The following is a 64,268-nucleotide window of genomic DNA, read 5'->3' on the forward strand; positions in this document are numbered from 1 at the left end:
CAGTAAGTCAAGTGTGCGCCTGCGCAGGAAGTCTGGTCATTGATGGACCTAGCCTAGAGTGCAATGGCTACCTTGTAGTGTGTTCATACGGTATAGTAAACTTTAAACTGGAACCTTGTCGTTGTGTCATTTCGTGTTGACAGTGACTTCTGAAGAAAATTCCATCATGATACAGTTACGAAATCTCTTAGTCATGGCCGATACTGTTGCTTTGATACTGTACAAATATTTGTTTTCATACTTAAGATTTTAAGATGGTAGTATCAACACAGGTAAATGATCAAATGAGAGATTGTTCTTGCTGCAACAGGGACACGACAGTTTAATACAAACAGTTGTTTGGTAAACTGTGAAGTCATGGTTTTCACATGATATGCATTGCAAATAGACATAACAATTTAAATGAGACCTTTTCAAAAATATATCATTTGGAATAAGCAAAAAGCAAACATTGTCTTCTGGAATAAGGCCATGGTAGTACTGGTAGAAGTGGCTCAGTTAAGGATGCTTTGAGCCTGTGGTCTGTCCCTTGCTCCTGCTCCAAAGCCCATGGATCCAGAGAGAAATGTCTGGGTATTCTTCTGGGCCAGCTCAGCCTTCAAGGCTCTCAGCTCTGTGGCAGCCTGCTTCCCGAGCTAGGAGGAAATAAACAAGGAAGTACATCAATGAAAAACATTGAGCACTGTCTGTCCAGCAAAGCTCTCCACCTCCTGCCCAAGTCCCATGTAAAAGTTGATAACTGAAATTTTTGCTTATATGAAATATTTTTTAGCTGAGCCCTTAATTAACATACTGTAGTTTTTCCCAAATAAATAAAGGAGAATTGTATTTACATTTGTAGAGTTATGAGGGAGTCAAATTGCAATAAATCTTAATACCTTGATCTCTGTGACGAACCTCATCTTGGCATCATCCACCTTCCTCCTTAGGTTGTCAATCTCATGGCTCTCTGTCATTATCTGGATAATGAGCTCATTCTGAACATGGTGGGAAAAGTACCCAATTGTCATACTTGAGTAAAAGTGAAGATTCCTTACTAGAATATGACTCAAGTAAAAGTGTCATCCAGTAAAATACTACTTGAGTAGAAGTCAATGTATTTGATTTTAAATGTAATTGCTAAAATATATTTAAGTGTCAATCAATAATTTCACATTCTTTACATTAAGCAAACCAGGCAGCAATCTTTTTTTCTGGCTATCTGTAAAAAAAATTTTTTTTTAAAAACGAAACACTCTGACATAATTTACAAACAAAGCATTTGTGTTTAGTGAGTCCACCAGATCAGAGGCAGTAGAGATGACCAGGGATGTTCTCTTGATAAGTGCGTGAGTTGGACCATTTTCCTGTCCTGCTAAGCGTTCAAAATGTAACGAGTACTTGGGTGTCAAGCAAAATGTGTCGAGTAAAAAGTACATTCTTTTATTTAGGAATGTAGTAAAGTAAAAGTTGTGCCAAATATAAATAGTAAAGTACAGATACACACAAACACTACTTAAGTAGTACGTCCAAGTATTTTTACTTAAGTACTTTACACCACTGTCTATAATAATGGCATGGTCTGTATTGACCACAACATGAACTGATTCCCTCTAGTGGATGTTGTGGCACAGTCAAACTGACATTGTTGCTATGGCCTTACTGAACCATAAACTCTGAATCAACTTTGCATCCCAATAATCTGCACAAGTGTTCACTTCCTTCACAGATTTAAAAGCAAAAAAATCATAAAATAAATGTGGAAACTATCTAGCCAATGTTTGGGGAGGGGAGCACACTTCAATTGAAGGACTGATTGTTACTTTGGTGCTCGACAATCTTTCCTGCCATCTGGGCTTTCCTCCTCCATCCCTCGCCTTTAGCTGGTGTAGGATGTTATTGTAGAATATCTCCAGCTCTTGACGAAGACTTCTCAGTGTGACCTCCAAAGGGGCTGTGGCCTTCTTGGTATCAAAATAACTCCTCTTCCAACTGTCACGAGCTGGAAAACAACAAAAGCTCTCAGGGCAAAATTGACTGGCTTTTGCTCCAGTGTCAGTTCTGAACCCATTTATTTCCAGAAAGAGTTTTGAAAAAACAAGATGTAGGTTAAATTGAGAAAGGAAAACATGATTTATTTGTTTTTCTGTAACTCTTAAAGCCTGTAGCTATAATGCTTTATAAGTTGTTTATAAGCATGTATGAGACGTTTGTTTTCTACACTAAACAAAAATATATAAACGTGACATGCAACAATTTCAAAGATTTTACTGAGTTCCAGTTCATCTAAGGAAATCAGTCAATTGAAATGTATTAGGCCCTAATCTATGGATTTCACATGACTGGGAATACAGATATGCATCTGTTGGTCACAGATACCTTGGGGGGGGGGGGGGGGGGGCGTGTAGATCAGAAAAGCAGTCAGTATCTGGTGTGACCACCATTTGCCTCATGCAGCACAACATCTCCTACGCATGGAGTTGATCAGGCTGTTGATTGTGGCCTGTGGAATGTTGTCCCAGTCCTGGATATTGGCAGAAACTGGAACATGCTGTCGTACATGTCGATCCAGAGCATCCCGAATATGCTCAATGGGTGACATGTCTGGGGAGTATGCAGGCCATGGAAGAACAGGGACATTTTCAGCTTCCAGGAATTGTTTACAGATCCTTGCGACATGGGGCTGTGCATTATGATGGCAGTGGATGAATGGCACGACAATGGGCCTCAGGATCTCGTCACGGTATCTCTCTGCATTCAAATTGCCATTGATAAAATGCAATTGTGTTTGTTGTCCGTAGCTTATGCCTGCCCATAACATAACCCCAGCACCACCATGGGCCACTCTGTTCACAACATTGACAACAGCAAACCGCTCACGCACATGACGCCATACACGCAGTCTGCCATCTGCCCAGTACAGTTGAAACCGGGATTCATCGGTTAAGAGTACACTTCTCCAACGTGCAAGTGGCCAGCTAAGGTGAGCATTTGTCCACAAGTCGGTTACGATGCTGAATTGCAGTCAGGTCAAGACCAGTGGAAGCTCTTCAGGGGAGAACCATCCTCAGGGAATTTCAGAAAAATGTAAAGTGAAACATTAAAGTTAAACTTTTTAGATAAAACTACACAAAATATATTCACATCACCAACTAATTGATTAAAAAACACTGTTTTGCAATGAAGTTCTACAGAGCCTCAGCAGCACTATGCAGTGAGCCGGAGGACAGCTAGCTTCTGTCCTCTGAGTACATTGACTTCAATACAAAACCTAGGAGGCTCATGGTTCTCACCCTCTTCCAAAGACTTACAGAGTAATTATGACCACTTCCGGAGGACATCCTCCAACCTATCAGAGCTCTTGCAGCATGAATTGACACCCAATCAAAGGATCAGAGAATGAATATAGTACTGAAAGCATAAGCTACAGCTTTCTAGCACTGCAGTGCATAACATGTGTTGAGTAGTTGACTCAAAGACAATAGTTGAATAGTTTTGAACAAATTAATTTCTAGAGAGATTTCGTAGTATATCTTTTTTTCACTTTTACTTGCTTAGCTAGCATCGAATGCAGCTAGCTAGTTTAGCCTACTCAAACACCCGGCTCAAACAGAGAGGGATGCTATGTTAGCTAGCTGGCTGTCCAACACTGGAACTCTTCCAAGTCAAGGTAAACTTTTGGTTTTATTCATTTATTGCTGCCCGTGGGTGTAACTACTAAACTGCTTGCTGTTGACTACACTGTACTGCATGTTTGTAGCAGGTTTACTAATGCGTTAGTTCTTGTAGCTATGTTGACTATGACATGACAACAATGTAGGGGCTGTGGTTAGCGGTCATGATATGAAGGTTTGGCTTGGAAAGGTTTTTTCACCTGGTCACAGACAGCTGATGTGTAGTACTGAAGTCCACATGCGAAGGGAAACGGTGAGAGGAGGAGAGTGCGTAGTAGATAGACAACGAGCTGTTTGTATGTGGCTGCTATGAAAGTGAACTGTGTTTGCGTCTGATCAGGGGTGTATTCATTGCGCCGATTCTGTTGAAAAACATTTATTAAACGGAATGAAACGGCGATAAACATACCTGAATTTGTCCAAAAGAAACTCGTTTGCAACTGTTGGACTAATGATTACACCCTAGATCAGCTAGATGCAGGCAAAAGTGTGCAAGGCGGCATTGAATATGTCCCTGTCTGTCACCTTGACTACTCAATTCTCTTGACCTACGTTGTAGACGAATGTAAACTCATTCATAGGCTAGATTGTAGCAACCTCATGATGGGTACAGGGAAAATTAGAGAATCATGTAGTAGCCTAAATCTATATTTATACATTGAGCTGGGTGAATGGAATATGAATGACAGTCATCCAATATGCTGTAATAGAAATAAAGCCATGTTCATTAAAAAAAAGATCATCCTCCCTCATCTTAAACTGCACTGACCACCACTGGTGAAGACAATTAGCATGCAGATGAGCTTCCCTGAGATGGTTTCTGACAGTTTGTGCAGAAATTCTTCAGTTGTGTGAACCCACAGTTTCACCAGCTGTCTGGGTGGCATGTCTCAGACCATCCCGCCGCTGAAGAAGCCGGATGTGGAGGTCGTGGGCTGGCGTGGTTTGTGGTTGTGAGGCCGGTTGGAGGTACTGTCAAATTCTCTAAAACAACGTAGGTAGGTGGCTTATGGTAGAGAAATTAACATGAAATTATCTGGCAACAGTTCTGGTGGACATTCCTGCACTCAGCATGCCAATTGCACGCTCCCTCAAAACTTGAGACATCTGTGGCATTGTGTGCTAAAACTGCACATTTTAGAGTGGCCTTTTATTGTCCCCAGCACAAGGTGCCACCTGTGTAATTATTTAATCAGCTTCTTGATATGCCACTGTTACGTGCCTCCAAGTAGGAGGGAGGTGCAGAAGAGCAACGAAGTCCCAGTGGCACAATCGTTTATTAAAGGAGTCCCAACTCAACAACAACATGGGGGGAAACACGCTCAAACGAAGTTGCCACACACAGGGAAAGTAACGCAACACACGGGGGAGAAACCTCTCCTCCTAAACATATATCAAAACGGTACAACTACCGAGTGAAAGGAAAACTCCGTGGTGCAGACACGCACCCCTAACAAAGTAACACAGCAAACAATCCCGCACAAAGACTAGCAGGCAGCGGAGGTAAATAAACCCACTGAAATCAACTAATGGAACACAGGTGTGACAAAACAGACAGAACCAAACGAAAAGGAAAAATGGATCGGTGGCAGCTAGTAGGCCGGCGACGACGACCGCCGAGCACCGCCTGAACAGGGAAAGGAGCCACCTTCGGTGGAAGTCGTGACAGCCACACCTGCCAGGTGGCTAGATTATCTTGGCAAAGGATACATGCTCACTAACAGGGATGTAAACAAATTTGTGTACAAAATTAGAGAAATTAGCTTTTTGTGCTGGGATCTTGTATTTCAGCTTATGAAAAATGGGACCAACACTTTACATGTTGCGTTTATATTTTTGTTCAGTATAATAAGGCTCATAATGTTATGCCACTCAGTGTATAATCTACAATTTTGCGGCGATTTACATTTTATGCTCAAAAGAAGCGAGTCATAAATGTTGCATGCAACTGGCCATTATATTCCACTGTGTTTTGTGGTGTCCGGTATCCCTGGTATACCATGCTGTCACAATGCATATGGTGTATGCATTTGTAGGTCAATTTAGAAACTATAATTATTTTTGGGTTTGCGCAGCAAAAGCCCCACCTTAGATATTCGACATGCAAGAGCCACGTCTTAGGTATTCAACATACTACTTCTTATTCTTATGCATGCTACGCCTTTTACACCGTTTAAGATAGAAACGCCATTCCAAGTTCAAAACGTGTGTAACGGTCTAACTTTTTTTGTCCCCCCCATCCGCTTTCATGGCATTTCCTCAAGATTCTGAAGCTCTCCATTGTGACATAATTACTTCCAACGGCCATTCTCGATGTGAAATCATGCAGCTTTTGACCCAAATCAGCTAATTATTCCACTTTGCAACAACTTAGACAAAGTTAAAGTGTTCCCATCTTCATCTACTTCTCTGCTGCTCAAATATGGCGTTAGGACATAATATACTATTCTGAGAAGGTTTTAGCAGGTTAACTTCTTATGGATCCCTTCGTGCGCCAATCCCAGTTAGCGGGATCGATTTGACAACACCAAATTCAAAAACAGAAATACTCATAAGAATTCATAAATCATACAAGTGTTATACATTGGTTTAAAGATTAACTTCTTGTTAATCCAGCCGCAGTGTCAGATTTCAAAAAGGCTTTATGGTGAAAGCAGACCATGCGATTATCTGAGGACAGCGCCCAGCATACAAACCCATGAAAATCAGATTTCAACTAGGCAGGTGCTACACAAAAGTCAGATATAACGATATAATTCATGCCTTACCTTTGAAGATCTTCTGTTGGCACTCCAAAATGTCCCATACACATCACAAATGGTCCTTTTGTTCGATAAATTGTTTCTTTATATCCCCAAAATGTCAATTTATTTGGCGCGTTTGATTCAGAAAAACACCGGTTCCAACTCGCCCAACATGCCTACAAAGTATCTAATAAGTTACCGGTAAACTTTCTCCAAACATTTCAAACAACTTTCCTCATCCAACTTTAGGTATTTTAAAATGTAAATAATCGATAACATTTAAGACGGAATATACTGTGTTCAATAGTGGATAAAATGAAATTGGAGCGAGTTCCAGGTCGCGCGCCCAAAACAAAACAGTCCACTTGTGTCACGCCTTGACCATAGAGAGCCCTCTGGGTTCTCTATGGTGTTTTAGGTCAGGGCGTGACTAGGGGGGTTTTTCTAGTATTGTTATTTCTATGTTGGTGTATTTGTATGGTTCCCAATTAGAGGCACCTGATTATCATTGTCTCTAATTGGGGATCATACTTAAGTTGTCCATTGTTCCCAACTGCGTTGTGGGATATGGTTTTGTTTTCAGTTAGTGCCTAAGTGCGCTCTGTACTGGACGTTCGTTTATTCTTTGTTGTTTTTGTGAAGTTTCACTTTGTAATAAAGTATGTGGAGCTATACGCACGCTGCGCCTTGGTCCGCTCCTTTCGATGAACGTGACAGAATATCCCACCACGCAAGAACCAAGCAGCGTGCCTGGGAAATAAAGGAGAGTTGGACGTGGGAGGAAATCCTAGGAGGATGCGAGACCCTTCCTTGGAGGGAGTCGCCAAGGAATATAGAAGGACAGCGACGACACCAGGGTCCGCGGCCACAGAAACCCCAAGATTTTTTTGTTGTTGGGGGGGGGGGCACAAGGGGCTGTCGGTCGAGCCAAGGAGAGAGCCAGAGACAGTTGGTGAGTCGATGGAGCTGTTGGAGGAGGGCGATCGGAGAGAGATGTTGGTTAGGTGTATTCTGCACGGCACTCGCCCTGAAGAGCGTGTCATCAGTCCGGTGAAACCTGCGCCGGCTCCACGCACCAGGTCTCCAGTGCGCTTCCCCAGCCCGGTACGTCCTGTGCCGTCTCCCGCACTCGCCCTGAAGAGCATGTCATCAGTCCGGTGAAACCTGTGCCGGCTCCATGCACCAGGCCTCCAGTGCGCCTCCCCAGCCCAGTACGTCCTGTGCCGGCTCCCCACACTTGCCCTGAAGAGCGTATCATCAGTCCGGTGCCACTTGTGCCGGCTCCACGCACCAGGCCTCCAGTGCGCCTTCCCAGCCCGGTACGTCCTGTGCCGGCTCCCCGCACTCGCCCTGAAGAGCATGTCATCAGTCCGGTGCCACCTGTGCCGGCTCCAAGCACCAGGCCTCCAGTGCGCCTCCCCAGCCCGGTTCGTCCTGTGCCGGCTCCCCGCACTCGTCCACCAGTGCTTGAGTACAGTCCGGAATCTCCAGCGACGGTCTACAGCCCGAAACCTCGAGCGACGGTTCACAGTCCAGAGCTTCCAGCGACGGTCAACGGTCCGGAGCTTCCAGCGACGGTCAACGGTCCGGAGCTTCCAGCGACGTTCAACGGTCCGGAGCCTCCAGCGACGTTCAACGGTCCGGAGCCTCCAGCGACGTTCAACGGTCCGGAGCCTCCAGCGACGGTCAACGGTCCGGAGCCTCCAGCGACGGTCAACGGTCCGGAGCCTCCAGCGACGGTCAACGGCCAGATCTGCGGTCTGAGCGGGTGCTACGTCCCGCACTGGAGTCGCCACCGACGCCAGTGGCCCACAATAACCCTCACGAGCAGTTTAGGTTTTGCGTCCGGAGTCCGCACCTTTGGCGGTGTACTGTCACACCCTGACCATAGAGAGCCCTCTGCGTTGTGGGATATTGTTTCAGTTAGTGCCTAAGTGCGCTCTGTACTTCACGTTCGTTGTATGTTTGTTTTTTGTAGTTTCACTTTGTATTAAAATATGTGGAACTCAACTCATGCTGCGCCTTGGTCCGCTCATTTCGACGATCGTGACAACTTGGCTCTACACTCAGAAAGGAAAGGGCTACTTCTTAATTTCTCAAAGGAAAAACATCAACCAATTAATTACATTGTTTCAGATGGTGATTGTCAAGCAAATAGCTGCCAATCTATCATGGTAACTGACCATTAACAAACACATTTAACATCTCCATCTGAAAAACATCTAGTGAACACAACCACACCACTACTGACATATCTAGTGAACACAACCACACCACTACTGACACATCTAGTGACTACAACCACACCACTACTGACACATCTAGTGAACACAACCACACTACTGCTGACACATCTAGTGAACAGTGAACACAACCACACTACTGCTGACCACATCTAGTGAACACAACCACACTACTGCTGACACATCTAGTGAACACAACCACGCTACTACTGACACATCTATTGAACACAACCACACTACTGCTGACCACATTGAGTGAACACAACCACACTACTGCTGACCACATCTAGTGAACACAACCACACTACTGCTGACCACATCTAGTGAACACAACCACACTACTGCTGACCACATCTAGTGAACACAACCACACTACTGCTGACCACATCTAGTGAACACAACCACACTACTGCTGACACATCTAGTGAACACAACCACACCACTACTGACACATCTAGTGAACACAACCACACTACTGCTGACCACATCTATTGAACACAACCACACTACTGCTGACCACATCTAGTGAACACAACCACACTACTGCTGACCACATCTAGTGAACACAACCACACTACTGCTGACCACATCTAGTGAACACAACCACACTACTGCTGACACATCTAGTGAACACAACCACACTACTGCTGACCACATCTAGTGAACACAACCACACTACTGCTGACCACATCTAGTGAACACAACCACAGTACTGCTGACCACATCTAGTGAACACAACCACACCACTGCTTACCACATCTAGTGAACACAACCACACAACTTTTGACCACAACCACACTATTACTGACCTCAACCACACAACTACTGACCTCAACCACACAACTACTGACCTCGACCACAATTGCTGAACACCTCTAGTGACCACAACCACTCAACTGCTGACCACAACCACACAACTTCTGACCACAACCACACAACTTCTGACTACAACCAATGACCATTCATCTACTGAGCACAACCAAACAACTTATAATTACAACCACACAACTGCTGACCACATCAGGTGACCACAACCACACAACTACTGACCACAACCGCTGACCACAACCGCTGACCACAACCACAACACTTCTGACCACAACCACACAACTGTTTACCACATCTAGTGACCACGGCCACGCAACTTCTGACCACGACCACGCAACTTCTGACCACGACCACGCAACTACTGACCACGACCACGCAACTGCTTACCACATCTGGTGACCACAACCACACAACTACTGACCACTATTACTGACCAAATCTACTGACCAGTAGTGACTATCTGTGGAAATTTAAAATGATTTCACAATTCAAATAATATGATCAACAACTTTTTAAACTTTAACAAAAATACTTTCAAAGAGCTTTAGCAAGCCTCACAACTTTACATGTAAAGTTACAATCTAGTTAATATTATTATGACCATGGCAATTATGCATCACAATAGTAATGTCTATGTTGTAGGACAGGTCAGTAACTTATTTTGCTGTGCCCTGTCGCACAGATTATTTTATAGTTAAACAAGCTAATTGGTATTTAATCTGGATCATAATGAGATGCTAATATATTATAAGGAGGTCATACGTGCTTTTGTCATATCCTGATATGAGGGTGCAAAAGAACTAGTCCAGACATACATCACCTTGATTTCGACGGTGTCTGTTCTGTGCCATCAAGTCTTTTCCTTTTCTCAGCAACTCTTGTCTTGTCTGTTCTAGTTGCTTTCTCTCCTCTTTTGCCATCTTAATTTCCTCTATCAGTTCATCTCCTGAGGAAGGGAGGAAACCTACCATGTCATTTGTGCCTTACATTTCAGCAACAACAATATGGATGACTGAGACATAACAGAAATGCCTGCTTACTACTTGATAGGAAGACCGGGGCAGCCGTTTTACGAGTGCCCAGGGTTGGGACGGGGGGTGGAGAGGCGTACTGTGTAGGCATAGTTACTGGGTGTTCAGGGACCTACATGAAAATAAATGATTGGTAAAACATAATTTCATTTTTTTGTTGAAGCAAATTGATTTCGGTGTGCATGCCAAGAAAATAGTTTAAGTACTCCTCGCTGCTTTTCCTCTATTCCTATTTCCCTGACTAAGAGCCCCTTTTTAATTCAAACCCACCTGCTGGCTGTGGAATTTTGACGCAGTAACAAAGCCACACAGTATTTTACAAGGCGCTGGTAATTTACAATAAAACTACTCTTGGGTTGTCTCAACAACCTCTCTTGGTGTGCAGTACTTGATGGAACTACACCTTTAAGAAAAAACTATTGAATGGGCTTGCAGATGTTCAATAGCCTGGCTATGACAGAAAAACATGGTAACTGTAACTGATTTTGGCATAATGTCATTTCAGTAAGTATGTAAGCAGCACACAAGCATCTCTTACCTCATTTTTTTGTTTATTCCTGATATACTTCAGTGTCTGTGCACCTTTAGATTTCCTTAACCTCCAAAGAGAGAAAACAAAATGTGGGCTTATTTATTTTAAATGACTCATCTAGAAATTGGGTGCCTGTAACCAGGGTTTAAATTGCTCTGGCGGTGGTAGAGCTCTTCCTCTCTGTTATGGCAAAAGTGTTCCTCTGTTTGTTACCTGTGTGGGGTGGGAGAAAACACAGAATCCTGATCTTCCAGTGACTCTGGGACCCCCGAATCGCTGGCTCGGTTTAACTTGAATCGTTGTTTCTTCTTAGCCGGCGCCACCTTCCCCACAACTGATTCTTTCAAAATGGATTGAAAGTAAATGGTTGTAACAACATCTCTGTCTGTTACAACAAGTACAAGGTTGAGTTGCTTTTTAGAAACGTCAGTTTAAAGGGATAGTACACTCCAAAATCTAAGTTTTTCAGACAATTTCATACTAGACTCAGAGCACTTTTCAGGTACGAACCACCCCCCACCCCCCCCCCCACCCAAAAAATGTGCTGATTTTGTAGTGAGCAATCCCTTTAACTCTCACCTTTAGCCTCTATGACACACTGGGGTGGCCCCTGGGCTTGGGCCTTCCACAGGAGGTGGTCATCCTCAGCGCACCCAGGCTTCTGAGAGGAGAGAAGGTACTCCTCATTCTCCTCTTCCTCCCCCTCCTCATCAGGGCTGGGGGAGGGAGGGGGCTGTGGCTGGAGACCCTGGGGGATCTGAGGGAATTTAAAAGGCTCTTTTGTCCCTGTTGGCATTCCTTGCACTCTGGCAGTGTAGTAAATCTGGGGGTCTGTGGAGTGGGTGTTGGGGGTGAAGGACTGTGAACAGACACTGTTGTCGCTCTCCACCCTGGGCAACAGGTACAGCTCTGGCTGAGGGGCCTGGAGTGTAGGAGAAGATCATGACATAAGGACAAGGCATGCAACAAGCTTATTATAAATAGATTTCTTTCTTTCACTTAAAAAAATATTTAACTATTTGTTGTGTTACAACCTGAATTTACACACAATACCCCATAATGACAAAATGTAGAATAGGTCAAGGGGTATGAATACTTTCTGAAGGCACAATATTTAAGCGGAATGTGCATACATATGGAGGGGCAAAATACTTCACTTTCAGATCCCTTTCTTGTTTGGCTTTGACCTATTTAAAAAAAAATACAAATGCAATGGGACAATGAATCACCTCATGCCAGTTTGCCAAATAAAACACAAGCGATAAGCAATTGTGTCCCTGAACCAGGCCTGCTATACTCACCAATGCCAAGCTTCGGCCCACACATTTTAAAAATGAAAACTTGTCAATATCTTTCTCAGCTCCGAGGAGAATGCCAAGCTCACTCCTGAGAGTTCTGAGAGATATATCAGGATACACCCTGGCATGAAAACAACAATTTACAGTGAAGAGGCACTATGTTCAAAAACATTTTCACATCAAAGAAATATGGGTGAAGACGACAACCATCAAAGTATCTTGTTGACTGTTTAATCTGCAGTTTTCTTTTCCTCTTCTGTACATATTTTCTATTATGCATATTCCTACAAATTGTAGGCTATACTGGTCTCATTATTTGCAGTAACTATATGCCACTTCTGAATAGAAAACATTTAATAAATATCTCACCTGATGAATCCAGCAGATATGAAGCTCTCTATGGCTTCAACCGGCACTCTATTCAGTTTTAAGTTCCACTGTTCATTTGGTACAAACAGCACATGGAGCTCAACAAACTAATAAGAAAGCAATCAAAATTAATATGTATTGGAGCTTCTTACATTTTGCCCTAACAGGCACTGGTTTTCTAAAAAGCAAAGTTCACCAAGAAAGAGGGTATAAAGATTATTGTGGTAGACAGATGGTGATAATCTTCTGTACTGAGTACATAAAATGTACAAAAAAAAATAATCACAACATAATGGTGCAATATATAGCCTACATACCTTTCTACTTGTTAATCGTCTCTCTTCAGGATATCTAATAGACTTGCATGAGTACTCCATTTTCAACAAGCCACACCTATTCTAAGAAATAATCTGTTTGATGAAGGCATTAAGTTTTTCCATGATAAATGCTGTTATTTTCACAGAATAAGAAGTAGGATACGGGCTGGTTTCTTTCTTCTCATAAAAGCTTGTGTATGTGTTGTGATTTGCTTGTCCAGGGGGCGGAGTGGAGGAGTGGACTGCTAAGTAACAATCTCTTGTGAAATCAAACAGAGCCAATCGAAGCAATATTTTTATGGATGGCACAAACTGTTGTTGCTCCGTTGCTGATGCAAGACACCCCAAATAAACGTTTAAACATTACCCGCTATAAGGTGGAGATTGTAAAAGGGTCATTGTTGAATAGCGGTGGCATTTGAGAATAGCATTTTGGAAAAAATGTAAATAATGAAATGTATTTGGGTACATCTTTTAAGAGTTTCATTCTAAAACACTACAATGCTTTCATAAAGTATTCACACCCCATTACTTTTTCAAAATGTTGTGTTACAGCCTGAATTTAAAAAGGATTAAATATACATTATTTGTCACTGACCTACATATAATATGCCATGTTTTTTTTTAAAATGTTTACAAATTAATTGAAAATGAAAAGCTGAAATGTCTTGAGTCAATACGTATTCAACCCCTTTGTTATGGCACGCCTAAATAAGTTCTGGAGTAGGAATTTGCTTAACAATTAACATAAGTTGCATGGACTCCCTCTGTGTGCAATAATAGTGTTTAGCATGATTGTAATAGGGTCATTATATTTGAATGACCACCTCATCTCATACAATTATCTGTAAGGTCCCTGAGTCGAGCAGTGAATTGTAAAACACAGATTCAACCACAACGACCAAGGAGGTTTTCCAATGCCTCGCAAAGAATGGCACCTATTGGTAGATGGGTAAAAAAACACTCAAAAAATTAACATTGACTATCCCTTTGAGCATGGTGAAGTTATTAATTACACTTTAGATGGTGCATCAATTTACAGGCGTCCTTATTAACTCAGTTGCCGGAGAGGAAGGAAACCGCTTAGGGATTTCACCATGAGGCCAAGGGTGACAAACAGTTATAGAATTGAATGGCTGTGATAGGAGAAAACTGAGGATGGGTCAACATTGTAGTTACTCCACAATACTAACCTAATTGACAGAGTGAAAAGAAGGAAGCCTGAACAGAATAAAAACATTCCAAAACATGCATCCTGTTTGCAACAAATCACTAAAGTAATACTTAAAAAAATGTGGCAAAGCAATAAACTTTTTGTCCTGAATACAAAGTGTTACGTTTCGGTCAAATACAGTACAACCCATTACGGAGTAGCACCATTATTTTCAAGCATAGTGGTGGCTGCATCATGTTTTGGGTATGCTTGTAATCGTTAAGGACTGGGGCATTTTTCACGATAAAAAAGAAACTGAATGGAGCTAAACACAGGCAAAATTGTAGAGGAAAACCTGGTTTAGTCTGCTTTCCATCAGACACTCAGAGACTAATTGTCACGACTTCTACCGAAGTCGATGCCTCTCCTTGTTCGGGCGGTGCTCGGCGGTCGACGTCACCGGTCTTCTAGCCATCATTGATCCATTTTTCATTTTCCATTGGTTTTGTCTTGTCTTCCTACACACCTGGTTCCAATCCCATTCATTACATGTTGTGTATTTAACCCTCTGTTTCCCCTCATGTCCTTGTCAGAGATTGTTTTGTTTGTATGCTCGTGTATTATGGATTGGTGCGCAATGGGTTCTTGTACCCACTTTTATTTATTATGTACTTTGGTTTTGGAGTTTTGTTAAACGCTATTAAACTACTCCATTTATACCCAGTTCGATTCTCCTGCACCTTACTTCCCTGCCACCTACACACACGACATTACAGAATCTCTGACCAGTATATGGAGTCAGCAGGAGAAGGTACCCCGGCCATGGAGGTGGAGGAGCGCGTCCAGGAGCATACGGAAATGCTTGACCATCTGGGCGCCGCCATGGATCGCGTTGTCCAGAATATGGACCACTGGGAGAGACAGGGAGTTCTTCCAGCGCCTCCACCAGCACAACTGGGGTCTATCCTGAGCGCCCCTTTCCTGCCTGAACCCAGTGGGATCCGTCTCTCCATGCCACAGGGGTACGACGGGAGTGCTGCCAACTGCCAGGGTTTCCTCTTCCAACTAAACCTCTATCTGGCCACATTCTGATATACACGCGCCGAGCATGTGTCCCTGGTGCGCAAAGTGCTTGGTCGCCTTTTGGAGCATGACCTGTACGTCAAGGCCGAGAAATGCCTGTTCTTCCAAAAGTCCGTCTCCTTCCTAGGGCATCGTATTTCCAAGTCAGGAGTGGAGATGGAGAGTGTCCTCATTGCAGCCGCGCGTAATTGGCCAACTCCCACCACGGTGAAGGAGGTGCAGCGATTCTTAGCGTTTGCCAACTACTACCGGAGGTTTATCCGGGGTTTTGGTCAGGTAGCTGCTCCCATTACCTCACTGCTGAAGGGGGGCCCGGTGCGCTTTCTGTGGTCAGCTGAGGCGGACACGGCTTTTGGCCATCTGAAGGCTCTGTTTACCTCGGCTCCTGTGTTGGCCCATCCGGATCCCTCTTTGGCGTTCATAGTGGAGTTGGACGCGTCCGAGGCTGGGATAGGAGCAGTGATCTCTCAGCGCTCGGGTACGCCACCGAAGCTCCGTCCCTGTGCCTTCTTCTCTAAGAAGCTCAGCCTGGCGGAGCGAAACTGATGTGGGGGACCGGGAGCTGTTGGCTGTCGTCAAGGCTTTGAAGGCGTGGAGATATTGGCTTGAGGGGGCTAAACACCCTTTCCTCATCTGGACTGACCACCGCAATCTGGAGTACATCTGGGCATCGAGGAGATTGAACCCTCGCCAGGCAAGGTGGGCCATGTTTTTCACCCGTTTTGTGTTTACCCTTTCCTACAGGCCAGGCTCCCAGAACGTGAAGGCAGACGCATTGTCCCAGCTGGATGACACAGAGGAGCGGCCCATGGATCCCACGGCCCATTTGCTGTGTGCGTCAACTACGACTAAGAACATACGATCCTCCAGTGGGCCTGCATAGTCTATGTGAACTCGCTGCCAAGGCTCCTCTGGGAAGTCCCATGGGTGTAGTGGCGCTAGCTGAGGCATGTTCCTCATCTTTTGACATGCAGAACAGGACTTGACCTTGTCTTCGATAGCTGCGTCCAGACCTGGCCACCAAAAGTAGCTGCATGCAATCTCCTTCATTCGCACCATGCCACAGTGTCCTGAATGGAGTTCATCAAGCACCTGCCTTCTCAGTGGCGGCGGTATGATGACTCGAAAACCCCATAGCAAGCATCCAAACTGAACTGTGAGCTCGTTTCTCCTCACTAGGTAAGGTTGTAGGCTGTCCGACATATCTCCTTCTTTTCCACGAGTGACAATGTCCACGACCTCAGACATCACTGGATCAGTGTGGGTGAACTTTTTCACTTGGACAGATGTAACTGGGGCGTTGGTCACTTCCTTGAAGTAGAAGATTTCAGCCTGGGAGTGCTCAGTGTGTGCGACAGGTAAGGGAAACCTTGAGAGGCCGTCTGCATTGCAGTGCTGCTCAGACCTTCTGTACTTGATATCGTACTGGTGAGCAGATAACAATAACGCCCATCGCTGCATGCGGCTGGCTGCAAGCGACGGAATGCCGGTGTGGGGACCAAAGATGGAGGTGAGGGGTCTATGGTCCGTCAGCAGTGTGAATCGTCGGCCAAACAGAAACTGATGAAATTTCTTAACTCCAAACACAATGGCGAGTGCTTCACGCTCTATCTGTGCATAATTGCTCTCGGCTTTACTTAAGGTCCGTGATGCGAAAGCAATTGGCCTTTCTTCACCTGATGGCGTGATGTGTGAGACAACTGCACCAACGCCATAAGGTGATGCATCACATGCCAACAGTAATGGCAAGTTGGGGTTGAAGTGGGTTAGGGCCTCTGACTGAGCTAAGGCTGTTTTCGCTTTCTTGAATGCCTCCTCACATCTCTCTGTCCACTTCCACTGTTTGGTTTTGTTCAAAAGTTCATGCAGTGGCTTTAACATGTTAGCTAGGTTTGGCACAAACTTTGCGTAGTATGTCAGTAGTCCTAAGAATGATCTCAGCTGACTCACGTTCTGTGGGGATGGAGCTTCCACAACAGCCTTCACCTTCGATGGCGCCTTGTGGAGCCCCGAACTGTCGATGACGTGGCCCAGGTACTCAACAGAGGGCCGTAAAAACTCACATTTGTCCTTCCGGACCCTCAGACCGTACTCCTCCAATCTCTGTAGTGTAGCGTTCAGGTTTCTCAGCTGCTCCTGCTCGTCTTTGCCGGTGATGAGTAGATCATCGAGGTAACATTGGACCCCAGTGAGCCCGCTCAGTATCTGGTCCATAGCTCTCTGAAACAATGCCGGAGCTGAAGTGATTCCAAAAGGAAGCCTCCGGTACCTGTACAGTCCTTTGTGAGTCACTATGGTCAACAGTTCTTGTGACTCTTGGTCCACATGCATCTGTAGATAGGCCTGACATAAGTCTATCATACTGAATTTTTGTCCTCCAGCTAAACCAGAAAAGAGGTCGTCAATGAGGGGTAGTGGATATTTTTCAGCAGTCAAGACTGGGTTAATGGTGACTTTGAAATCACCACAGAGTCTGAGTGATCCATCTTTTTTTATGACTGGAACAACGGGTGTAGCCCATTCACTAACATTCACTGGATCCAATACTCCACTCTCGACTAGTCTGTTTAGCTCAATTTCAACTTTTGGTTTTATGGCGTATGGGACAGGTCTAGCTTTGAAGCATTTTGGCTTGCTGTCTGGTTTCACGGTCAGTTTAACTTATGTCCTTCATACTGCCAAGGTCTCCTTTGAACACATCCGCGTGTTTCCTCAATATCCCTTGTAGGTTTGTGTCCTCTTTTGCAACCATGTGAATTTCCTGCCAGTTTAGTTTGATCTTTTCCAGCCATGTGCGTCCTAGCAATGCTGGATGGTTGCCTTTCACAATGTAGAGTGGTAGCTTTACCTTCTGTTTGTTGAGCTCCACTGTAACAATCACGCTTCCTCTCACTGGAACAATCTCACTGGTGTATGTTTTCAGCGTCATCTTTGTGGGCTGTAGTGTGAGGTGATGTAGTTTCTCCTTGTATACAGCCTCAGACAGCAAAGATATGGCTGCTCCAGTGTCCACTTGCATCCGTACTGCATTTCCATCCAGTAGCGGTGTCACCCAGTAGCCGTATCTATTGTCTGAAATTGACATAACATGCAAAGATTCTTCCCCTTCAGACAGGGTATCACTTTGTTCATCCTCTGTGTGCTCTATTTTATGCACTTTCTTTTTGTACTTCCTGAAGTCGTTTTCCTTTGTTCAGTACTTTTGTTTGATTGTGTCTTTTTGTTTTTACATGCACGTTTGATGTGACCCTTTTTTCCACAACTTCTGCAGTCTAAGTCTTTGCACCAACACTCCTCTGCTTGGTGACCTGGTTTCCCACAGCGATAGCATGGCTTGCCACCTCCTGCCTTGTTTTTTTAACCACGTAGACACCTTATGCACTTTGGTCGATGCACTTAGCTGTTGTGCGTCTTTATTTGCCATTTTCATTGATGTACTCACTTCTATTGCTCTCTGCAATGTTAAGTTACTCTCAGTCAAAAGGCGTTTCTGAATTGCCTCACTGCGCATGCCACACACTAACCTATCACTAACCAAATTCACAGTGTTCAGATAACTGTTTCAATACAGCCACAAACTGTGAGATTGATTCCTCCTCCTCTTGATTTCTCTTATGAAACCGGAATCTCTCTGCGATTATCAGTGGTTTGGGAGAATAATGTCCTTTTAAGGTAGCCACAATTTCATCATATGATTTATCACCAGGTTTTTTAGGCGTTACTAGGCTGCGCAGTAGATTTAATGTTTTTCCTCCCATAATAGTAAAAAATGTTGGCACAACGACTTCTGCTTTAATGCCATTTGCCAACACAAAGTACTCAAAACGTTCTGTGTAAGAACTCCATTGTTCCACAGATTCATCAAATGTTCCTATATTTCCAATCAATGCAGACATTTTCGGTTTATTTTTCTAACTCACACTTGTCAGACGGTCCCTTACACCCAGACACCTTTTTTTCCCCAGCGAAAAAAAAACGAATTTAACTCAGACTTTCTGCCGAAGATGATCAGTACAAACGTGAGAACGTTTCTTCCTCGTCGCCAGTTTTGTTGTATAGCACACTGTATTACTTATACAAGTAATATAAGGACAGGACATGAGACGGGAGTAGAAATGAACGTGGGCATTGTTTAATGCGTTTCACAGGAAGAACATTCCAAGCGTTTTTAACGTAGGTAAGCAAGGGGGGTTACAGGTGCCCTAAAGGGACAAAACCAGAATATTAATACACAACAAGGTCCCATGAGCTTTTTCTCTTTCTCATTTGGATCGCATCCTTTGTTTTTCCGCAAGATGACTTCTCTGATTGTAGTGTCCTTGTACTGTGCCGCTTTGATGTTCTCTGGTGTAATGGCAGGCACACCTCCAGGTGACACACCACTGTCTGTAGAGTGGAGTTGCAGTGCAGCCACCCATGGAACATCGTCATTTTTTGCTGCATTGCTTCCTTGCCATACAGCTTAGACGACTTCTGGTGGTATATTTTCCGTGTACTCACCCACATGGCTGTGAAGATTGACAGGGCAACGTGACAGCGTGTCAGCATCCATCTTACCAGGTCTTCACTTCAGGTTGAAGTGGAAGTCAGCCAACTCCCTGACCCAGCAGTGACCCACTGCGTTGAGTCAACAGGTTGTTGTCTGTGTATATGTTAAAGGTTGGTGCATAGTATACATGGTCTCTAAATTTGTCACAGATTGCCCACTTTTTCTTTGGTGGAGTTAGCGTTCTGGACCCGTACTCTATTACACGTAGTTTCCCGTTTTGATGTTACATTTACATTTTACATTTACATTTTAGTCATTTAGCAGACGCTCTTATCCAGAGCGACTTACAGTAGTGAATGCATACATTTTCCCCCCGTACTGGTCCCCCGTGGGAATCGAACCCACAACTCTGACGTTGCAAACTCCATGCTCTACCAACTGAGCCACACGGGACCGTAGCACAGCACCTAGACCCTTGTTGGAAGCGTCAGTGTGTAACAAACATTAAGTCACAGTCTGGTTATGCGAGTATGGGTGGATGAATTAGCATTTCTACAAACTTGGCTACGATGGCTCTGTGTACAAATGTCCACTGGACTGAGGTCTTGGGATGTTTTTTTTGCTTTGGTTTTGCCTCTGGTTGGTTTGGGCTTGGCATTTTTACCCCTTGCTTTTTGTAATCTTTGTAGCAGCTCAAACAGGGGTTTGGCCAGCCGGGAGAAATCTTGGATGAATAACCTGTAGTACCCAAGGAATCCCGGCAATGTTCGGATCTCTCCAATTGTCAGTAGCTCCTTCCCCTTTAGCAGCAACACTGCCTCCAAGTCTTTTGGGTCGATTTGGACTCCTTTGCAGGAAACCATCCAACCTATATACCGCACTTGCTGGCGGAAGACTTCACACTTTTTCGGCCGCAGTTTGATACCTTGCCCCCTTATTTGACAGAGCACTCATCTCAGGTCTTCCACATGTTCACTGGACGTCTTAGAACAGTAGAGAAAGTCATCCAGATATGGTGAACAGCAGTCGTCTCTCATTCCCTCTAAAACTCCTTCCATTCACCTCTGGAAAGGGCCTGGGGTGTTGTTCAGCACAAAGAGGATGCGGACCCACTCATACAACCCCCAGGGGGTGCTGAACGCGGTGGCATGTCCTGAGCTTTCATCCACGAAGCCTTGATGGTAAGCGCTGACTTGGTCGAGTATCAAGAACCAGGTGTATCCCCTAGAGTGTCTAGCAAGTCTTGTATCCGTGGTAACGGGTGACGGTCGGGATGGTCTTGCGATTCAGCTCTCTGAAGTCGACATAACTGCAGGCTGCTGTCCACCTTGCTTATGCAGACTACCAGGGATGAGTATGGTGATTTGGATTTATTGATCCAGCCTCTCTCCAGCAGGTTTTGGAAGAATTCTTTCACCTCTTTGTATAGGGGTTTTGGAATGGAGTTGTAGCTTTTCTGTATCACATTGCATAGGGAATATGACTTGCTCCATCATTATCAGTCGCAATGACCCTGACATAAATTTGAGTTCTACATACAGTATAGTTGAAAAGAGGAGATTCCTAGCTTAAAAATGATGTACAACTTGTGCATCAACCCTGCACAGCAGAGCTAGTTACAGAGGTATCACTGATCAGCTGTTTATAGATAAATACACCCCTGAAGTCTTGTTAGTTTTCAGCGCAGAGCCATTTGCATTCTGAACATTGCAACGCAAGTGCCACTGTAGAAGACATTGTCTGTTATTTGGCATAGCTTTTAGCTTGCTTGATAATAATTGAACAGTTTGACAAGATTGTGTTCTAGCTAGTTGGCTACTATGTTTAAACATTTATGGGTGTGCTAGCAAGCAAAACGGCTAGTTTGCTTGTCAGTTGACCATTAGCTAACCAATTACTTGTTTTAAAAAGTGGATCTTGTTATCCAAGACGTTCAAACAAATTGGGTTGGCTAGAAAACATTTAATCCTAAAACAGACCATGCCAACAATTGACTAAATTTGAATGTTATACTAATGAGCTAGCGTAACAAGTGATTGAAAAACGACAGAGCACATCACAGAAAGTATTCACACCTTGACTTTTTCCACATTTTGTTTTGTTACAGCCAGATTGTGTCACGGGCCTTCACACAATACTCCATAATGTCAAAGTGGAATTATGTTTAGAATGTTTTACAAAAAAAATAAAAAATGAAAAGCTGAAATGTCTTGATTCAATAAGTATTCAACCCCTTTGATGTGGCAAGCCTAAATAAGTTCAGGAGTAAAGATTTGCTCAACAAGTCACAAGTTGCTCAACAAGTCACAAGTTGCATGGACTCAATAATAGTGTTTATGACTACCTTCTCTATACCCCACACATACAATTATCTGCAAGTTGAGCAGTGAGTTTCAAACAGATTGAACCACAAAGACCAGGGAGGTTTTCCAATGCCTCGCAAAGGCAACACCCATTGGTAAATGGGTAAAAAAAAGCAGACATTAAATATACCTTTGAGAATGGTGAACTTACACTTTGAATGGTGTCACTACAACAATATAAGAGTCCTTGCTAACTCCATTGCTAGAGAGGAAGGAAACCACTCAGGGATTTGATCAGGCCAATGGTGACTTTAAAATGGTTAGAGTTTAATGGCTCTGATAAGAGAAAACATTGTTCACTGAACAAAATATGAATGCAACATGCAAAAATTTCAAAGATTTTACTGAGTTGCAGTTCATATAAGGAAATCAGTCAATTGAAATAAATGCATAAGGCCCTAATCTATGGATTCCACATGACTGGTAATACAAATATGCATCTGTAGGTCACAGATACCTTAAAAAAATCTGAAAACCAGTCAGTATTTGTCCTCATGCAGCAAAACATTTCCTTCGCATAGAGTTGATCAGGCTGTTGATTGTGACCTGTGGAATGTTCCTCCACTCCTCTTCAATGGCTGTGCGAAGTAGCTGAATATTGGCGGGAAATGGAAAACGCTGTCGTACACGCCGATCCAGAGCATCCCAAACATGTTTAATGGGTGACATGTCTGGTGAGTATGCAGACCCTGGAAGAACTGGGACATTTTCAGCTTCTAAGAATTGTGTACAGATCCTTGCGACATGGTGCATTGCATTATCATGCTGAAACATGAGGTAATGGCGGTGGATGAATTGCACGAGAATGGGCCTCAGGATCTCATCACGGTATCGCTGTGCATTCAAATTGCCAATGATAAAATGCAATTGTGTTCATTGTCCATAGCTTATGCCTGCCCATACCATAACCCCACTGTCACCATGTGGCACTCCGTTCACAACATTGACATCAGCAAACCGCTCGCCCACACGACGCCATACACGCCGTCTGCCATCTGCCCGGTACAGTTGAAACCCGGGATTCATCCGTGAAGTGCACACTTCTCCAACGTGCCAGTAGCCATCAAAGGCTTTTGCCCACTGAAGTCAGTTAAGATGCCAAACTGCAGTCAGGTCAAGACCCTGGTGAGCATGCAGATTAACTTCCCTGAGACAGTTTAAGCAAAACATTTTTGGTTGTGCAAACCCACAGTTTCATCAGCTGTCCGGTCTCAAGACGATCCTGCAGGTGAAGAAGCCGGATGTGAATGTCCTGGGCTGGCATAGTTCACATGGTCTGCCGTTCTAAGGCCGGTTGGACATACTGTCAAATTCTCTTATGGTAGAGAAATTAACATTACATTCTCTGGCAACAGCTCTGTTGGACATTCCTGCAGTCAGCATGCCAATTGCACTCTCTCTCAAATCTTGAGACATCTGTGGCATTGTGCTGTGTGACAAAACTGCACATTTTAGTGACCTTTTATTGTCCCCAGCACAAGGTGCACCTGTGTAATGATATGCCGCACCTGTCAGGTGGATGGATTATATTGGCAAAGGAGAAATACTCACTAACAGGGATGTAGAGAAATAAGCGTTTTGTGAGTATAGAACATTTATGGGATCTTTTTCAGCCCATGAATCATGGGACCAAACTTTTACACGTTGCATTTATATTTTTGTTCAATATAGTTACTTAAGAATACAAACCTAAATGACAGAGTGAAAAGGAAGCCTATACAGAATAAAACATCTTCCAAAACATGCATCCTCTTTGCAATGAGGCACTAAAGTAAAAAGGCAAAAAATGGGACAAAGAAATTAACCTAATCTCCTTAATACAAAGTGTTATGCTTGGGGCAAATCCATCAAAACCTCATGGAGTACCACTAAATATTTTCAAGCGTGGAAGTGGCTGCATCATGTTATGGGTATGCTTGTCATGGGCAAGGATTAGGGAGTTTTTTTATAAAAAGAAACGGAATAGAGCTAAGCACTGACAAAATCTGAGAGGAAAACTGTTCAGTCGACTTTCCAATAAACAATGGGAGACAAATTCACCTTTCAGCAGGACAATAACCGAAAACACAAGGCCAAACATTCACTGGAGTTGCTTACCAAAACGAAATTGAATGTTCCTGGGGGGCCTAGTTACAGTTTTGACTTAAATCTGCTTCAAAATCTATGGCAAGTCTTGAAAATAGCTGTCTAGCAACGAACAACAACCAACTTGACAGAGCTTGAAGAATTTAATAAAGAATAAATGTGCAAATATTGTACACTACAGGTGTACAAAGCTCTTAAGAGACTTGAAAGACACACAGCTGTAATCACTGCCAAAGGTGATTCTAATATGTATTGACTCAGAGGTGTGAATCCTTATGTAAATTCGATATTTCTGCATTTAATTTTCAATGCATTTGCCAACAAATTCTAAAAACATGTTTTCACTGTCATTATGGGGTAATGTGTGTAAATGGGTGAGACAAAAATCCATTTAATACATTTTGAATTCAGGCTCTAACAACAAAAATACAGAATATGTCAAGGGGTATGAATACTTTAAGGCACTGCAGTTTGGAGAGCATTTGCTCATTGGGAAGACATTGCCAAGACAGAATAGAATGTTGATTTCTGGCCGACATATAAACAATGTAACTGTAGAATTTAGAATGTAGGCGTTCTAAATAAATCTGCAAGATGTGTTGCCAATGAGCAAACAATGTCTAAACTTTGTATAAACTGTGCCTTCGTTGGGCAGACATACAGTGCCTTCGGAAAGTATTCAAACCCCCTGACTTTTTCAAAAAAAATTATGTTACAGCCTTCTTCTAAAATTGATTGAATTGTTTCCCCCCCCATCAATCTACACACAATACCCCATAATGACAAAGAAAAAACTGATTTATAAAAAAAATGGAAATCACATTTACATAGAGTTGAAGTCGGAAGTTTACATACACCTTAGCCAAATACAAGTAAACTCAGTTTCACAATTCCTGACATTTAATCCTAGTAAAAAATCCCTGTTTCAGGTCAGTTGGGATCACCACTTCATTTTAAGAATGTGAAATATCAGAATAATACGAGAGAATGATTTATTTCAGCTTTTATTTCTTTCATCACATTCCCAGTGGGTCAGACGTTTACATACACTCAATTAGTATTTGGTAGCATTGCTTTTAAATTGTTTTAAAAGTCAAACGGGTCAAACGTTTTGGGAAGCCTTCCACAAGCTTCCCACAATAAGTTAGGTGAATTTTGGCCCATTCCTCCTGACAGAGCTGGTGTAACTGAGTCAGGTTTGTAGGCCTACTTGCTCGCACACGCTTTTTCAGTTTGTCCACAAATTTTCTATGGGATTGAGGTCAGGGTTTTGTGATGGCCACACCAATACTTTGACTTTGTTGTCCTTAAGCCAGTTTGCCACAACTTTGGATGTATGCTTGGGGTCATTGTCCATTTGGAAGACCCATTTGCGACCAAGCTTTAACTTCCTGACTGATGTCTTGAGATGTTGCTTCAATATATCCACATCATTTTCCTCCCTCATGATGCCATCTATTTTGTGAAGTGCACCAGTACCTCCTGCAGCAAAGCACCCTCACAACATGATGCTGCCACCCCCGTGCTTCACGGTTGGGATGGTGTTCTTTGGCTTGCAAGCCTCCCCATTTTTCCTCCAAACATAATGATGGTCATTATGGCCAAACAGTTCTATTTTTGTTTCATCAGACCAGAGGACATTTCTCCAAAAAGTATGATCTTTGTCCCCATGTGCAGCTTTTATTTACGGCGGTTTTGGAGCAGTGGCTTCTTCCTTGCTGAGCGGCCTTTCAGGTTATGTCGATATAGGACTGGTTTTACTGTGGATATAGATACTTTTGTACCTGTTTCCTCCAGCATCTTCACAAGGTCCTTAGCTGTTTTTCTGGGATTGATTTGCACTTTTCGCACCAAAGTACGTTCATCTCCAGGAGACAGAACGTGTCTCCTTCCTGAGCGGTATGACGGCTGTGTGGTCCCATGGTGTTTATACTTGTGTACTATTGTTTGTACAGATGAATGTTGTACCTTCAGGCGTTTGGAAATTGCTCCCAAAGATGAACCAGACTGGTGGGTCTACAATTTTTTTTCTGAGGTCTTGGCTTATTTCTTTTGATTTTCCCATGATGTCAAGCAAAGAGGCACTGAGTTTGAAGGTAGGCCTTGAAATACATCCACAGGTACACCTCCAATTAACTCAAATGATGTCAATTAGCCAGTCAGAAGCTTCTAAAGCCATGACATAACTTTCTGGAATTTTCCCAAGCTGTTTAAAGGCACAGTCAACTTAGTGTATGTAAACTTCTGACCCACTGGAATTGTGATACAGTGAATTATAAGTGAAATAATCTGTCTGTAAACAATTGTTGGAAAAATGACTTTTGTAGATGTCCTAACCGACTTGCCATAACTATAGTTTGTTAACAAGAAAGTTGTGGAGTGGCTGAAAAACGAGTTTTAATGACTCCAACCTAAGTGTATGTAAACTTAAGACTTCAACTGTGCATGTTCAACTGAATAATGTCCTTAATCAGATTTTGTAAAGCAATGTCAGAGTCCAGTAGTACCGTGAAGAGTGCAAAGAGAGTAGTGCAACAAGGTCCCTGAGAGGCAGTACTACGCAGTGGGCGGGTGGATATGGCTAGTGCCATGTCACAGAGTTTATTAGGGTTACAGTAGCTGGAAAGAAACTGTTCTTGAGCCTGCTAGTGCGGGAACGTAGAGACCTGTACCGCCTGCCTGATGGTAGGAGGGCAAACAGTTTGTGGCATGGATGTGAAGGGTCCCTAATGATGCTGCGCGCCCTACGCAGACACCGCTTGCGCTGGAGGTCTACAGTGGCAGGGAGCTGGGCACCAGTGATGTACTGGCCAGTTTTCACCACCCGTTACAGGTCCTTCCGGTCAGCCACGGAGCATCCGCCAAACCACACTGTGGCGCAGTTAGTCAGAATGCTCTCGACCATGCAGCAGTAGAAGGTCACCAGGATCTTGAGACAGGGGGGCCTTCTTCAGCCTCCTCAAAAAGTACAGGCGCTGCTGCTCCTTTTTGACCAGGTTTGAGATGTTGAGGGCCCAGAAGAGGTCATCGGAGATGTAGACCCCCAGGAATTTGAAGCTGGACACACGCTCCACCTCAGTGCCATCAATGAGAACTGGGGCGTGGCTGCAGCTTTTAGACTTCCTGTAATCCACAATGAGCTCCCTGGTTTTCCTTGCATTGAGGGCCAGATTGTTGTCAGCGCACCATGAGGTATTTATAAGTTACATTCTTCAAGAATAAATAGCTATCATTTGTTTGTTGATAGTTTTTACTACAGCCTCTTTCATTTGTTGACACATTGCTGTGGCTGAATCTTGTTGCTGGGTATTTGGAGAGTTGTCATCTTCAGTACTCAGGACCTCCTGTCTGGTCATGATACCCGGATCGGAGGATTGGAAACCACCTAGGCGCAGCTTAAAACGAAGAACGAGGCATTCCAAGCTAAGGTACTCAGTTTAGAAGGCAGGAGTCGCAGGCTGAACATCAAACTTGTGGGGATTTGAGGACGAAGAACAAGGTAAACCCACAGAGTTCGTGTCCAAGCTCATTCCCAAGCTGCACGGCGATGACAACTTCCCAAAGCCCCTTATCATTGACCGTGCACACAGTTCTCTGCCGGCAAAGCCCTCACTAGGTGCCAAGGAGGGCAAGTTTAAAATAATAAACTGAAATATCACATTTAAATAGAGTACCAGTCAAAAGTTTGGACACACATATCTTTTTTCTTCTTCTATTTTCTACATTGTAGAATAATAGTGAAGACATTAAAACCATACAATAACATATGGAATCATGTAGTAACCAAACAAGTGATAAACAAATCAAAATATATTTTATAATTTAGATTCTACAAAGTAGTAACCCTTTGCCTTGACAGCTTTACAGTCTCTTGGCATTCTCTCAATCAGCTTCATGAGGAATGCTTTTCCAATGGTCTTGAAGGATTTCCCACATATGCTGAGCACTTGTTGGCTGCTTTTCCATCACTCTGCAATCCAACTCATCCCAAACCATCTCAATTGGATTGTGGTCTGGTGATTGTGGAGGCCAGGTCATCTGATGCAGCACTCCATCACTTTCCTTGGTCAAATAGCCCTTACACAACCTGGAGGTGTGTTTTGGGTCATTGTCCTGTTGAAAAACAAATGATAGTCTAAATAAATCACCAACAGTGTCACCAGCAAAAGCATCACCACACCTCCTCCATGCTTCACGGTGGAAACCACACATGCAGAGATAATCCGTTAACCTACTCTGCGTCTCACAAAGCCACGGCGGTTGGAAATTTTGGACTCATCTCAAATTTGGACTCATCAGACCAACGGACAGATTTCCACCGGTCTAATGTCCAATGCTCTTGTTTTTTGGCCCAAGCAAGTCTCTTCTTATTGGTGTCCTTTAGTAGTGGTTTCTTTGCAGCTTTTTGACCATGAAGGCCTGATTCACACAGTCTCCTCTGAACAGTTGATGTGGAGATGTGTCTGTTACTTGAACTCTGTGAAGCATTTATTTGGGCTGCAATCTGAGGTGCAGTTAATTCTAATGAATTTATCCTCTGAAGCAGAGGTAACTCTGGGTCTTCCTTTCCTGTGGAGGTCCCCATGAGAGCCAGTTTCAACATTGCGGTTGATGGTTTTTGCAACTGCACTTGAAGAAATTTTCACGTTCTTTACATTTTCTGGATTGACTGACCTTCTTGCCATAATATGGATTTGGTCTTTTACAAAATAGGGCTATCTTCTGTATACCACCCCTACCTTGTCAAAACACAACTGATTGGCTCAAACGCATTAAGAAGGAAAAAAAATCCACAAATGAACTTTTAACAAGGCACAGATGTTAATTGAAATGCATTCCAGGTGACTACCTAATGAAGCTGGTTGAGAGAATGGCAATATTGTGTTTAACACTTTTTTGGTTACTACATGATTCCATATGTGTTATTTCATAGTTTTGATGTCTTGATAATATAAAAATACAATGAGTAAGCGCTTCCTGCACCACATGCAATTGCTTAGAGGTTGTTAATATAATGTTTTGATATTTCTATATGACCCATCCATAAATAATCTAGACCTACATGCAGCAGTATCTCTTGTGCCTTTGACAATAATTTCACGAGGCCTATTTCACATATGATATGCCTAAATACTTCTAGCCACTAGGATAATAAATAAACAGTATTCTACAAAGGAGAAAATAGTTAAAAAAGAAAAACCCTTGAATGAGTAGGCGTGTCAACTTTTGACTGGTACTGTATGTATTCAAACCCTTACTCAGTGGATTGTATGGAAAAGGAACAACAAAGGAAGAACAAAGAAAGAACAAAGAAAAATGAATGTGCTGGTGAGTTAAAAAGAGGGACTTAACATCTCCTCATAGTGCATATATTACTACACATGGTGACATGTGCAACCCCCCCCCCATATTTTATTTTAATAATTAAAATAAGACCGCTTTTAAGTATTACTTAAAGAATTTCAAAAAACGGATTAAATGGATTTTAACGCACTTGTGTGAAACCCTATCCGATAATCTTTCACCGAGGTAACCAGCACCCTCGGGGGTGAAAAACAGCATTTTATTAAATAACAAAAAAAGTCAACTAGCCATTTATTTCCCTTTATAGTTTATTTGCCTAAGCATGACCTTCATTCTCATAACTATTTTTATTTTTCTCCAAAAGTTGCTTTTTTCTGTCAGCAATTAGACATTGTTTTTAGGGGTGGCTAGTTACCCCCTAGTATCCTATATGTCCATGGTATTGCACTTGCCAGACAGCGATTCTAAAGTGAGTGACTCTTCAGTGTAGCCTGACGAATAGCATCAGAGAGCGTCGTTCATATGCCTTCCAAATGTACATACTAGAAGGCATTTTAGCGATTATCTGCAGATAAATTATTAAATAATTTGATAAAGATGGTGAATCCTCACTGCAGGAACAGCCAAGAGACTGTAAAGCTGTCAAGGCAAAGGGTAACTACTTTGTAGAGTCTAAATTATAAAATATATTTTGATTTGTTTATCACTTGTTTGGTTACTACATGATTCCATATGTTATTGTATGGTTTTAATGTCTTCACAGTAGTTAATTTTTCAAGATAATGTGCCCTATTTACTGTAAATAACACTTTAATCTCAAGAGAATATCAGTTTAATGTTAAAAAAGGTTTAATGTTCTCCACTTAGTTTTTGTTCCTCGGTATGTATGTGTCCACAAAGCGTCTCAGAGTAGAACATTTCGTCTTCTGTGCTGAGAAGAGACATTTTACTCCTACTTTTATGGGTAAAAACAAAAGCTATACATGAAGCCTATTTAGTCATAAGAGTCACACCTAGTCGACAGAGATTTAGGACACCTCATGAGCTGTCCTAACCCGTTAAGAGTTACCAGCAGGTGTCTTGATAATATAAAAATACAATGAGTAAGCGCTTCCTGCACCACATGCAATTGCTTAGAGGTTGTTAATATAATGTTTTGATATTTCTATATGATCCATCCATAAATAATCTAGACCTACATGCAGCAGTATCTCTTGTGCCTTTGACAATAATTTCACGAGGCCTATTTCACATATGATATGCCTAAATACTTCTAGCCACTAGGATAATAAATAAACATGTTTTATTATTTAATTACCTAAATTATGTTATTTCCAGTTATCCCTTTGGAGTACAATATCATGTTATTAAAATAGATGCCTAAATTGGGCATGCCTATAAATTGGGCAATTGAAGGCATCTAAGGCCTATGTTAACTTTGATTGTGTTCGATGAAAATGATCGACCTTTCAAAGGTTGTATGCAACATTATCGGCAAGTGAGGCCTAATGTGCTAAAGCGATTAAGAGTTGTTAAACGGGAGTGATGAGTGTGTTGATATAACGGTAATATTGTAAAAATTCTGCTTTTAACAACCATTAGAATTGGTTAAAAAAAGGTTATGCATGCCAACTTTAGGCGATAATTAAGAGAAGGCAAAGTGGTTGTGTCAGGTGGAAATTATATCAAAGTTTTACCATTGCAACATTAAGATGTACAGTCACATTCAATGTGGTTGTCTGAAGCGTACTATAGAGTTCACAGTTGGTGATGTCTCATTGCAATTGGTTATTCCCCATCATTAGCAACAATGTCAATGAGCGTCATCCATCTTTCCTTTGCGCTACCTCAAACTGTCGTGATTACCAGCTGAGATAAACTTTTATGAGTTGATTTTACAACCCACTCTGAGCTGGGATGTGTTTGTCTTAAAACAGGTTTTAACAGGATTCCTAGAACATTTTCTGAGATACTTTGTGGATAGGGGCCCTAATCATATATCCAAAAGAACTAACAATACACTGAATTCATACATGTTCAGTAATTTCTAATTTCTAACTGAGTCATGTCTTTCTCCACAATACAACCAATTTTACCAATCTGGGAGGTAAACTCTATAAAGTATGCAATAATTTAGCTGTATATTTCGGGTGGAATTAAGGCATTAGAATATACCAGAGGCCACCAAAATAGAGCTCGTTCTGCAAAAATGCACTACTACTAGTAAATCACTACTACTCTATGTGTACTTACATTAGCATATATAATCAAACACAGAAAGGTTAATTATAATATTAAGAAAATGTTTTGATTAGTAATTATTTACTAAAACAGGTATGTGTAAAATTCTATTGTGTAACACCAGTGACGGTAACACCAGTAACCAATAACACTATTAAACACTTCTATTAACACCAGCTGGGGCAGAAACACCAGTGACGGTAACACAAGTGCCAAATCTGCAGACAAGATGTCATAGCTAATATGGAAGCCACAGTAGCTCAAACCACACTTTCAATTTTAAATAAATTACTCAATCATGCGATTTAATACTTTGGAACAGATTTCCAAAAATGTTATAACTTGGGAGTTGATTTTGCTGGTGTTTTTACTGTCCCCTATGTCCGACAAAAACGAACTTTATTTTGCTCAATAAAATCCCCCACAGGCCAAATTCGGCCCAGGGGCTGCCAGTTGGGGCACCCTGCTATAAACTGAAACACCAAACCACTCATTCCTATTATTAATAGTGTTACATAACACAAATATGTGAATACGTTTTTTGCGAACAAATGTTTTATTTTGTCATAATAACAAGATTGGTAGAAACGTGAAAATCGTTTTGGGAAATCTGTTGCAGCTCAAGTGTACTACAAAACCCACAATGTAGCCTAATGTTCTCTCTCTCTCTCCCTAGGCTGGCTGGCTAACTAGGTACCTAACGTATCTAGAAAACATAGCTACACACAATAATACAAAAGTCAATATCAGCATGTAATGTAGCTAGCTAGCTGTAAAATCGCCTAAACAAACTGCACTATCAATTCAGGAGTATAGCTCACTGAGTTGCAGTTCGTCTCCGCCACTGAGCAATAAATTATTATTTTTTATTTTTTTCACTGAGCAATAAATGGCGTCTCTGCCCAGAGCAAGAGTTGCGTTGCTTTGCTGTCCTACAGAGATCATTTTGAGGAGATAGGGAAACCCATTTAAATCGGATTCGTTACGATTAGCTTAGCAACCACGTGACGCAGCATGACAACGTGAATACGATTGGTCGACAGTCAGGTGGCTGGTGACCAATCGGATCCAACAGGATTCCTATCTCCTCCTTTCTGTGACATCTCTGTTTCCTACAGACAGCACATTGGGACATTGTACTTGAAAGAGAAACGGAGGTGAATAATTTGGTACATTGTTTAGATTGAGCACATCTAAGCGAAATGTATACCTTCTCATTACTAGGACTGTCTTGACATTTTGTCAGCTGTTAACTGGCATGCAAATGACATATGAAGAAAATGTAGCCTATTTCAGAAGAGCATAATAGCATATTCTGAGTCTTCCTTATGATAGGCCCTGATCTGGCTATACCATAGTAGGCCATGGCTTTGGGCTACACTAGTTCATTTAACAGACAATATATGCTTATAATTCCCGTGGCATTTTAATAGTTAGAAGAATATAATTGAACATAGCTGAATAAAATAAATAATATTTTCCCCCAAAATTATTTATGAGAGAATGTGCAGACATGCAACTATTCTGTATTAAGCGGTCAGCAAAGTGTTATTTTGAAACAGCTCCTCCTATATGCTTACTTTAGACTAATTTATGCAACTTATTTGTAATACAAACCTTAGAATGTATTAGAAATCAAAACATATATCTAAGGCTGCATGATGCGACTGATGATTTGAAAAAAGTTGCATGAAAGGCTTGCTCTTTGCTCTGCTTCTTGCGAAGGCTGCACACGCTTCATCAGTCGCTTATTCACAATTTGACAAGCACTTGATAATATTGTCACCCATTAGACAGCCATGCAATCTCCATAGACAAACATTGACAGCAGAATGGCCTTACTGAAGAGCGCTCTGACTTTTAAGGTGGCACCGTCATAAGATGCCACCTTTCCAACAAGTCAGTTGGTAAAATGTCTGCCCTGCTAGACAGGAGCGTAACCAGCATTTTTTGGGGGATAGGCCTAGAAAAATTTGGGTAGGCATCTTTTCTACTTATTTTTTACATTATTTTGCGATGTGCACTGTATATTATTTCGTAATACAATCGTTTTATACTACTGCATAGTACTTGGGGAAACCTCGTTACATACACAACTAATTACCTATCCCAGCATGTTAAAATAAGACAGTAACTTTAGACCAGTTGCCAACTTGCCAACAACATAAAACTCATCTTCAGACGCACTTTAATCTCGATGGGCAAACAAGCCTATATTTGATGTTACAATTTATACCACAGCGGGCAGTAGTACTATAAAATGGTACCTTACCTTTAGTAGACATATCATAAGGTGTGACCTACATCACAAGCTGCAGACGGCGAGGCTTTGAGTTGAATATTATGATTTCATCATAATCCAATGTATCTGTCAGTTCACGCTCAAAAGACAGCAAACTGAAGTGGTTCAGCCGAGCACTTGTCATTGATGTGCGAAGACGATTTTGTATTTCTGAGTCATACTTTGAGATGTAATTGAAGATTTCTAAAAAGTTACCTTTGTTGATTGCCTCTTCGGTTTCTCTATGCCCTCTGAGTGGAATATCCTGCTTTGCACACATTAGAACAATATCTATGACCACTTGGGGAGGCAACTCCATATTAACGGTCATGATTGTGGAATGAGATGTTCGACGAGCAGGTGTCCACATACTTTGGAATTATTTTTGATTTAGAATGGCCCACAAAAAAACATGTCATCCATAGCTTAAACTCCAATAGCAAATGGAGGAAGCACTTTCCGCAGTTATGTTTTTAATATGCCGGGTAGGCTACACTGGTTGTAAAGCGGATTAATGTACTTAATTTTAAGAATTGGGCAATAAATATAGCAGCGTGAGAAAGCTGGGATCCTCTTAAATAGTGGCCAGTCAAAACTTTGTTTTTACACGCGATTGCACAATGACTGGGCTTATAAGAACACGTTTCACTAGGCTATTTAGGCTGTTGGCTCTCCAACCATGTTCCAGGGGTCCTAGGCCTATAGGCAACACTTATAGTTATTTGGCCACTTTAGTTGTGATACAAAACTTATCAAAACATATAGGTCTATGGGCTAGGTAACATGATGCATGTGACTATGAAAAAGACTTGCCTAGACTGCACACGCTGGGCATCATTCACAAGTGATAGTCTCACCCATCAGACTATTCTCAATTTAATCTTGTCTTTACATATACTAAATATGGGTGAAATTAGTTTTGACCTAGAATGGGCCGTTATCATGCACCATTTCAGAACGGGGGGGGAAAAAGACATGTCTTCCGAATGCACTTGAATAGCGAATGGAGGACGCCTTTCCCATGGTTCATTTTCATGCCAGCCAGGTAGGCTACTCCGGTTGTAAAGCGAAGCATAGTGCCTAATATTGGGAAAGTTGAGAAATAAATAGTAAGCCTACCCTATAGAAAGCTGATGGGATCCTCCTCTTTTTTTAAGAGGCCATTAACTGTTTTCTCACTCAATTGAATAACATAGCCTATAGAAAGGATGTGCAACATGGGCTTATAGGAACACATTTCATTCCATGCATCAACCAGTTATGAGCAACAGGTGATCCTATCCCGCTTAAACTCTGAATGCCAGAGCTCTCATAAAATGCTTGATTTGATTTTCAGTTGCATTGATGTCAGTCATTAGAGAGACAATGGAGTGCTGAGTACCAGTCCATTAGTGACTGGCCATTATCAGTTTGATAGGCTACTGTTGACCATCACCGGCATCAGAGCAGTTTTGGAGAAGCCTAGTTACCGTGACTCAACGGTCTCTTTGAATTTGACTGTGGTCGTGACTGGTGACTGCCGGTGTGGCAGTAATACGGTCAACATAACAGCCATAACAGTAATACGGTCACCATCACCATTATCATGACGATAGAAATGGATGGATGTGTTCTAGTATGGCTATAAGGGCACAAGGTGAGACCCAGATGCAGACACGGGAGGCAGATGGTTTGAGTCTTTGATATTTATTAATAATCCAAAAAGGGGTAGGCAAGAGAATGGTCATGGACAGGCAAAAGGTCAAAACCAGTTCAGAGTCCAGGAGGTACAGTGTGGCAGGCAGGTTCGAGGTCAAGGCAGGCAGAATGGTCAGGCAGCCGGGTACAGAGTCCAGAAACAGGCAAAGGTCAAAACCAGGGGGACTAGTAAAAAAAATAATAGAAAAGGCAGGAGCACGAGAAAACCACGCTGGTTGACTTGACTAAACATACAAGACGAACTGGCACAGAGAGACAGGAAACACAGGGATAAATACACCAAGGATAACAAGTGACACCTGGAGGGGGTGGAGACAATAACAAGGACAGGTGAAACTGTTCAGGGTGTGACAATGGCCATACCATCTATTGGCTGATTTGGCGATCTGGAATGCAGGTAATTATTTTAAAAGAGTTATGAAATGTGCTAGTGTGTAATCTCCAGTGACAATAAATATATAGCTATGATGCGTCCCTACACAATTTCCTGATTTTCACAGGCAGATCACATAGAAGTTAAATCATGAGGAAAAATGGTATTTAGGCTTTCACCATATTGACAGGAGCTTCATGATTTTCATTTTTGGGTTTATTTCTGGATTATCCCTTTAAGTATTTGCATGAAATTACCAAATTAATAATCAAATTGCTAACATACAGTGGTTCCTCCTTTAAAAGTTGCGTCTTACTGCAGCACACCTTGCGGGCTTCTCTGGCTCGTTATCTAATTGTCAGAATTTTTTTTCTGTTAATGCAAGTTAGTGCTAGTTTGACCACCAGAGGGCATCTTTGAGTAAATTTGATAGTCTTCCATATTGGCATTACCAGATAATTTAAAACCTTTTTTGTATTAACATAGTATATGGGATTGACTTTAAGAAATTTGGCTTAATTAATTTGATTAATATTATGGTGTTTCTATTCTGAGAAAAACATAAATGAAACCCTCAGGGTTTCCGTTAGGATGGAATGGAAAATATGGCGCTGTACAACGTGACGGTTGGGAGTAGGCTACAGCATAAGAGGATTGGAAGATTCTAAATTAATATCTAAGGGGCATAACATTTCCACACCCTAATTGTAGTGTAACCGAACTTTCAGTTGAGCGTGCTTGCTCTTTGCCTTCTCTACTTCTCTACCGGAGGTTGATGCTGTTGCTATGCAACCTCTTGCTAGCTAGTTAGCATAACAAATTCCTAGTTAGACATTTTTTTACTTTGGGTGTGTTCTTAAATTCAATCTGGAGTGCCTGCGCTCATAAATTCAGAGCGTCGTCAGATTGTCCATTTGTAAATTCAGACTGTTTCGCTCTCGGAGCACACACTGGACGTTTGGGACGAGGAGTAGGGTTGATTTGAGCGTTCTGGCCTTCAAAGGCAGTCAAGCACACAAGCTAACGTTGGCTAGCTTGCTAGCTACTTCCAGACACAAATGAGACCACTCTGACCATTTTACTCACCCTAGCAGAGCTGGTTAGGAAGTTTTCGTGTTAACCAGAGCGTTAGTGACTGTAACTGTGCTGCTAGAAACAATTTAATTACGCTTTTTTTGCCGATGTTTACTGACACCGGCCATATTCAACCGGTGTTGAGTGCTCGTAAATTCATTGTTCTGAGCTCTGGTACACTCAGACGAGAGTGCTCTGAAATCGGAGTAGATAGCCAGAGCGAATTTACGAAAGCACCTGAATCATCAAATCAAATCAAATTTATTTATATAGCCCTTCTTACATCAGCTGATATCAGTAAGTGCTGTACAGAAACCCAGCCTAAAACCCCAAACAGCAAGCAATGCAGGTGTAGAAGCACGGTGGCTAGGAAAAACTCCCTAGAAAGGCCAAAACCTAGGAAGAAACCTAGAGAGGAACCAGGCTATGAGGGGTGGCCAGTCCTCTTCTGGCTGTGCCGGGTGGAGATTATAACAGCACATGGCCTAGATGTTCAAATGTTCATAAATGACCAGCATTGTCAAATAATAATAATCATAGTAGTTATCGAGGGTGCAACAAGTCAGTAACACAAGAGTAAGTGTCAGTTGGCTTTTTCATAGCCGATCTTTGAGAGTATCTCTACCGCTCCTGCTGTCTCTAGAGAGTTGAAAACAGCAGGTCTGGGACAGGTAGCACGTCCGGTGAATAGGTCAGGGTTCCAGCAGGTCTGGGACAACAGGTCTGGGACAGGTAGCACGTCCGGTGAACAGGTCAGGGTTCCATAGCTGCAGGCAGAACAGTTGGAACTGGAGCAGCAGCACGGCCAGGTGAACTGGGGACAGCAAGGAGTCATCAAGCCAGGTAGTCCTGAGGCATGGTCCTAGGGCTCAGGTCCTCCGAGAGAGAGAAAGAAAGAAAGAAAGAGAAAGAGAGAATTAGAGAGAGCATATTTAAATTCACACAGGACACCGGAAAAGACAAGAGAAATACTCCAGATGTGACAGACTGACCCTAGCCCCCCGACACATAAACTACTGCAGCATAAATACTGGAGGCTGAGACAGGAGGGGTCAGGAGACACTGTGGCCCCATCCGATGAAACCCCCGGACAGGGCCAAACAGGTAGGATATAACCCCACCCACTTTGCCAAAGCACAGCCTCCACATCACTGGAGGGATATCTCCAACCACCAAATTACCATCCCGGGACAAGGCCGAGTATAGCCCACAAAGATCTCCGCCACGGCACAGCCCAAGGGGGGCCGCCAACCCAGACAGGAAGACCACGTCAGTGACTCAACCCACTCAAGTGACGCACCCCTCCCAGGGACGGCATGGAAGAACACCAGTAAGCCAGTGACTCAGCCCCCGTAATAGGGGTAGAGGCAGAGAATCCCTGTGGAAAGAGGGGAAACCGGCCAGGCAGAGACAGCAAGGGCGGTTCGTTGCTACAGCCTTTCTGTTCACCTTCACACCCCCAGACTACATTTAATCATAGGACCTACTGAAGAGCTATGTCTTCAGTAAAGACTTAAAGGTTGAGACTGAGTCTGCGTCTCTCACATGGGTAGGCAGACCATTCCATAAAAATGGAGCTCTATAGGAGAAAGCCCTGCCTCCAGCTGTTTGCTTAGAAATTCTAGGAACAATTAGGAGGCCCGCGTCTTGTGACCGTAGCGTACGTGTAGGTATGTACGGCAGGACCAAATCGGAAAGATAGGTAGGAGCAAGCCCATGTAATGCTTTGTAGGTTAGCAGTAAAACCTTGAAATCAGCCCTTGCCTTAACAGGAAGCCAGTGTAGGGAGGCTAGCACTGGAGTAATATGATCACATTTTTTGGTTCTAGTCAGGATTCTAGCAGCTGTATTTAGCACTAACTGAAGTTTATTTAGTGCTTTATCCGGGTAGCCGGAAAGTAGAGCATTGCAGTAGTCCAACCTAGAAGTAACAAAGGCATGGATTCATTTTTCTGCGTCATTTTTGGACAGAAAGTTTCTGATTTTTGCAATGTTACGTAGATGGAAAAAAGCTGTCCTTGAAACAGTCTTGATATGTTCTTCAAAAGAGAGATCAGGGTCCAGAGTAACGCCGAGGTCATTCACAGTTTTATTTGAGACGACTGTACAACCATCCAGATTAATTGTCAGATTCAACAGAAGATCTCTTTGTTTCTTGGGACCTAGAACAAGCATCTCTGTTTTGTCCGAGTTTAAGAGTAGAAAGTTTGCAGCCATCCACTTCCTTATGTCTGAGACACAGGCTTCTAGCAACGGCAATTTTGGGGCTTCACCATGTTTCATTGAAATGTACAGCTGTGTGTCATCCGCATAGCAGTGAAATTTAACATTATGTTTTCGAATGACATCCCCAAGAGGTAAAATATATAGTGAAAACAATAGTGGTCCTAAAACGGAACCTTGAGGAACACCGAAATGTACAATTGATTTGTCAGAGGACAAACCATTCACAGAGACAAACTGATATCTTTCCGACAGATAAGACCTTAACCAGGCCAGAACTTGTCCATGTAGACCAATTTGGGTTTCCAATCTCTCCAAAATAATGTGGTGATCAATTGTATCAAAAGCAGCACTAAGATCTAGGAGCACGAGGACAGACGCAGAACCTCGGTCTGACGTCATTAAAAGGTCATTTACCACCTTCACAAGTGCAGTCTCAGTGCTATGATGGGGTCTAAAACCAGACTGAAGCGTTTCGTGTACATTGTTTGTCTTCAGGAAGGCAGTGAGTTGCTGCGCAACAGCTTTTTCAAAAGAATTTGAGAGGAATGGAAGATTCGATATAGGCCGATAGTTTTTTATAATTTCTGGGTCAAGATTTGGCTTTTTCAAGAGAGGCTTTATTACTGCCACTTTTAGTGAGTTTGGTACACATCCGGTGGATAGAGAGCCGTTTATTATGTTCAACATAGGAGGGCCAAGCACAGAAAGCAGCTCTTTCAGTAGTTTAGTTGGAATAGGGTCCAGTATGCAGCTTGAAGGTTTAGAGGCCATGATTATTTTCATCATTGTGTCAAGAGATATAGTACTAAAACACTTTAGTGCCTCCCTTGATCCTAGGTCCTGGCAGGGTTGTGCAGACTCAGGACAACGGAGCTTTGGAGGAATACGCAGATTTAAAAAGGAGTCCGTAAATTGCTTTCTAATGATCATGATCTTTTCCTCAAAGAAGTTCATGAATTCATCACTGCTGAAGTGAGAGCCATCCTCTCCTGGGGAATGCTGCTTTTTAGTTAACTTTGCGACAGTATCAAAAATACATTTTGGATTGTTCTTATTTCACTCAATTAAGTTGGAAAAATAGGATGATCGAGCAACAGTGAGGGCTCTTCGATACTGCACGGTACTGTCTTTCCAAGTTAGTCGGAAGACTTCCAGTTTGGTGTGGCGCCATTTCCGTTCCAATTTTCTGGAAGCTTGCTTCAGAGCTCGTGTATTTTCTGTATACCAGGGAGCTAGTTTCTTATGACAAATGTTTTTAGTTTTTAGGGGTGGAACTGCATCTAGGGTATTGCGCAAGGTTAAATTGAGTTCCTCGGTTAGGTGGTTAACTGATTTTTGTCATCTGACGTCCTTGGGTAGGCAGAGGGAGTCTGGAAGGGCATCAAGGAATCTTTGGGTTGTCTGAGAATTTATAGCACGACTTTTAATGCTTCTTGGTTGGGGTCTGAGCAGATTATTTGTTGCGATTGCGAACGTAATAAAATGGTGGTCCGATAGTCCAGGATTATGAGGAAAATCATTAAGATCCACACCATTTATTCCATGGGACAAAACTATGTCCAGAGTATGACTGTGGCAGTGAGTAGGTCCAGAGACATGTTGGACAAAACCCACTGAGTCGATGATGGCTCCGAAAGCCTTTTGGAGTGGGTCTGTGGATTTTTCCATGTGAATATTAAAATCACCAAAAATTAGAATATTATCTGCGATGACTACAAGGTCCGATAGGAATTCAGGGAACTCAGTGAGGAACGCTGCATATGGCCCAGGAGGCCTGTAAACAGTAGCTATAAAAAGTGATTGAGTAGGCTGCATAGATTTCATGACTAGAAGCTCAAAAGACGAAAACGTCGTTGTTGTTTTTTTGGGGGTAAATTTAAATTTGCTATCATAAATGTTAGCAACACCTCCGCCTTTGCGGGATGCGCGGGGGATATGGTCACTAGTGTAACCAGGGGGTGAGGCCTCATTTAACACAGTAAATTCATCAGGCTTAAGCCATGTTCCAGTCAGGCCAATCACATCAAGATTATGATCAGTGATTAGTTCATTGACTATAACTGCCTTTGAAGTGAGGGATCTAACAGTAAGTAGTCCTATTTTGAGATGTGAGGTATCACAATCTCTTTCAATAATGGCAGGAATGGAGGAGGTCTTTATACTAGTGAGATTGCTAAAACGAACACCGCCATCTTTAATTTTGCCCAACCTAGATCGAGGCACAGGCACGGTCTCAATGGGGATAGCTGAGCTGACTACACTGACTGTGCTAGTGGCAGACTCCACTAAGCTGGCAGGCTGGCTAACAGCCTGCTGCCTGGCATGCACCCTATTTCATTGTGGAGCTAGAGGAGTTAGAGCCCTGTCTATGTTCATAGATAAGATGAGAGCACCCCTCCAGCTAGGATGGAGTCCGTCACTCCTCAACAGGCCAGGCTTGGTCCTGTTTGTGGGTGAGTCCCAGAAAGAGGGCCAATTATCTACAAATTCTATCTTTTGGGAGGGGCAGAAAACAGTTTTCAACCAGCGATTGAGTTGTGAGACTCTGCTGCAGAGCTCATCACTCCCCCTAACTGGGAGGGGGCCAGAGACAATTAATCGATGCCGACACATCTTTCTAGCTGATTTACACGCTGAAGCTATGTTGCGCTTGGTGACCTCTGACTGTTTCATCCTAACATCGTTGGTGCCGACGTGGATAACAATATCTCTATACTCTCTACACTCGCCAGTTTTAGCTTTTGCCAGCACCGTCTTTATATTAGCCTTAATGTCGGTAGCCCTGCCCCCTGGTAAACAGTGTATGATCGCTGGATGATTAGTTTTTAGTCTAATACTACGGGTAATGGAGTCGCCAATAACTAGGGTTTTCAATTTGTCAGAGCTAATGGTGAGAGGCTTCGGCGTCTCAGACCCCATAACGGGAGGAGCAGAGACCAGAGAAGTTTCTGCCTCCGACTCCGACTTGCTTAATGGGGAGAACCGGTTGAAAGTTTCTGTCGGCTGAATGAGCAACACCGGTTGAGTATTCCTACAGCGTTTCCCTCCAGAAGCCATGAGAAAATTGTCCGGCTGCGGGGACCGTGCGAGGGGGTTTATACTAACGTTACTATCTGTACTTACTGGTGGCACAGACGCTGTTACATCCTTTCCTACACTGAAATTACCCTTGCCTAACGATTGCAAATGAAGCTGGGCTTGCAGCACAGCTATCCTCGCCGTAAGGCGATCGTTCTCCTGTATATTATGAGTACAACGACTGCAATTAGAAGGCATCATGTTAATGTTACTTAGCTTCGGCTGTTTGAAGTCCTGACGAACCATGTCCAGATAAAACCTCCGGGGTGAAAAAGTTGAATGAAAAAAGTTGAGTGAGGGAAAAACTAAAAATATACGGTAATGAAAAAGTAAAAACCGTGAAGTAGTCAGGTAGCAAAGTAAGATCGGCAACAAAACGCACAGCAGCACGTAAACAAGTCTGCAAGTTGTGACCGGAAACAGGAAGCAGCTACACACAGAAGTCAGCTGAGAGACATTACATGTCCATTGAGAATGCACAACGACTATACCATTTAGCTCAGCTAAGAATTATATGAATAATTAAGTCAATAAACGTTGGGTAGTTAGATAGCCTACAGTTAATTTACTGTAAAGTTTGATGTATAACTACTAACGTTAGGTAGATAGCAAACATACCGGAACATACTGCTGTAATGATATGCTATGTAGTTTGTAAGGACAGCGTAGCTAACAAATTGTCAGCCACATTGAGTAGCAAATTGTCAGCTACATTGAGTAGCAAGCTACCGCGAGGACACGCTCTATCAACTCTGCGGCTTGAGCATGCTTTTGGTGCACAGTCAGTAGCGCGCTGGACTTCGGGCAAGAAGGTTGAGGGTTCGAAACCTGCTCCCTGCATGTTTCATTTGAAGTCATGCACAATTATCAGTTTTATTATTTGGTTTATATTGTCAGTTAGATACACATTGCATTGGGACCCAAGAGGGCACGAGAAAACCTATTCCCCTCAGGAGACTGAAAACATTTGGCATGAGTCCTCAGATCCTCAAAAGATTTTACAGCTGCACCATCGAGAGCATCCTGACTGGTTGCATAACTGCCTGGTATGGTAACTGCTCGGCCTCCGACCGCAAGGCACTACAGAGGGTAGTGCGTACGGCCCAGTACATCCCTGGGGCCAAGCTTCCTGCCATCCAGGACCTCTATACCAGGCGGTGTCAGAGGAAGGCCCTAAAAATCATAAAAGACTCCAGCCACCCTAGTCATAGACTGTTCTCTCTGCTACTGCACGGCAAGCGGTACCGAAGCGCCAAGTCTAGGTCCAAGAGGCTTTCAGTCTCCTGAGGGGGAATAGGTTTTCTCGTGCCCTCTTGGGTCCCAATGCACTACTGTGTATCTAACTGACAATATAAACCAAATAATAAACGGATATATTGTTTTATTTCACCTTTATTTAACCAGGTAGGCCAGTTGAGAACAAGTTCTCATTTACAACTGCGACCTGGCCAAGGTAAAGCAAAGCAGTGCGACACAAACAACAGAGTTACACATGGGATAAACAAATGTACAGTCAATAACACAATGTGACAAATAAGTGTGACAAATAAAATTTGATTTGATAAGCATAATCAGTGCTTTAACTCCCCCTTGGTCGTTAGGGCAAATCTGGTCTGTGATAGGAGGGGGGGTTCACACACAGCTCGGCTATTAGACTATTCTTTAGTAAAGGTTTAATAGTCTATTGTTCAGCTATTAGCCCCTCTCCCCAACTTGCAGCAAATTGTTGTTACTCCCATCTCTACTCCCATCTCTGCCACACGTTATTCTCCGCCTTAGTGGCTCGCTTGTGGGCATGCTGGCAGGATATGGCAGCACCTTCGGTTGTGCGTCAAGAATTCTGCATAGAAAGTTTGTATGAAGGTCTGGTTATTCACAGGCAAATTGTTATATGCTATGGAGGTACATTTGTGTCTTTTTGTTGGGAGCAAAACTTTTCTTTTCAATGAAAAATAATTGTTCTGAAAGCAACTTTTTTCTTTTCAATGAAAAATAATTGTTCTGAAAGCAAAAACGAGACATCAAAGTAAAACAAAACATTTGCAATCAAATATTTTGTAATAGAGCGCAAAACTTTATGCATTTTATTCCCTAAAAATATTTCAAGAACCAAAAATGTATTTTAAAGCAAAACTCAAATTTAATTTTGCTATCAACCACCCTCAATTTTGGCAATTTTTTGACTGTCAGTTTGGCTACAACCAATACTGCTCAGCCTTTCTTTTCGATGCAAAGGAAGTCATAGCGGACACCTACGAAGGACTGTGTGATGATGGTATCTCAGGTAAGCAGCACTGGGCGTTCTTCCGTCCAACTTCTACATAGCTAGTAGTTAGCTCCTACGATTCAGTGTCGGTTCATAACATTCTACTATATTACATAAACTCAGCAAAAAAAGAATGTCCTCTCACTGTCAACTGCGTTTATTTTCAGCAAACTTAACATGTGTAAATATTTGTATGAACATAACAAGCTTCAACAACTGAGACATCAACTGAACAAGTTTCACAGACATGTGACTAACAGAAATGGAATAATGTGTCCCTGAACAAAGGGGGGGTCAAAAAAAAGTAACAGTCAGTATCTGGTGTGGCCACCAGCTGCATAATGTACTGCAGTGCATCTCCTCCTCATGGACTGCACCAGATTTGACAGTTCTTGCTGTGAGATGTTACCCCACTCCTCCACCAAGGCACCCGCAAGTTCCCGGACATTTCTGGGGGGAATGGTCCTAGCCCTCAACCTCCGATCCGACAGGTCTCAGATGGGCTCAATGGGATTGAGATCCGAGCTCTTCGCTGGCCATGGCAGAACACTGACATGCCTGTCTTGCAGGAAATCACGCACAGAACGAGCAGTATGGCTGGTGGCATTGTCATGCTGGAGGGTTATGTCAGGATGAGCCTGCAGGAAGGGTACCACATGAGGGAGGAGGATGTCTTTCCTGTAACGCACAGTGTTGAGATTGCCTGCAATGACAACAAGCTCAGTCTGATGATGCTGTGACACACCAGACCATGACGGACAGTCCACCTCCAAATCGATCCCGCTCCAGAGTACAGGCCTCGGTGTAACGCTCATTCCTTCGATGTTAAACGCGAATCCAACCATCACCCCTGGTGAAACAAAACCGCGACTCGTCAGTGAAGAGCACTTTTTGCCAGTCCTGTCTGGTCTAGCGACGGTGGGTTTGTGCCAATAGGCGACGTTGTTGCCGGTGATGTCTGGTGAGGACCTGCCTTACAACAGGCCTACAAGCCCTCAGTCCAGCCTCTCTCAGCCTTTTGCAGACTGTCTGAGCACTGATGGATTTTGGATTTTTATGAATTATCTTTGAAAGACAGGGTCCTGAAAAAGGGCCGTTACTTTTTTTGCTGAATTTACATAAATGAGTTTGAAGGTAGGCCTTGAAATACATCCACAGGTACACCTCCAATTGACTCAAATGATGTCAATTAGCCTATCGGAAGCTTCTAAAGCCATGACATATTGTGATACAGTGAAATAATCTGTCTGTAAACAATTGTTGGAAAAGGTACTTGTGTCATGCACAAAGTAGATGTTCTAACCAACTTGCCAAAACTTTAGTTTGTTAACAAGAAATTTGTGGAGTGGTTAAAAATGAGTTTTCATTACTCCAACCTAAGTGTGTGTAAACTTCCGACTTCAACTGTATATAGATTTTGCGACACTATTTGTTTTTACTCTGTAACACCAAAATAACCAAAAGCGAGGCACAAGCACAGATCACATTTTACCGATTTGTAATATACTTGACGAGGAAATTCAACATTTTTTTTACATACATTTTAGTCATTTAGCAGACTCTCTTATCCAGAGCGACTTACAGTAGTGAATGCATACATTTCATAATTTTTTTTTTCTTCCCGTACTGGTCCCCCATGGGAATCAAACCCACAACCCTGGTGTTGCAAACACAATGATCTACCAACTGAGCCACACGGGACCATCACACCAAAACAAAACATCTCAAGTGTTTTGTCTCTGGGCATGTACAAAATGGGTTGCATTCATTAAGACACCAAACAGAATAAAACAGACCCAAAACAGGGTTTTTTGTTTTCCGTTGCAAAATATTTTCCACTACATGCCCTATTGAACTTAACCCTGGAGTGAGTGATATCTTACCACTCTCACTCTAGCAGCCAGGCCACAGCTTGGTGGAATGCCTTGTAGATGACTGGGTTATGGGAGCACTGCAGACCCCCGCCGCTCCAAGCTGAGTGCTCTGTGCTGTATTGATAATTTATATCTGAAAGAAAATACTGTAAGGATTAGCATATGCACAGAAAATGACAAAATGAATGAATGTTTTATTGAGTTTAGAAATATAAAAAGTTGCACGTAACCCAAAACAGGCCTACAGTCTCACAAAAAGTGAAATGTGTTATCATTATTAATCTCATACAATCTCATGTATACAATCTAATTTGAAAAACAAACACCCTTTACATTGATAAAGCGCTGTGATCTCTCCCCTTTTGGCTGATAGGAGACTTGGAACCCTCACAAAGCTGTGCTAACACAGCCATTTCTGGCCGTAACGCCACCGGCACAGAGTTTAGTTGCTAATTATTAACACGCATATTACAGGGTTGGGTGGGTAACTTTCTAAATGTAATCCATTCATGGGTCATTCCTACAATCCGGTGCCTTTTGAAGTATTCTTATTTTTTCTATTCTATCAGAAAAAGGACATGTTTGACTTTCAGAAAAACGTATAGGTCAAGCTCAGGCACTTAAAACCCTGTTACGTGCATCATCCCATACAGTCATTGCATAATCTTAACAGGGTTGAACCTAACAGGGTGAAAATTAGCCATAGCTCTGTGGGTGATTGAGATTAAACTTGCATAATGGTAAACGCTTGAAGGGGATTATTTTCTATATGAAATACATTTTAACATTTTGAAATTTGATAAATTATCTCTATAATTTAGCCTAACAGGGTGGAAATGTATGAGTGAGACAAACCGACAAGCATCATGAAACATGGAAAAATAGATAAAACCGAGTTTATGTTATTTAGCTTTGCACAACTGTTCCCACCAAAAAACTGGACACTTCCTGAATGTGAACTCATTGTGGGAAGGGGCTGCTTTCTTAAAGGAGAATTACTACAAATTAACAGGGTAGAAAGTAATATCAGGAACACACAGAAAATGTTAAATACAATAATAATAAATACAATAATCATGAAAAAAAACATATTTGATGAGAGAGATTTTAACTAGGACTATAAATAATGCAGAAAGATTTTCAATACTATGTTATTTTATAGCATAAATTTCTCGTACAAACTGAGGAATAACAATCATACAGATTTTTTTTAAATAAATGCATTAAATTCCCTTTCAAGATCCATATTTTTGTGTTTTTAAGGACACCTGACCTTATATTTTATACTAAATAAGAAGTAATATTTCTTGGGGACGGAAAAGCCGAATTGTAGGAATGACCCTACTAGTTACATGTCCAAAATTGTAATCAGTAACGTAACTTTGGATTACCCAAACTCAGGAATGTAATCTGATTACTTTCCCCTTAAGAGATATTAGAATAAGTAAAAAAGGGTTAATCAAACACATTTGGTGTGTCATCATAGTTTCTCTGACTTGTGGTCAGACTTGCTCAGGTGGAACAAACTTAAACTTCCTTTTTTCAATGCTGAATTTAATTTGAGAAAACTAGAAAGGTGTCAATGTTTTATTTTTTGCAAACATCCTTTCTGAATTTCAAAGTAATCCAAGAAGTAATCATGTCCTTTTTGAAAACTATCTGTAATCTGATAACAATACTTTTTCTGGTAACGTAACTGAATACAGTTAGTTTTCTTTTGGTAATCAGATTACATGTAATCACTTACTCCCCGACCCTGTGCATATATTTCATTTCTTAACTCACAACACTCACAAATCCTTTGAGACAAATAATATATTATTTTGTACATGGGCGTGGGGAGGTGTACTCCTTTCTGTCCGAATAAGTAATTTCCAGACAATATATCTATTCATTTAGGATTTTAGGAGACCCCTTTTGGCTTAAGAACACACTCGGAGGCAAACGTTCCGTTTTGCCTCTTTAACGTTTGTAAAATGTAAATTATATGCTGATGGTAATGGAGGGTTCGCCAGGTAGTTTGAGTGCAACTATAGCAGATGTCTTTCTGTTGCATGCTGAGTACCTTTGTACCGAGACCTTAGGACTTGTGTTTGCTCACCTATTTTGGGGGTACTGTCCTTAGTTAAAGGTGACGCAGAGTGCAGTCTGGCCGTTCACTTTGCCAGAGGAGGGGTGGAGGTAGCCCCTCTCAGGGAAACAGATACTGTGGTTGAACCAGAATCCCTGAGTGTCTGTTTCCTACCAAAGTCAGTCAACAATACTATCAGAGGGATGCTCTTTGCCCCGCAACTCCCCCTGATGCTACAATCATATTGGTCTGCTCACTTCTGAAGAATCATCGCAAGTTGTGCACCATCAGATGACTACAGAGAAGGCAAATAGTGGACACATGCTATATACAGGTCAATGAGTGCATTTTTATCACAATACCAAAGCACGTCCTCACTAAGTGCAGCTTTAAGTACAGTTTAGGTTATTAGGATCCTGATTAGCTACTGCACCAGTCCTGGGTCCACATAAAATGAACAAATGCATGACAATGTACAGAATTGTTATTGACAACAACATTACATTAAATACAAATAAAACAATTGAATAAGAGTTATACTGTATATTAGAAAGACATCAAGCAACAACAAAAAACGATTTACTGTGCATGCTATTCATAGATTGATATTCTTATATACAGTGCCTTCAGAAAGTATTCACACCCCTTGACTTTTTTCACATTTTGTTGTGTTACAGTCAATTTAAAATTGATTAAATTTAGATTTTATTTGTTACTGGCCTACACACAATACCCCATAATGTCAATGTGTAATTATGTTTTTCAAATGTTTTACAAATTAATAAAAAATGTAAAGCTGAAATGTCTTGAGTCAATAAGTATTCAAACCCTTTGTTATGGCAAGACTAAATAAGTTCAGGACTAAAAATGTGCTTAACAAGTCACATAATAAGTTGCATGGACTCACTCTGTGTGCAATAATAGTGTTGAACATGATTTTTGTATGACTACCACATCTCTGTATCCTACACATACAATTTTCTGTAAGGTCCCTCAGTCAAGCAGTGAATTTCAAACACAGAATCAACCACAAAGACCAGGGAGGTTTTCTAATGCCTTGCAAAGAAGGGTACCTATAAGACAATGAATATCCCTTTGAGCATGGTGAAGTTATTCATTACACTTTGGATGGCGTATCAATACATCCAGTCACTACAAAGATACAGGTGTCATTCCGAACTCAGTTGCCAGAGATTAAGGAAACCGCTCAGGGATTTCACCATGAGGCTAATGGTGACTTTATACAGTTACAGAGTTTAATGGCTGTAATAGGAGAAAACTGAGGATGGATCAACAATATTGTAGTTACTCCACAATACTAACCTAATTGTTAGAGTGAAAAGAAGGAAGTCTGTTCAGAATAAACATATTCCAAAAATGCATCCTGTGTGCAATAAGCCACTAAAGTAAATCTGCAAAAAATGTGTCAATGAAATTAACTTAATGTCCTGAAAACAAAGCATTATGTTTGGGGCAAATCTAATACAACACATCACTGAGTACCTCTCTTCATATTTTCAAGCGTGGTGGTGGTTGAATCATTTTATGGGTGTACTTGTCATCGGCAAGGGCTAGGGAGTTTTTTTAATTATAAAAATAGAGCTAATAGAGCTAAGCACAGGCAAATCCTAGAGGAAAACCTGGTTCTGTCTGCTTTCCAACAGACACTGAGAGACAAATTCACCTTTCAGCAGGACAATGACCTAAAACACAAGGCCAAATATACACAGCCGTTGATTACCAAGACATCATTGAATGTTCCTGAGTGGCCTAGTTACATTTTTGACTTAAATCGGCTTGAAAATCTATGGCAAGACTTGAAAATGGCTGTCTAGAAATGATGAACAACCAACTTGACAGAGCTTGAAGAATTTTAAAAAGGATAATTTGCAAATATTGTACAATCCAGGTGTACAAAGCTCTTAGAGACTTACCCAGCAATCGCTGCCGAAGATGATTCTAACATGTATTGACTCAGGGGGTTGAATACTTATCTAATCAAGATATATTAGTGTTTTATTCATGATTTTCTTTTACAAATGTTAGAATTTTCTTTCACTTTGACATTAGAGTATTTTGTGTAGATCGTTGACAATTAAATCTATTTTAATCCCACTTTATAACACAACAAAATGTGGAAAAAGTCAAGGGGTGTGAATACTTTCTGAAAGCACTGTACAGTAAAGTTTAATTAAATCTTTAGAAATAGGAGAGGCGCTGTGATACAATAGGTTTTTCTATCTGTTTTTTTAAAGCTAAACTTTTTGCCCGAGTAACCTCTGGTAGCATAGCATTCCATGATGACATTGCTCTACACATAACTGAGCGATGCATTTCATCTGTTTTGTGTTTGGGTTCAGTGAAGAAACTCATAGTGGCATGTCTGGTGGGGTATGCATGTCTGTTTGAAGAGTATGCAAATAGATTATACAAGTGGTTAGGCATTTTCAACACACAAATGTTTCTTAAAAAGACTAGAAGACAAGGAGTCAATTTCTCCTCAACCCTGAACCATGAAAGACTAGCATGCATGTTGTTGATGTTAGTTCTGTGTGTGCAGTTAAGGGCAAGGTGTGCTGCTTTGTTTTGAGCCAGCCGCAGCTTTGCTAGGTCTTTCTTGATGCACCTGACCATATTATCGGACAGTAATCAAGATGGATGGGACATGATCAGAGCCTGACAACTAGTACAGTTGATCTTTGTTTCAAAAACGCAGAACATCTTTTTATAATAGACATACCTCTCCCCATCTTCACAACAACTTTGTCAATATGAATTGACCGTAATAACTGTCCATCCAATGTTATGCCTAGGAGATCAGCCTCTTCAACTTGTTCAATGGGCACACCCTTTATGTACAACTCCAGTTGAGGTTTAGGTCTAAGAGAATGCTTTGAACCAAATACAATGCTTTTGGTTTTGGATATATTTAAGGCCAGTTTATTGTAAATTACCCATTCTGACCTGTGCCTCATGACACTCACCTGGACTCCATGATTATCTTGCCTATATCTGTCACTCCCTTGGTTCTTACCTCAGGTGTTATTGACTCTGTTTTCATGTCGGTGCATTGTTTGTGTTTCGTGTTTATTTTATTTATTAAAACACTCACTCCCTGAACTTGCTTCCTGACTCTCAACGCACTCGTTACACCATTAAAAAACACTCTGGGTTCTAAAGGATAATTAACTTTCCAATCATGTGATGGCAGGTGATGTAAAGCCATAGCAAGTGAGTTTTTTCAATAACAAATTGTGGTCAATAACATCAAAGACTGCACTGAAATCTAACAATACAGCTCCAACTATCATCTTATTATCCATTCCTTTAAGCAAATCATCAGTCATCTATCTGAGTCAGTGTAGAACAAGATGAGTGCCCTTTCCTATATGCATGCTGAAAGTCAGTAGTTAACTTGTTCTTTGAAAAATAGCATTGCATTTGTTCAAACACAATTTTCTCCATCAGTATAGTTCTCACATATACTTCCTTAACAGATGCATGTTTGTCAACAGTTGGCAAGAATAATTTCACAAATACTCCAAGTGCTGCAGTATCTACTAACATGTTAGCAGATACCCATAGACTTCCAGTCATTGTGCTAATGCTAGTTAGCATTGGCCTGTTAATCAAATCAAATCAAGTTTTATTTGTCAAATTTTATTTGTCACATACACATGGTTAGCAGGTGTTAATGCGAGTGTAGCAAAATGCTTATGCTTCTAGTTCCGACAATGCAGTACTATCCAACGAGTAATCTAACCTTACAATTTCACAACAATGACCTTATACACACAAGTGTAAAGGAATGAATAAGAATATGTACATAAAAAAATATATGAATGAGTGATGGTATAGAACGGCATAGGCAAGATGCAGTAGATGGTATAGAGTACAGTATATACATATGAGATGAGTAATGTAGGGTATGTAAACATTATATGAAGTGGCATTGTTTAAAGTGGCTAGTGATACATTTATTTCATCAATTTTTCCATTATTAAAGTGGCTGGAGTGAGTCATTATGTTGGCAGCAGCCACTCAATGTTAGTGATGACTGTTAAAACCTCTTCAGCGTCTCATCCCGTCAGCGGGATCAAAATCCAGTGAAAAATCAAATCGCCATTAGCATAACAAAATTTAATAATTTGAAAAAAAAAAAATATATGTTTCGTTTTATAGATACACCTCTCCTGAATCGACCCACGTCGTCCGATTTCAAAAAGGTTTAACAGGAAAAGCAAATCATTAGATTATGTTAGAGGAGTCCATCGTAAAGAGCAGCAACATAGCCATTTTCCGACCAAACACATGCATCACAAATAACCAAAAAACAGCTAAATGCAGCACTAACCTTTTACAAACTTCATCAGATGACACACCTAGGACATCATGTTACACAATGCATGCATTCTTTTGTTCAATAAAGTTCATATTTATATATGAAAACAGCATTTTACATCGGCGTCTGACGTTGACTAACTATTTTCCCGTCAAATGCATCCAGGGAAACAGTGCTACATTTTACTGAATTACTATTCGAAAACATTTTTAAAATGTAATATTGTCATTCTAAGATTTATAGATGAATATCTCTTGAAAGCACCTGTCATACCAGATTTAAAAATAACTTTACTGGGTAATCACACTTAGCGATAAAAGGGGATGCGATACTCAGAAAATGAGCAATTAAATACAGCTCGGCGCCATCTTGGAACAATCGCATTTCACATCTAATGTTGTATAATATTGTCAATAATCCCTTACCTTTAGTTGTCTTCATCAGAAAGCACTTCCAGGAATCCCAGGTCCACAACAGATGTATTTTCGGTTGAAAAAGTCCATCCTTTATGTTCCATTAGCTTGCTGATGTTAGTGCGTCTGAAGGGCATATCCAACTAATCTGCCTTGCGCGCCACAGTGGTTTCGAAATAATACTTTTTTTTCACATTTAGGTTCGTTCAAACATGTCAAACGTTGTTTAATAACATAAATCTTCAGAGCCTGTTTCAACAAGAGAGCCAATAAGATTCGAGGGGGACGATTTCAATGTGTTTCAAAACGTTTCCAAAGGTGGGGGTAGACAGGGCCGCCGGCGTCATAATGGTGATGGCCCTCCCACTGTGACCAATTTCCAATGCGTCTCATTCACTGAGTTTCGACAGTAGAAGGATCAAAACACTTTGTAAAGACTGGCGACATCTTGTGGAAGCAATAGGAAGTGCTCAATAAACGATATCTCACGGTGTGAATTATAGGCGACGACGTGAAGTTGAGTCCACAATTCAGAATTCCACTTCCTGGTTCAATCGGTCTCGGGGTTTTGACTGCCATATGAGTTCTGTTATACTCACAGACACCATTCAAACAGTTTTAGAAACTTTAGGGTGTTTTCTATCCACAGGTATTAATTATATGCATATCCTAGCTTCTGAGTCTGATTAGTAGGCCGTTGAAAATGGGCACGAATTTTTTCCAAAATGCGCTGTGGCGCCCCCTATCCTAGGGTAACGTCAAGAGGTTAAACAGTCTGATGGCCTTGAGATAGAAGCTGTTTTTCAGTCTGTCGGTCCCTGCTTTGATGCACTGTACTGACCTCGCCTTCTGGATGATAGCGGGGTGAACAGGCAGTGGCTCGGGTGGTTGTTGTCCTTGATTATCATTTTGGCCTTCCTGTGACATCGGATGGTGTAGGTGTCCTGGAGGGCAGGTAGTTTGCCCCCGGTGATGCGTTGTGCAGACCTCACTACCCTCTGGAGAGCCTTACGGTTATGGGCGGAGCAGTTGCCGTACCAGGCAGTGATACAGCCCGACAGGATGCTCTCGATTGTGCATCTGTAAAAGTTTGTGAGTGTTTTTGGTGACAAGCCGAATTTCTTTAGCCTCCTGAGGTTGAAGAGGCGCTGCTGCACCTTCTTCACCACGCTGTCTGTGTGGTTGGACCATTTCAGTTTGTCCATGATGTGTACGCCGAGGAATTTTCTACCCTCTCCACTACTGTCCCGTCGATGTGGATAGGGGGGTGCTCCCTCTGCTGTTTCCTGAAGTCCACGATCATCTCCTTTGTTTTGTTGACGTTGAGTTTGAGGTTATTTTCCTGACACCCCACTTCGAGGGCCCTCACCTCCTCCCTGTAGGCCATCTTGTCATTGTTGGTATCAAGCCTACCACTGTAGTGTCGTGGCGGGCCATGTCAGTGGCACTCTATTGTCCTCAAAGTGAGCAAAGAAGTTGTTTAGTCTGTCTGGTAGCAAGACATCCTGGTCCGCGACGGGGCTGGTTTTCCTTTTATAGTCCGTGATTGACTGTAGACCCTGCCACATACCTCTCGTGTCTGAGCCGTTGAATTGCGACTACTTTGTCTCTATACTGACGCTTAGCTTGTTTGATTGCCTTGCGGAGGGAATAGCTACACTGTTTGTATTCGGTCATGTTTCCGGTCACCTTGCCCTGATTAAAAGCAGTGGTTCGCGCGGTTCCCGGTTTGGGAATGTTTTAATAGACGCTGTGGGTACGACATCGCCGATGCCCTTGCTAACAAACCCGCTCACTCAACCAGCGTATGCGGAACATATCCCAGTCCACGTGATCGAAGCAATCTTGAAGCGTGGAATCCGATTGGTCGGACCAGTGTTGAACAGACCTGAGCACAGGAGCTTCCTGTTTTATTTTCTGTCTATAGGCTGGAAGCAACAAAATGGAGTCGTGGTCAGCTTTTCCGAAAGGAGGGCGGGGGAGGGCCTTATATGCGTCGCGGAAGTTAGAATAACAATGATCCAGGGTTTTGCCAGCCCTTGTTGGGCAATTGATATGCTGATAGAATTTAGGGAGCCATGTTTTGAGATTAGCCTTGTTAAAATCCCAGCTACAATAAATGCAGCCTCAGGATATGTGGTTTCCAGTTTACATAGAGTCAAATTAAGTTCTTTCAGGGCCATCGATGTGTCTGCTTGGGGGGGATATATGCGGCTGTGATTATAATCGAAGAGAATTCTCTAGGTAGATAATGCGGTCGGCATTTGAGGAATTCTAAGTCAGGTGAACAGAAGGACTTGAGTTCCTGTATGTTGTTAGGATCACACCACGACTCGTTAATCATAAGTCATACACCCCCACCCTTCTTCTTACCAGAAAGATGCTTGTTTCTGTTGGCGCGATGCGTGAAGAAACCAGCTGGCTGTACCGACTCCGATAGCGTGTCTCGTGTGAGCCATGTTTCCATGAAACAAAGAACGTTACAGTCTCTGATGTCTCTCTGGAAGGCTACCCTTGCGCGGATTTTGTCTACCTTGTTGTCAAGACACTGGACATTGGCGAGTAGTATGCTCGGGAGCAGTGCGCGATGTGCCCGTCTACGGAGCCTGTCCAGAAGACCGCTCCGTCTGCCCCATCTGTGGCGTCGTTGTTTTGGGTCGCCGGCTAGGATCCGATCCATTGTCCTGGGTGGTGGGCAAAACAGAGAATCCGCTTCGGGAAAGTCGTATTCCTGTTCGTAATGTTGGTGAATTGACGTTGCTCTTATATCCAATAGTTCCTCCCGACTGTATGTAATAAAACCTGAGATTACATGGGGTAACAATGTAAGAAATAACACATAAAAAACCAAAATACTGCATAGTTTCCCAGGACTGCGAAGTGAGGCGGCCATCTCTGTCAGTGCCGGAAGTCATAGCATTTGTGTATGTTCTCCATAGTTATGTACTTAGAAATGTATCAATTGACCAATTCGGCACATTTGGGCAAACTCGTGAATGACACCTGGCAGACTTGATACAACATATTGTGTAGTGATGTAATTCTTCAATGGATCAGTCTGAAACTTTGCACACACACTGCCGCCATCTTGTGGACAACATCTAAATTACACCTAGAATCCTACAGCACTGTCTGGCCTCGCTTGAATTTCAAATATGATGCAAAAAAATTATAATAGAAAATGCATGTTTTTTTATTTATTATCTTTTACCAGATGTGTTACATTCTCCTACATTAATTTCACATTTCCACAAACTTCAAAGTGTTTCCATTCAAATAGTATCAAGAATATGCATATCCTTGCTTCAGGTCCTGAGCTATAGGCAGTTAGATTTGGGTATGTCATTTTAGGCGGAAATTGAAAAAAAAGGGTCCAGAAACTAGAATATGCATATAATTATTAGCTTTGGATAGAAAACACTCCAAAGTTTCTAAAACTATTTGAATGGTGTCTGTGAGTATAACAGAACTCATTTGGCAGGCCAAAACCTGAGAAGATTCCTTACAGGAAGTGCCCTGTCTGACCATTTCTTGCCCTTCTTGATTATCTCTATCCATTACAGGGGATCTCTGCTGTTACGTGACACTTCCTACGGCTCCCATGGGCTCTCAGAAGGCAGCAAAAAGCTGAATCGTGGCTTTGCAGGCTCTGGCTGAAAAAAAGTAGCACGTTTGGATAGTGGCTGGTCACAGTACTGTGAGACTCAGGCTCGTGCACGAGGGGATCCCATGCTTTTATTTTCTCTCTCTTTGTACGTATACACGCTTTCCCGGTCGGAATATTATCGCTTTTTTTACGAGAAAAATGGCATAAAAATTGATTTTAAACAGCGGTTGACATGCTTCGAAGTACGGTAATGGAATATTTAGAAATCTTTTGTCACGAAATGCGTCGTGCTCGTGACCATTATTTACACTTCGGATAGTGTCTTGAACGCACGAACAAAACGCCGCTGTTTGGATATAACAATGGATTATTTTGAACCAAACCAACATTTGTTATTGAAGTAGCAGTCCTGGGAGTGCATTCTGACGAAGAACACCAAAGGTAATCAAACTTTTCTAATAGTAAATCGGAGTTTGGTCAGGACTAAACTTGGTGGATGTCTAAATAGCTAGCCTTGATGGCTGGGCTATCTACTCAGAATATTGCAAAATGTGCTTTCACCGAAAAGCTATTTTAAAATCGGACACCTCGATTGCACAAAGGAGTTCTGTATCTATAATTCTTAAAATGGTTGTTATGTTTTTTGTGAACGTTTATCGTGAGTAATTTAGTAAATTCACCGGAGGTTTGCGGGGGGTATGCTAGTTCTGAACGTCACATGCTAATGTAAAAAGCTGGTTTTTGATATAAATATGAACTTGATTGAACAAAACATGCATGTATTGTATAACATAATGTCCTAGGTGTGTCATCTGATGAAGATCATCAAAGGTTAGTGCTGCATTTAGCTGTGGTTTTGTTTTTTGTGACATTATCTGCTAGCTTGAAAAATGGGTGTCTGATTATTTCTGGCTGGGTACTCTGCTGACATAATCTAATGTTTTGCTTTCGCTGTAAAGCCTTTTTGAAATCGGACAGTGTGGTTAGATAAAGGAGAGTCTTGTCTTTAAAATGCTGTAAAATAGTCATATGTTTTTGTATGTTTTTGTATTTTTTTGGAATTTGTAATTCGCGCCACGCCTATCATTGGATATTGGAGCAGGTGTTCCGCTAGCGGAACGTCTAGATGTAAGAGGTTAAATAAAACATCAATCTACACACAATACTCCATAATGACAAAGTGAAAAGAGGTTTTTAGAACTTTTTGCACATTTATAAAAATAATAAAAAACAGAAATACCTTATTTCCATAAGTATTCAGACACTTTTCTATGAGACTCGAAATTGAGCTCAGGTGCATCCTGTTTCTATTGATCATCCTTGAGATGTTTCTACAACTTGATTGGAGTCCACATGTAGTCAATTCAATTGATTGGACATGATTTGGAAAGACACACACCTGTCTATATAAGGTCCCACAGTTGACAGTGCATGTCAGAGCAAAAACCAAGCCATGAGGTCGAAGGAATTGTCAGTAGAGCTGTCGAGGTACAGATCTGGGGAAGGGTACCAAAAAATGTCTGCAGCGTTGAAGGTCCCCAAAAACACAGTGGCCTCCATCATTGTTAAATGGAATAAGTTTGGAAACACCAAGACTGTTCCTAGAGTTGGCTGCCCTGAGCAATCGGGAGTGAAGGGCCTTGATTCGGGAAGTGGCCAATAACCCGATGGTCACTCTGACAGAGCTCCAGAGTTGCTTTGTGAAGATGGGAGAACCTTTCAGAAGGACAACTATCTCTGCAGCACTCCACCAATCAGGCCTTGATGGTAGAGTGGCCAGACGGAAGTCACTCCTCAGTAAAAGGCACATGACAGCCCGCTTGGAGTTTACCAAAAGGCACCAAAAGGACTCTCAGACCATGAGAAACAAGATTCTCTGGTCTGATGAAACCAATATTGAGCTCTTTGGCCTGAATGCCAAGCTTCACTTCTGGAGGAAACCTGGCACCATCCCTACAGTGAAGCATGGTGGGGACAGCATCATGCTGTGGGGATGTTTTTAACGGCAGGACTTGGAGAGAAGTCCAGGATCGAGGGAAAGATGAACAGAGCAAAGTACAGAGAGATTCTTGATGAAAACCTGCGCCAGAGCGCTCAGGACCTCAGACTGGGGTGAAGGTTCACCTTCCAACAGGACAACGACCCTAAGCACACAGCCAAGACAGCGGCTTCGGGACGAGCCAAAGCCCGGACTTGAACCCGATCGAACATCTCTGGAGAGTCCTGAAAATAGCTGTGCAGTGACGCTCCCCATCCAACCTGACAGAGCTTGAGAGGATCTGCAGAGAATAATGGGAGACACTCCACAAATACAGGTGTGTCAAGCTTGTAGCATCATACCCAAGAAGACTCAAGGCTTTAATTGATGCCAAAGATGCTTCAGCAAAGTACTGAGTAAAGGGTTTGAATACTTAGGTAAATGTGATATTCCGTTTTTTATATTTTATAAATCTGCACACATTTAAAAAAAACTGATTTTGCTGTTTCATTATGGCATATTGTGTGTAGATTGATGAGGGGGGAAAAACTATTTAATCAATTTTAGAATAAGGCTATAACGTAACAAAATGTGGAAAAAGTCAAGGGTCTGAATACTTTCCAAATGCACTGTATATACCTTAATCTCAAATAAATGACCTCTGGTCTAACCTCCACACTTATTTCAGGATGAAGGGATTTCTGAATCTACAGAACAGATTGTGTGGAACAAATGACATTGACAATAGACCACTTTTGAAGTCTGAAAACTTTTGAAGTAAACTATCCTTTTGAAGTGAATCCATGTTGATGCAACCCACCCTAAATGTAATTCTATAAAAGTGTCACACCCTGAACAGTTTCACCTGTCCTTGCTATTGTCTCCACCCCCTCCAGGTGTCGCTTGTTTTCCCCAGTGTATTTATCCCTGTGTTTCCTGTCTCTCTGTGCCAGTTCGTCTTGTATGTTCCAAGTCAACCATCGTTTTTTCCCGTTCTCCTGCTTTTGCTATTTCTCCTTTTTCTAGTCCTCCCGGTTTTGACACTTGCCTGTTCCTGGACTCTGTACCCGCCTGCCTGACCATTCTGCCTGCCTTGACCTCGAGCCTGTCTGCCACTCTTTACCTCCTGGACTCTGAACTTGTTTTGACCTTTTGCCTGTCCACGACCATTCTCTTGCCTACTCCTTTTTGGTTTATTAAACATCTTAAACTCCAACCATCTGCCTCCTGTGTCTGCATCTGGGTCTCGCCTTGTGTCATGATAAAAGGGCAGTTCTATCCTATTACTATGTGTGACAGGAGCCTTAATTACATGTGCGCGCTACCTTGGTTTGAGGAAAACATTGCTCATTGAATGATTGCTCATCAGTTCTCAATGGCTGATTTTTCCTTTAAATTCTGTCTTTTCTTTTTTGAGGTGAGCAGACCTGGGGGAAGGTGCAGGTAAGAAGGAAAGTTTGTGCTTCCCTTGACCCTAAACCTGTTTTAAGTTTGATTGTTTTGTTAAATCATTGTGTATTCTTTGTCCCCCTTGACCAGGCTCAAAAGAAGGCCTTAGTAATTGAGTTTGCATTGACTATTGTGGAGGAGGAAATAAATCTTGTGAACTTGATTCATGTCTGGAAATTCACATTTTTGCCAATCAACCCATGCTAAGAACTGGTATGTCTGTTAGGCAGAGCTCCCCATGCACTTGTTTAAACCTGGGGTGGCATAGTATTGGTAGTGCTGAGCGATTAGTGCTTTGAGGTATTTATAAAACAAAATATAACCATTTCGGTTAGGTTTTTAAACATTAAATGCATTAAACATTATGTAGGTTGAATGCTGTAACACAGAATAAAACAATTAATAAAAGTCCCATGGTGGTAATGACTGCGTATCACTTATTAACCATCAGTTATTCAAATTAGTAATATTTCAGTTGTTTATAATACATTTGTTTTGAGGACTTTATTATTTCATTCCAAGTCATCTCATCTCTATAGAGCTGCTGTCTGACAAAATCACAATTTTAGCAGTTCTTCAAAGTAAATAAGGCATACTTTTATGACTGCTGAATATCTATGGTTCCAATAGTTTTTCCAGCATTAATTTTCCCCTAAGGAATTTTAGAAACACTTAGTAAGGACTGTGTTTCATGTAGGCTTACCCTCGTGTGTTGTTTTGATAAGTTACCTTGTCCTAGAGAGATTTACACTTATCAATATATATTTGCCTATATTTACCCCCCCAAAAATGAAATACTAATGTATCAATCGTAAAGAACTGAGGGCTGTCTTTGGAGAGAGTGGACCAAGGCGCAGCGTGGTTAGTGCTCATCGTGAATTTATTAAAGATCGAACACTTTAAACACAAAAAACAAGAAACCGACAGCCAAACAGTTCTGTCAGGTGCAAAACACTAAACACAAAATATCTACCCACAAAACCCAAAGGAAAAACATGCTGCCTAAGTATGACTCCCAATCAGCAACAACGATGTAAAGCAAACAAAGCAATCCCTAATATAGAAATACAGACATAGAATGCCTACCCAAATCTCACCCTGACCAAACCTAAATAGAGTCATAAAAAGGCTCTCTCAGGTCAGGGCGTGACAGTACCACCCCCCCCCCCCAAAGGTGCGGATTCCGGCCGCAAAACCAGAACCTATAGGGGAGGGTCTGGGTGGGCATTTGTCCGCGGTGGAAGCTCTGGAGTGGGACGCAGACCCCGCTCCACCACTGGCTCACCCCACTTCACTGGCTCCCCTAGAGCGTGATCTCCTGCCGCCGACCGATGGACTGGGGACCCTCACAGCGGGCCCCGGACAGGCGGACGACTCTGGCGGCTCCGGACAGGCGGGCGGCTCTGGACAGGCGGGCGGCTCTGGCGGCTCCGGACAGGCGGGCGGCTCTGGCGGCTCCGGACAGGCGGGCGGCTCTGGCGGCTCCGGACTGGCGGGCGGCTCTGGCGGCTCCGGACAGGCGGGCGGCTCTGGCGGCTCCGGACAGGCGGGCGGCTCTGGCGGCTCCGGACTGGCGGGCGGCTCTAGCGGCTCCGGACTGGCGGGCGGCTCTGGCGGCTCTGGGCGCAGGCACAGGACTCACCAGGCTGGGGAGACATGCAGGAGGCCTGGCTCTGGGCGCAGGCACAGGACTCACCAGGCTGGGAAGACATGCAGGAGGCCTGGCTCTGGGCGCAGTCACAGGACTCACCAGGCTGGGAGACCTGCAGGAGGCCTGGCTCTAGGTGCAGGCACAGGACTCACCAGGCTGGGAAGACATGCAGGAGGCCTGGTTCTGTGCGCAGGCACAGGATTCCCCCGCCTGGGGAGACATGCAGGAGGCCTGGCTCTGGGCGCAGGCACAGGACTCACCAGGCTGGGAAGACATGCAGGAGGCCTGGCTCTGGGCGCAGGCACAGGACTCACCAGGCTGGGAAGACATGCAGGAGGCCTGGCTCTGGGCGTAGGCACAGGACTCACCAGACTGGGAAGACATGCAGGAGGCCTTGCTCTGGGTGCAGGCACAGGACTCACCAGGCTGGGAAGACATGCAGGAGGCCTGGTTCTGGGCGCAGGCACAGGATAGACCGGGTCCTGAAGACACACTGGAGGTCTAGAGCACACGGCCTGCACAACCCGTCCTGGCTCGATGCCCACTCTAGCATGGCACTCGCGAGGGGCTGGGATGTAGCGCACCGGGCTATGAGCGTGCACTGGAGACACCGTGCGCTCTACCGCATAACACGGTGCCTGACCAGTACCACGCCGCTTCTGGTAAGCACAGGGAGTTGGCTCAGGTCTAACGCCTGACTCCGCCAATCTCCCCGTGTGCCCCCTCCCAAAGACTTTTTGGGGCTGCCTCTTCACCTCCACCTGCTTCCCCGGCAGGTTGTTGCAATGGTCAAATAGCTGTTCCCAAGTCCAGTTTATTCTTCCCTCCAATTCCTCCAGCTACCAGGATGGCATCACCTCCCGAGCACGCTGCTTCCTCCACTCCTGGTGCTGCTCCCCTCCACGCTGCTTGGTCCATTTTTGGTGGGTAGATCTGTAACGGCTGTCTTTGGAGAGAGTGGACCAAGGCGCAGCGTGGTTAGTGCTCATCATTAATTTATTAAAGATCGAACACTTTAAACACAAGAAACAAGAAACCGACAGCCAAACAGTTCTATCAGGTGCAAAACACTAAACAGAAAATATCTACCCACAAAACCCAAAGGAAAAACATGCTGCCTAAGTATGACTCCCAATCAGCAACAACGATGTACAGCTGTTCCTGATTGGGAGCCATACCCAGCCGAAACAAAGCAATTCTCAACATAGAAATACAGACATAGAATGCCCACCCAAATCACACCCTGACCAAACCAAAATAGAGACATAAAAAGGCTCTCTCAGGTCAGGGCGTGACAAGAACTCAAAATGCCATGATTATCCAGATGAGACTGCCAAATCGAGACAAAGGTAAGAATCTCTGAATTAACTATCTAATGTTAGCTAAATGTAATAATGAATAAATGGGCAACATTTAATTAAATTGACAATTCTGTTAACTGTCTTGTGCAAGTTTTAAATTGACACAATACCTGTCAGCAAAGGTGTCAGCTAGAGATGAAGTGCAGGAGCATGCAGGGATTTGTAGTTCTGCATGATGTCAATCAATCAATCAAATGTATTTATAAAGCCCTTCTTACATCAGCTGATGTCACAAAGTGCTGTACAGAAACCCAGCCTAAAACCCCAAACAGCAAGCAATGCAGGTGTAGAAGCACGGTAGTTAGGAAAAACTCCCTACTAGAAAGGCCGGAACCAAGGAAGAAACCTGGAGAGGAATCAGGCTATGAGGGGTGGCCAGTCCTCTTCTGGCTGTGCCTGGTGGAGATTATAACAGAACATGGCCAAGATGTTGAAATGTTCATAGATGACTAGCAGGGTCAAATAATAATAATCACAGTGGTTGTAGAGGGTGCAACAGGTCAGCACCTCAGGAGTAAATGTCAGTTGGCTTTTCATAGCCGAGCATTCAGAGTGCTGTATAGAAACTCAGCCTAAAACCCCAAACAGCAAAGAATGCAGGTGTAGAAGCACGGTGGCTAGGAAAAACTCCCTAGAAAGGCCAAAACCTAGGAAGAAACCTAGAGAGGAACCAAGCTTTGAGGGGTGGCCAGTCCTCTTCTGGCTGTGCCGGGTGGAGATTATAACAGAACATGGCCTAGATATTCAAATGTTCATAAATGACCAGCATGGTCAAATAATAATAATCATAGTA

General features: G+C 42.6%; 1 protein-coding gene across 4 annotated transcripts; it reads right to left on the reverse strand.

Annotated features, from left to right (window-relative positions):
• Window positions 1–269: 269 nt before the first annotated feature.
• On the reverse strand, window positions 270–14,092 carry spata1 (spermatogenesis associated 1). Of its 4 annotated transcripts, none has more exons than XM_014215636.2 (12): window positions 13,016–14,092; window positions 12,699–12,805; window positions 12,333–12,450; window positions 12,189–12,218; window positions 11,611–11,953; window positions 11,245–11,371; window positions 11,038–11,098; window positions 10,509–10,611; window positions 10,289–10,432; window positions 1,803–1,981; window positions 879–977; window positions 270–635 (listed from the first exon to the last, which is right to left on the reverse strand). In XM_014215636.2, the coding sequence occupies exons 1-12, from the start codon at window positions 13,073–13,075 to the stop codon at window positions 495–497; spliced, it is 1,512 nt and encodes a 503-aa protein (XP_014071111.2). In that variant the 5' UTR covers window positions 13,076–14,092; the 3' UTR covers window positions 270–494. The 4 variants fall into 4 exon arrangements, with proteins under 4 accessions (XP_014071111.2, XP_014071109.2, XP_014071108.2 ...); XM_014215634.2 differs by having other exon boundaries at window positions 271–635; window positions 11,245–11,365; window positions 12,165–12,218; XM_014215633.2 differs by having other exon boundaries at window positions 271–635; window positions 12,165–12,218; window positions 13,016–14,090.
• Between the last annotated feature and the right edge of the window lie 50,176 nt (window positions 14,093–64,268).

Source organism: Salmo salar, chromosome ssa10, assembly GCF_905237065.1.
Source record: "Salmo salar chromosome ssa10, Ssal_v3.1, whole genome shotgun sequence".
In the NCBI taxonomy this organism is placed as follows: Eukaryota; Metazoa; Chordata; class Actinopteri; order Salmoniformes; family Salmonidae; genus Salmo; species Salmo salar.

Coding starts and splice junctions, on each gene's coding strand:
- spata1 (XM_014215633.2), bottom strand. CDS start 13,075: ATGGAGTACTCATGCAAGTCTATTAGATATCCTGAAGAGAGACGATTA. Junction 11,099..11,244: donor TTTTCTCCCACCCCACACAG/GTAACAAACAGA, acceptor CTCTCTTTGGAG/GTTAAGGAAATCTAAAGGTG. Junction 1,982..10,288: donor CAGACACCGTCGAAATCAAG/GTGATGTATGTC, acceptor GTTGTTTTCCAG/CTCGTGACAGTTGGAAGAGG.